The following is a 72,089-nucleotide window of genomic DNA, read 5'->3' on the forward strand; positions in this document are numbered from 1 at the left end:
CGGTGTGGATATCAAAATGTATAAATCCTTTAATTATTATTATTAGTATTGGTCATTTGAGTTATTATTAATAGATAAAAAGTTATACCATATACCTATAAATTATACTTTATTATTAATATTATAATTATTTATTACAGCTTTAATCTAAATTACGTAATTATTTAATAGTCAATAGGTTAAGGTATAGCCGTATAGGGTATATAAGGTACACTTATTTTAGATTCTGAGCGGTGCGATAAATATGTATTGATTTTACAATGATGTGTTTTTTTTTATTTATTTATTTTTGTTTTGTTGTCGTCATTTTTAAAGAAAGTAAAAATGGTTTGATTTTCAAAAATAGGAATAGTGTCTGGTAGAAAATTGGAACTAGTTATTGGCATTTTAAAGTGGTAAAACTTATACATTTTCACTTTTTCAATTGTTATTTTTATAATCAAGAAAAATGAAACGGGAAAATCGATTTTGTTTATATTTTCAGTTTTTATTCAAGATAAAAATTTTATTTTGACTATTTTGAGCTATTTATGGGCTCGAGAAATTTTCAATTTTTTTTTTGGTTTTTTATCTAAAAATGTCGATTAAAAATTATTCACTATGGGTAGAAAATAGAAATTCTTGAAAATGTTGTACAAAGTTCCTCATAATTAGTTAATTTTTCAATTAAATAAGTATATATTATTAAAAATTTACAGTCGCAATATTATTTTATAAGTGGTTAATAGAATTTTACAAAATTAATCGAAATTTCAAAAATGTACAATTTGTTTTGTATAGTTAGATATTCAATTAATTTTTTTTTATACTTAAGATTTGAAAATTTAATACAAGGTTCTTTATAAGTATTTCAACATACATATTAAAAAATTGTACCGGAAAACCATATTATTTTTATGAACATTTCAAGTTCAAATTTTTACGACATTAGATATTCATCAGTAAAATTATTATTTATCCTAACCATTTTTGATATTTTATTGTAATTCCAAAATTTATAAGCTATTTTAACTCTATTTGAATTTTTATAGGCATGACAAATTTTTGAATAGCTATATTTATTTAAAAAAATGTTGATTGTAATTTTTAGGTATATATAAGATATATACCTATAGTATTTTTTTTAATCGATCTTCTTAATACTTCTTTCCCTATCGATACAAATGTTCTCAACACAAACAAACTGAAATAGTATGCAATATACCATCATATACGATATACTTATAATACTTATTACTTACTCTATTCTCCATATCTTCTGAATTTAAAAGCAGTTTTATAAGTATTATAATAGCTTATTATACATAACACAGAATTTATAATAAATAAATATTATTATATAGCGTACAAGTATATAGTGCTAAGTATATATTATGTAAAATACCAACGCCACGTACTTTACGTGTTACGTCAAATTTGATTAATGGATAAAAAAAGTTTAATTAAGCTTATTTAAGCTCACTCAAGTGAAATATTCGTAAACTATACAGTAGATATACATAATACGTAAAATGTATAGTTTTTATGATAAATCTATATATGTATATCATAATATATACATATACTGCAGTATATGTGAATTTAACCTATAATGATCATTGATTTTGATCTATTATCTATACATGTATATTGTACCTATATGTAGAATAATAATATTGCTTCTAAACTATGAAGTTATACCTTATACATTATAAATTATAATAATATGATCATAGATCATCCACACATTATATGTGACCAACAATCTACATGTGGTAACTGGTAGGAAGCTATCTATCTATATATAAAAATAAATAATGTGAAACTAAAAATAGAAACATATACAAATTTATTTGTTTAATGTTTATACAATAACAATTATATACATTATAGTTATGTATAGTATATAGTATTAGTAAATAGAGAATATTTCATTGAAACAACATATTATTAGGTAAGTCGTCGATGTGTATAAAGTCAATCAGTGACGTAAATCGGAATTAATGTCAGGGGGGTTTATTATATTATTAATATTATTATGTTAATTTTCGAGCCAGGTTCGCAAAGTGTACAACCTCTGCCGTACCAACAATACATTTCGGGTAATTACTTATTAGTTATTACTTATTAAAAATAGTATAACAAACCAAATATAATATATCAATATGCAATTATTAATAAAATAATAATAACAATATTTTAATAACATTTTATTTCTTTAATTGGAATTGTGTTCATTTACATGAATCATTATGTCGATCATATATGAACGGTGATAACTTGTTCAGAGTCTATTAATAATTATATAATAGGTATCACTCTATAACTACAATATTCAAATATTGTTTAGTGCATAAAAAACGTTCTATATAGACATACATATACTCAGGACTGGAGTTTGGAGTACGAAGATAAGACACTTAGACACTGGTGGAGTGTATAATTATTTAATTATTCAATATTAATATAAGTTATACAATAATAATAACTAATAAGCAAGAAATCGATGATAATAATAATAATAATACTATTATATGTACCACATTTTTTTAAAAGTGTTCATATACCTACGTGGCTACGTCCAAAAAACATAGATTTTAATATAACATTTTTAAGTTTAGTTTTAATGGTGAAGAATTATACTTTTAGGCAGACAGTAGAATATCTGTAAGAAAGGAATAAATTGGTTCTTCAATTTATATATTTAAATTTTAGTTAGGTACCTATAACTACCTAAGTCTCAATGGACACTAGACGATTTATAGTATAATATACATACTGATGTCTGATACCACTGGTCTATGTTTTATGTATAATATTGTACACTTATGCTTTATGCGTTATTTCAAGTTTCAAACAATATGACGTATATTTACATCTTATATGAATGTTTATCTTTAATGTTTATTGTTTATTGTTCATGACAGATATTTTATAAGATCCGGTATATCACAATTATTAATTTGCGTCCACAAACGTGAGTCAACATGCAATTATGTTTGAAAAATCTTATATATACCTTTAACTTTGTTTTACATTTAAGAATTAAGATGCATAAATATTGCATTTAAGTTTATATATATATTTTAGTTATTTTAGTTATATATATATTATCATTTATCAATATACATATCTATATATTTTCTGAAGGGCTTGGTACAGAGGCGTAGCCAGGTTTTTTTTATGGGGGGAAGGGGGCTATACACTTTTAACTTGAGTTATTGAAAATCCAAAACAACAACAAAACAAAAATAACGTATTTAATATTTTAAATAATTAAAATTTGTAAAAAAATTTTCATATTTAAATTTAAATATTTCAAAACAATATAAAAAAAGGTGGGCAAGTGATGGGTATTGCTCTGCTGTATAGTAGAGATGGGGAGTAATAGGTCACTATAATGGATGCGTTAAATTTGAATGCTGCAATGACAGGTATAATTGTATACAAAAAACGATTCTGAACGAAGATGATTTGTCAGTCTAGGATAATTAGTATTTAGTAGGATATATTATATTATTATACCTATAAACCTATATTTAAATAAATTGTTATAAAACGTTATTTTACTCGATTTTGTAAAAAATTAAATTTCATACGCTCATAAAATGTTTTCTATATTGACACTGGAGTTTTTTTTTTATAGTTATTTGAAGAAAAAGTTATGGAGAACCATTTGTTGGGTTTTTTAAGCTAAGGTATAAATGACAAAAATGTTATAAATTTTCAATTTCAAAATTCCTTGTAAATGTTCGTGATTTTAACATATTTTGTAAACATTTGAACTTTAAATGCTTATCAACAAAAATTGTGATTAATGATTTTTGATTTTTTATACTATGATAAGTATAACTTATAATAAACCTTGCATTAAATTTTAAAGATTTCTTGGTGTGTCAATTTTTTTTTATAGGCATTTCAAAAAAAAATTTCAATTGTCTATAAATAGCTTAAAAAGTCAAAATATTTTGAAAATTTTATCGCTTATAGATAACGTTTATTTAAACATTTGGTAAAAATTTCAAGTATTTAAAATAAATCGTTTTCGAGTTACAGCAAAATAAAAAAATCGATTTTGTCGAAAACTGATTATAATATAATTATAATCAAAAAGTAAATAAATAATAAATAATTTTAATGCGAAAAAATTCCCGTTTTTCCGTCACTTTTTTTAGGGTTTTTCCTGACGCTTTTGAAAACTACTGCTAATGTATACTTGTGCTTTGTCAAATAAATCCATAAGAATATTTATTTTGTTCATGCGTAACCATATTATTTCTAAACTTATTTGTTTTTCAAGCCACCAGCAATAAGATAAGTGTGTACTATACTTCTAAGTAAAATATTAAAACATCATTATCTCAACACAAAATGCATTATCATTATGATATAGTATTGTTTTATATGATATTTGAATGTTTTTTTCTTTTACATACGTATTATACTTGATACTTTATACGTATTAAAAATGTAAATTTCTTTCAGTACATTTGTAATATATAAATTTTAAATTTTAATATCAATATCAATGCAATGTTACGTACAATGTTCATAGCCGTGAGTACCTATATTTTTAGTAAAAAAATTAAAATGAAATAAAACATCATTGATCATTTTAATAGATTTTAAAATATTGAATAAAGATTACAAATATCTGTGTCTCTGTGATGAAGTATATATTATACCTATTGATAAACGATCATAAAAAAAATTGTACCATTTTTATATTGATTGGATGAATGGTGTATAAAAAATGGAAAATACTTTATTACACACATTAAAATTTCGTATAGTATCTATAGTATCTACACACCAGCTAGGTCTGGCCTTAAGTTTTTTGCTGTACTAGGAAATTCTAATTTCCAGCATTTGTTGAACAATATGAACATACATTTTTGTATATATATACTAGATATAATAATATAATAATTAAATCAATATTAGGTAATTGATAATAATATTATAGGTGAACAATTCAATTCTCAATAGTCATTCAATTTTTAAATTATAACAAAATCAAAAACTTTTCGATATTGTTGAAATCTGGTATTGCATAAAATTCCAGCTTTTGAAAAGCCTAGTTTATTTTATTTTTGACCTTTTTGAAGACTTTCGAAATACTAATAGGCAATAATAATATCCCATTTTCTATACTACATGATATCAGATATACCATATATAGTTTATTATATTGAATCATTTTTCATTTTTACCAATGACCTATCACTTATAAAGGAATAGATTGATATCAGAGAATAAGATTGCTATAAAAATTAACGTACACTTTAAGTTAACAGTTTCACAATCACACATTTATTGTTTATCTCGTTCTAAAAATATTGGCCCTAGGCAACTAATAGTGGAGCATAACGAACGTGCATACAAAAAAAATTGTAGGCCTGTAAATAATTCGAAAATAATCAAAATAAAATTTTTATCGTACATAGATAATTGTAATATAAAAATGTGGTATATACAGTACTTTGATTTTGAGTTACACCAAAAAAAAAACAAATTCAATTTTATAAAAAAATGGATTTACATAAAAATTCCCCCGTTTTTCTTGATTTTTTCTGCAGATTGTAAAAAAAGTATATTATACATACTTAAATTCTTTTACTTTTGACCCTCTGAAAGTACCAACTAGATTCATTTTGTTACCAAAACCAACCCCATTTTGAAAATCTAATCATTTTTACAGTCCCAAATGTGATGATGGGCTCGAATTTGAAGATAATACTACATAATAAAAAAATTTTAAATGTGAAAAAAGGTAAAAAAAATATTTAATTTATTTAAAAAGTTAAAGACGAAAGTGTTTTAATAAAAAAATCTGACTTAATGGTATTTCTAAGAATGAAAAGCTGTACTTTATTATTATTTTCAATTTTTTAATAACGCATTTTTATTTTTTTTCACTTGATACATTGCAATTACGTTACAAATTTTACAGTATAAAATTAATCTATTGGTTGAAAATAATATATTTTCGCCAAATTCTGTAATGTAGTTTTTAATTTGAAACTGTAATTTTGTTTAATTTTCGACATATTGAAAAAACTGTATAAAATAAATGTAAAAAAAGAATTAATTGACAATCGACGAATGCACGAATGCCAACTGACGAACAATCTTAAATCTACGCATAATTAAGAACATATTTTAATTTTTGATCTATTGATAGGTAGTATGAGTACTTCATAAATGTTAAATTAACTTTCAGTTGTCATACTAAATACTCGATAAATATTGACCATAAAAACCCATTAAAGATAACATAACATCGACAGTGCGTTGTCTTCAGAAGTTCTTATCAATGTGTTAAAACGTACTTAAAACTATCAGATCAATTGATAATTAAACACATTTAAATTAAAAAAGAGAAAAAGGCAAATAAAAGCAAAAAAAAACATTCATTAATTATATTATAAACTAGCTGTTCCGTCACGGCGTTGCCCGTACATTAGATGCGTTAATAATGTGTGAAGCTCACGTCGATCAAACGGTTTTCTAAGTGTATTCGAATAAATACGTGTTTAACAGTCGCAAGAATCGCAAGATGTAATGGAAGTGAATACGTCAGACGACAACGGCGTTATTATTTAGAATGTACTATTATATATTTATTAATTTAATAAAAAATTCCAGTCGACCTTATCCAATAGTTGCATGTATTTTTATGACTCCACAAAGAAAAAAAATATTCTCATTTCTCAGTATTACTTTATCAAAAAGTTTGGCCACCCCTAGACTCTAAAGTCTAAAGTAATCTATTGACTTTCTTTTTTCACTCATCAACGCCCAGACCGAACCGCTGGGTCTAGAGATTTGTACAGAGGTTCCAATGTAGAGGCGCACTAAGAAAGGATTTTTCAAAATTCGACCTCTAAGGGGTAAATGGTTTTTTTTCTATATAGCTATATAGATATATGTATTTTTAATTGTTTAATATAATTGTTTGTTATTTCTTCTAAGCGGTTGCTAGAAAAAAATACTAAAAATATGTCTAATTACTTTAAATATGTTTTTTTTTAATTTAATTTTTTTAAATTAATTCTGTAATTAATAATTAACTTTATCGGACTAAATGTATGCCTCTGACGCTTACAAAGAATGTGGCTTTCTATTGGTAAAAAACTTTTCATAATCAGTTCAGTAGACCCAGAGATTACCCCTAACAACGTCAAAAAACGACTTTTCTTTATATAATAAAAAGTATAGAAGTATAGATTAAACGAAATACATTTTTGTATAAAAATTATTTTTCTATTATTATTAAAAAAAAGGCACTTGCCTTCAAATCCGAGCCTTAATAGTGATGACAAACAGAAAAACATACATTCATCGATTCGTTCAGGATTTAAAACTAGTTAATGTTATGCATAATTAAAAGAAATAAATTAGCTTTAACAAAACACGTTAATTTAAAGAAAATTATTGAATCAAGCCATTTAGTTCAATGTCATACTTATGAGTTTATGAAATATGAACTAGTTCATATTTGAAATCAACTTTCCGAGTTTTACGTACATTTAAAGCTTAAAGGATACTTAGCCGATCAATACTTTATAGTACTGTATGTCTAATGTCTATTATATTGACTATAGGTATTTAAAATAAATCAATTTATTCTGTTATTTTATACTACTTATTATAGAGCAGTAGCCTTCTCTGTAATCAAACCTATGAACGGCATGAACATTTTATACTAAAAAGTCGAAACCTTTTAAGTACCTAGTTGAAACAGAAAAGGGTTTCGGAAATGCGCTTACGACATTTATAGACTACAGTGTTGCCGCCAGAACGGTGTTTTAATCAAAAATGAAAAAAAAAACATTGTGAGTTATCAAATTGTTGTCAAGTTACTTATCTGTTATCAATTGATGTTCATTAAATAACTAATAACAATAATATAGTTTTAAATAATAAACGAAACAACATTATATTACGCTACCTATGAATGAGTGATGATTATTGATTACAATAAACAGTTTAAATTATTTTTTACATCAATAAATATTCTAGATATCTGACCTTGGTAAGTTTATTCTATAAAATGCATTTTTGCTAACTAAAGATGTCAATGTTGGTGACAACGTCGTACTAATATATAATAATATGTATCATTCGTTTTATAGCTTATTGTACAGCTTCATTTCGGAGCTACCTATCAATAATTATCAATGGAATTTGCGTCAGCGTTTCTATTGCCAAATTCAATCATATGTCGATCTTGTTATTCTTGTCTGGTTTTAATGATATTTATTTGTTACCAAATCCGTGATTTTATTTATTGATTATAATATTCATACTATCTGCAGCCTGCAGGTTTCCTATTTGCTCATTCGGTTTGATTACGCATATTATTTTTTATTAAAATAGTTAGTAATGACCAGTGACAATCATTGAACAATACTAAAATCATAGTGACAAGCTTTTATTCATTATTTGTACTTAGTGAAAGCATAACAGAAAAATAGTAAAAATTGAAACATAAAAACAAATATAAACGAAGTGCGCCCAATGCTCATGATATTTTAGATAATCTGAATGTAATATTTTGTTTTTATATAGTAATTTAAAATTAATATTTAATCAAATAGGTATATATAACTTGTTATGTGAATATTGTGTATCGTCATAATATGTTACATTATTGTTGATATTACGTTATTACTGTATACATATATATTTAATATTATTAAATATTTAATACTATTGTTCTGTGATACTATCAACGAGTAGGTATTGAATTTGACAAAGTGCGTAAACAAATCATACTAATACCTTATGATTAATTAATTATCATTTATCACTATTTAGCCGATTTTTCAACACCATATTGTTTATGGTCACTATCGGGATTATACTCGTAAATTATATTTTATATATTATATAGTGTTTAATATTATATATATCTATTGTTTATAGTAATTAATATTTTTAACTGTTAGCATTATGCCTTCGCCAATTATCATTATAATTGTTATAATTATTATTACCATTATTTTTATTTGCTGTAAGTAATATTTATATTGTTACATTAAATGATACTTGATAGGTTACCGTAACCTAACGTCTTCCATACCAACCCTATTAATCTATTATAGTCAATACCTTATAAGATGTTAGGTTTTTTTTAAATTTTTCCCATGAATACAGAACATATAATTTTTGGACGAAAATGTTTTACTGTTTTTAGCATTAGTTTAATTATAGAGAAATGAAAGGAAAAAAAATAATGCATGTTCAACAACGACCTCCAAAAAAGAAGAAAAGACTTGATTATTTTTTTATGTAGATCGTGTCCTATGTAAAAATCCCATAACAGAATATCATAACATAAACATATAATTTAAAAACCTTTTTTTTTAATGAAAATGTTTACAATTTTTGTAAGATTAGCATAATAAGCAAATATAATAACTAATAAACCATTGCAACTATGAATAATAAGAGGAGGTAGGCTTCCAGTGATAGAACTCGACGTGTTATATTATTTGAACTTAATTAAGTCTCTATAATATTTTCTTTTGAGTAAGTAGGTGCTAGGTGGGATTTAATTTAAGACTTAATTGTTTAATTTTAATACACAGAAAATATTTTACCCTTATAGCAATATAGCATATTTATGAAAAACCTGCATATATTATATATTTATAATTGATACATTTTATGAAAAATTGAAAAACATTTTAATAAAAAAATGAAACAAATAATAGCATTTTAACTTATCTAAGACTAAACAGTCACTATATATACTATATTTAGCATTATAGTATCTTCATAAATTATAAATGTATAGGTAATAGTTTATATTATTTTTTGCTGGGAATTTTTTTTTCTATAAGAGAAACGCTTATATAGTTTAATATACAATTAAATTGGCAAACCAAAAAATAGAATGCCTGCCGATGAACTGCGTATAAAATACAAAATACAACTATGTACAATAAATACAATTTTAAATGATATTTTTAATATTGCAACTATGTAAGACTAATGCTATACATATAAGTATATTGTTGTAGTAGATACTAGTTAAATTATAGAAAATTCAAAAGTTTGTAAAGTAAAATATGCAAGGGGTGGCATTGATTAGTTGTCTCCAGTATAATGTAAATGAGGCAAATGCTCACCTTTGCCACCTCACAATTACGCCATTATAGTATAAAATATTTTAATATAATATTTTATGTAAACTAATATGTATGTTATTAATAAATCGCAACAACTGCGTTGTTATAAAGTTTTTATTTGTTTTATTTTGGTAGATTTGTCTTATATTTTTTTTCATTTAAAAATGAAAATTGGAACATACTAAGCATAGTCTTATATATAAATTACCTATACGTCGTGAGAAAGCAGAAAAATTATCCATTAATATATATTTGTTGACCATCAATTGGAAATATTAGATTGGAATATTAGATACATTGAATATAATAGACCTGTATCTACTTAAATAAGGTATTAAGGTCATTTAAAATTTTAAAATTTCTCAATAAAACACATTAAAAATCTACAAAAGTGGTGAAATGTAAAAATTAAAATAATTTAATACGTTTGTCCTGAGTCTAAAATCCATGAATCCAAAGAAGAATCCACCGGCCGTTCAGTATTTTTTTTAATATGTCTTGTTGATCTGTGCTTAGCAAATATTAAGTATTATGTATTTTTATAACATAATTTCAATAATTTTTTTATTGAAGCTAGATATGAATATATTAATGAGCCGTTTTAAAATACTAAGCATAATGATTATTATGTTATATGTGAACTGTAAAGTACATGGATACTCACGTAAATAATGTCTTTTATGAATTATGATAATTGATATGTTTATTTGAAAAAGAACCAATTTATTGACAAACAAATAAATTAAATTAATATAAATTGAGTATATCCGTTCAACAGTTAGATAAAATATTTATTGTTGAATATGAACACTATATACAGTCTACTTCTCCACTACAATCATTTTAATGTTTTGTATAAACTATGCTATATAATATATTAGATCATGTCCTATTTATATAACTTATTACTATATATTTTACATGTTACCTATGTATTATATAAATATACACAGAGAAATATTTAGTGTTTTGAATGTGTCACCGAAAATTATTTGAATACAATGAAGTTTTCGAGAAGTAAAAACACACAAACAATCAACATTTGATAATTAAGCCATGAAAAATCTTCAGGTTTCTTTGTCATACAATAATTATTGTATAATTTAGGAACTTTATAAATAAAAAGTGTACTAAAAAAAAAAATAGGTGGGTAAGTGAGTACTGCTTTGCTGTACATTAGACATGGACTGGGACATTATTTTAGATGTGTTAAATTTGAATTTAATGATAATATATCATTGTACCTATACGAAAAACGATTCTGAGTGGAAACTGTATCAGCATGTGTCACTAAGTGATATATTTATTTGATATAGGCGATATAGCTATTATAAACTATAGTCATTTATTTTACTTTTAGTATTACAGAAAAATCACTAGAATTACGTTATAGATTAAATCTAATCTATGGTAGAATGATATAATTTTTTCCGAAAATATTGCGTATTGTTAGTACTTAATTATTATTATAAAATATATTTATACTATATTATATCAACTGATATAATACAAAATTTAATTACATCTTTCTGTAAATACCATTAAAAAGTAAAAATAGATTCATAGTGCCTATAAATAGATAAAGAATTAAATTTTAAAATAAATCAAAAATATCATTGCGTTAGTAAAATTCATAATAATATAAAATAGTAAATATATAAAACTATAAAAGTTTAAGTTCCATCGAATAATATATATATAATGGTTCAATACATGAAAATACTTAAGAATCCTGTTTTCAGAACTTAAATACAAAAAAAAAAATTTTTTATGAATTTTTAACTACAAAATAGTTTGCAATTTAAAATTTGATGATTTTATTATTGGTCAAATTTTTAACTTTAAATACATATAAACAAATTTTACTTATGTATTTTTAATATTTGTATACAGATAGGTTAAGAATAACGTTTGTAGGATCTTGAATTACGTTTTTAAGACTTCTCACCTGAGAATATTTTTTATCGACATATTTTTTATTTATTGAAGTAATCTACAATCTATACATTTTTTTTGTACATTAAGTAGATTTGATAATTGACAAATAATAAACGATAACGCATGCAATCATAAGATTAGGGAGGATACCCAGCATGGTAACACCCTAATACCCTATAAAGTGACAGTAATGATAATGACAATTTAAAAAAAAAAAAAAAAAAAATTTGAAAGGTGTTATCGGGTAGCAACACCCAGCACTTATTTTGCTCGCCTACTAAAGAAGCAGATCTCTACACCATTGTCTTTTGAGTTTGCGGCGTGGGTTATCGGGGAGTGTATTCGTTGATAATTAAGAGATTAGTGGATTTGTGCGTTGTAGTTTATTGTGAAATCTGATGTAGTATAATTTGGAGATTTGGTTGAGATTTTGGACTTAAAGATCTTTGTGACGGTTGTTAATGGTTAAGTACCAAGGTGCAGATGAAACTAGGCGAAGGCAGATTGACTGAAAAGCTTGGATTGTATACGGGTTAGAAGGTTTAACGGCACCCCATAATTGAATCGACATCTAAAGAAAAAAAAAATACTAAAAAAATTGAAAATTTGTCATGCCTATAAATACTTCAAAAAATGTTAAAATATTTTGTAAATTTTAGCATATAATGAAAATAATAATATAAATACTTATAGTGAAGGCATCCATGTTATTATTCTTTTTTTTTTTTTGAAATACATTAAAATATCAACAATTGTTTAAACAGAAATATTTATTTTACAGATAAAATATTCAATTTAAACTTAAAATTATTATAAAAAATTTAAATGAATTTCCGGTAGAATTTTTTTTTTATATAGGTATAGGTTAAAATAATTATAAAAAACCTTGTATTAAATTTTTAAATCATAAGTATTTTTATGAATTTATAACTACAAAATAATTTACTAATTTTCGCAGTTTTTATGAATTTTTTCAAAATTCTAACTTTAAACACTTATAAAAAAATACTGTGATTATAGATTTTAGATACTTTTTAAGTGAGAAATTAACAATTGATGAGGAGTTTTTTATTAAATTTTCAAACATTAATTAAAAAAAAAATAATAACAACAAATCTAAAAATGTATTATGTATGAAAAAAGTCAAAAAAATTTTTTTATCGTTAATAGAAAATGGAAATATAAAAATTGGGTGAGAATTTCAAGTATTAAATAGTTATTTATTTTGAGTTACATAAAAAAATCGATTTTGTATTATTTTCGAAAATTGGATTTGCATCAAAATTCTCGTTTTTTGTTGGTTTTTTCCCGATTATAAAAATAAGTATTAGTAAGTTTTAAGTTATACTTCTCTAATATACATGCTAGATCCAATTTGATATCCAAAACCACCCCCATTTTTGACAACCAGTATTTTAATGACAACTTATTGCATATACTTAAAAAAAAAAAATATATAAAAAACACATCATTCTAAAATTAATACCATTCATCACTTCGGTAAGAATCTAAAAAATCAACATCATTAAAATCTAGTAAACTGCAACTATCACTGCTATATACATTATACACTGTTGTAATGTTGTACATATGAATGATTAAAAAACGAAATATTATTTTATATGGAGCGGGGATCAATACAAATGCCAAGTCAATAAAAATGTAATAATGAAATTGGCGACGGCAACGATAAGAACGGGCGGTCCTAGTGTGTTGCGACTAACAACTGATGGTTATTCTAATATCTATTATTCATTATTGTTTATTTTATGTTGTTATATATTTTATTTGTTTTAATTAATAACTATTTGTGTTTCTTTCATATCGAGGTACGCACTAAAACGTTTGTGGCGAGAAAACATTAAAGTAAAAATAGCAAGACACTATAATACTTAATTTCTCTTCTATAGTAATCGTTATCGTGGTCAGGTACCACACGATTGCGTACGATGCACCTTTTTGGGAACACGGTTGCGTATGTTAACACGATTGCGTACGTTAAACAATTACCTTTAATATTTACCCCAAAAATCAAACAATTGCGTATGATTTGCTGTGCAACGTTACCACATTCAAATTTTTATTTGTGATTACTGATTAGTAAAAATTAATTTTGAAAAAAATAAGTCAAAATATTTCAAAAATAATAAAAGGTTAAAATAATGAATTGTAAAAGTGTATTTAATTTAAAATTTTATACCTTGGAGCTTGGACTTAAATAACTAATTTTTGACAAATGTTATAATATTTTATGAATTTTGTACTTATTATATTCTTTTTCATGGTTTCTTTTAAACAAATTAAATCAGCATTTTCCATTTTTTTTAATCAGACCTTTAAATACTGATTGCATTTTCGTACATGTTTTCAGAAAGATGGGAGCTATGAAATTGAGCGTTATAAGTTCGATGAAAACTTTCAGATTTATTTTAAATTGTACGTTCTATTAATTCAAATCAAATGGCAACAGTGCTTCAAAGTTGCAGATAAAAATCGTACGCAATCGTGAACATCAAATATTCACGATTGCGTATGTCGATAAAGACCGACGCGATCATGTTTCACCGATTTGAGAGTACCTAAAGCAACCTTGGAGTTATTAAGTATAAACCCGGCGGAATCTTATTAAATTATTCTTTGTGCAGTACTCATTATCGTGGTCACCCAAAGATATTGAATAAGTGCTTACCGCAGGTATCGATATCTACTTATTTGACGGTTTGGGAATTGGAAACCGCGAGATATCTATTATATACGTCAAGCCTTTGCATGACGTATACACTATACAACACCAAACATAATATTGACGGTGGATATACATTTTTGCTCATCACCAAAAATGAGTCCAACATGCCACTATTTCAAATTAGTTGTTCATTTTTTTTTTATAGTGATAATGCGAGCGGTTTTGATGTGTAGGGATATTTAATAAAATGAGTGGGTGGGTAGTAAATAAGAATCTTTGCTCCTTAAGTAAAAGTAGTTCAACACGCCACTGATATTGCAACATTTGTCATTAAAATATAAATGATTATCATCGTGCTATTTATTTTCTGTCTCGAAACCACGCACAATATTTAGTAAATTACTAAACCAATTAAATTTGATAATAGATTGATATTGGAGCTTTAATATAAATGGTGTATAATAACACGAGCTTACTTCAAATAAACACAAATTTGTTATATTACGCACCGAAGAAATAAAACAAGTTTGAAAATATATAGGTGTAGTTCGCTGTAAATTTGTCGTCCCTTCCCATGATGGTAAATTATCCAATAACAAACAGAAAATTATATAAAGTATCTTAGATTACATTTTCAAATTTTATGAATTTTTAACTACAAAATAATTTGAAAATATTCGAAATTTTTAATTTTAGCGCTTATAAAAAAATACTGTGATAATTATAAATTAACGATATTTTTTGACATAATGAATTATGAGCTAGGAACTTAGTATCAAATTTTCAAGCACTTATACTAAACAAATAATTTATTTTTTATTGATATTAAAAAATATATATATACAATTTCTAGTCAATAAATTGCTTAAAAAGATTCAAAATATTTTGAAAATTATACAATGTATAGAAAATAATTAGGTATATAAACGTAAAAAATCAAGTATCTGTATTTTTTTTCGAGTTATCTACACCAGCGTTTCTCAACCTTTTTAGTCTCGCGACCCGGCCCACTCCCTATCTATACTAAGTATAAATTTGTATCATATCGTAGGGAAAGCCAAATTTTGAATGGAAAGGTTCATTTTGTAAATCAGGGTTTTATTATTTTTGACCTACGCGACCCCTAGTCAAGGCAATCGCAACTCCCCTGGGGGTCGTGAGTTGTAACCCCCCGGTTGAGAAACGCTGAACTACACCAATAAAATGAATTTTTGAAAACTGTAGATATTGCAGCTGTTTGAATTTCTGTTTTTCCTTAATTTTTGTTTATTTTACTTATTATTTTGAAAAATATTTGGAATTTTCTATCAAAAACTATCCTCAAAGTTTAAAATCGAAGTGTTTTTACAACTAATTATCGTGTAACGTGTATAATGTATACACAAAAATAAACATTTGTAAAATCAATACAATTCATCAGCTTTTCACTCCATTCAGGATCTAAAATTGTATTTATGGGTTTTTATTACAATTATCGTTTATGAAGTCAACTGCTTATTTATTCATAATACTAAATTAATATACTACTATTCATACTAAATACTTTTATTAGGTATACATTTTAACATCATTAATCATCATGTAATAATATACTAATGATTTTTTAAGTTTATGCACTACGATTAAAATGTAAGAAAATAACAATTATAATAATAGGTAGTAAGAATAATATTTTAGTTTTATGGTTTTAATTCATAATTGAAACGCTTAAAACAAACTTGGCATTTCTTCAATAAATGTATTGCCAATATAAATTTAAAAAAAACTATAATATAATATATGCAAAGAAATAAAAATAGGGTATTGTAAATGGCAAAATGCCATAGTTCACAAAATTACTGAGATTGGCATTTAAAGAAAAAAATAATGTATTAAAGTAAAGAGTAAAGACAAAAATAAAACTACATATTTAATATAATATTAGATTAGTATTATTACAATATTAATTAGTCAATTGTGATGAGAGCCTGCAAGGCAAGCGCTGCAGTTCAATGCCCATTTTTGTTTTGCTTTTGCCTTTTGGAGTAACAAGTAATAACCGTACAACAGTTTATTAGATGTTTGGACTGTTATGTACTACTGTACTAGGGAACGTTTTTACTGTGCAGTGGTTTCCCAATGCCTTCTACACAGGGGGATGAGTGGATGACAAATTGACAATTGACAGTGCTTCTACTCTGGAGTCATTCGCGAGTTAGTTGCCTGCCAAGGAAGGTTCAAACTGGAAAAAGTTAACTTCGGCAATTTTTCCGCTCGTTCAATGTCCATAATAGATAATAAGTAATAATTATTTACAAATCAGCGGGAGATATGGTTTAAATTTAAATCGATATTACCAAGAAAAAAATTTAGATAATTATGGGCCGTAGTTATCAGTTTATCTATCGATTAGACATTAAGACATTAATAGAAATTTCTGACATTGGACAAATCTAATATGGGTTTTAAAATGTATACTTCCAATTTAAGCTATAGATAGTACATAAGGATGAAACACTTCAGTGCCCTGTTTTTTTATTAAATTACAGACGTATCATTAGGCGCAACAAAATATTTGTAATAACTAATAATTAACTAGTATCTATATTAAAGTAATTATTGTACCGCTTTAGTTGCAACTTGCAAATGTATTAATCATATCCTCATTTTATAATTGATTTGTAAAAATTGTTTTCATTGTCCCATATTTATGGCTAGATTTATGCATAAGCTACATATTAAGCCGCACCTAGGGTTCTCACCATTATGTCACACATGACACACCTAAAAATAAAAAAAATACGAACTTGTAATAATTGTTCATGAATTCTCATTATTTTCACCCATATCGTAAGATGAGCTTAGAGGCATACAAATTCTAAATTTGGCATTGTATTTAATAATGATACCACTGATACCTAATAAGTTTGAAATCGTTTTTGTATCATACTATATTATGGTCCGTACCAATTTTTTTATTCCTCGCATTATACAAAGGTAAACTATAGTACAAGTTCATAATTAATCAAGATATTAGAGATTGCTAAGCACTAATATAATAGCCTTATAATCATTAAACATTTCATTAAAATGTCAATACTGTTTTTGTTTAATGCGTAGAAATGTCTGCATTGTTTCATTTTGAGTAAACTATTTTAGTTAGGTATTACTTTACACAATTGTTGAATTGTAACACTAAATCAATAAAGCAAATACGAATTAATAATGTAAATTTTGTGTTACTCGTATTTACAGTACTTATATGTTATATAGTCATATAGATATATTATGTTTATTTGTTTGCAATTTTTATGACTCATAATATTCATAATAGGTAAGGTACGGTCATGCAAATTGATTTCTTACATAATTATACATATAATACTAATTACTAATAATATTAGTTTAATATATATTATTGACTATTGAGTTAGTCACTATTAGGTATATATTTATAATTATAATATATTGCAATATTGGTACCCTTTTAGAGTCATTCAACAAATATTACCATTCCCGTTTTATTCTTTAATTTTAAATTTATCCAAACTTTGATTTTTAAAATATGTTTTATTTTAAGTTTTTATAGGTACATACTTATCATATACATGATTAAATTTAAATAGATATCTAGGTTAGATTACATTTATTACCTAGGTATATTTAATGTTATTTTTCTTTTGATTGTTATTAATTTTATTTATTAACCAAATTACTCTTGTTTTCTAAATATACCTGGTATTCTTACTTCCTTAATAATGTCTTAGAAGATATACACAAGTATATATGATGTTTAACTACTCAGAAACTATGTACTTCAGAATCTATACTTAGAATTTAGATATAGGTAGGTAAGTTACATTAATTAATTAACATTAGGTAACATTCATAAAATATATGAAATATAAAATGTCTTTAAACGAAATATAACATTAAACAAAGTATTAGAAGTTTAATATCAGAATAAATTGAACCTAATATTTAAAGAAAAAAAAACATTTAACTAATAGTTTTGACATTTTAAAAGATACTTTTATATAGACACTATGACTTGAGTTTGACACTTTGTACATTGTATACGTACAAAATGTCTAACAATTTGTACATTTTTAAATGCATAATTATTTATCGTCTTATATTATAAACAAATAAATTATATTCATTTTCAATAGATATGTATAAGATTATTAATATTATATGAAATATTACCATGGAAATATGAAATTTTGAAATAAAATACAAAAATATAAGCATGGTGGCGCAATCTAGTTACCACAAATAGCAGTAGTCGCGTTCATGGTTCATTTTTCACCTATTAAAGATAATATTATAAAATACAAAGACAATACCTATTATGATGTAAGTTCTTCACGTATAGTAGAAAATTTGAAAATCACCAATTGAATTCGTTTACAGTTATTATAAAGTAAAAAAGTCGTACGGGTCTTAATCATTTTTTGTTATGTATATTTAGGTATATAATATATACCATAATGCACGATATTCGTATAGGTATTACTGTACCTGTCCTATACTTCTATCAGGTATCTACATTTATAGAGATTTTCACGAATCTCGTTAAACACTATTATAATCATATTGTGACTAAACAATAAAATAAACATTCTGTATGTATTTTTAATATTTTTCAATGGCTGCAAAAAAAACTTGTGAATTCACTTGTATTAATTTATTGAGCTTTTTACTCACAGATAAAAATTGTATCATACGTAAGTCGATTACAAATTTAAAAATGTTGTGAATGTCAAATTGCTATGAGTAGCTCAAAAAGAGCAAAAAAATATTTTTAACATTTTATCATATCTTTAAAATGCTAATATAAGTAGGTATATGTATAATTCTCTACGGTTACTTTTTCATGAATAGGTATAAAAGCAAAAAACAAAACAAAATTGATTTGTTCAAAAACAATAAATATTTCGTTTTTGTTTTTGAAATTTTATTTTTGGAATTTGACCGATTTTGCTATGGTAGTATAACCTAAATTCCAGGGCAGTTGAGGATTTTTTTCAGGTAGGGGGGGGGGGGTCAAAATACTTATATTGTAATTTTACTGAATTTAGATTTTGATTTTGTTTAATCAAATATAATATAAAAAAAAGGGTTTGTCACAGTCTGGCTGACAACGGTATGTCGGTATATTATAACAATAATATTTTTAATTTACACAAATTTAATATTGTTGTTACGGTTGCGGGTCGTTGTCCATTGTCCATTTATCCAACTGTCCATCTATAACAATCTATAATTAGACGTTATAATATTTTCATATGATATTATGATACAAAATAGTCAATAGTTAATCTTAATTTTAATTTGAGTTTAAGCCATGGCGACCTAACCACGGTAATAGGTACTTAAAATAAATAGTCATTTTAAACATTTGTAAAATATTGAAGAAATATCGGGGGAGGGAGACTTCTTAGATCACCCCAACTAGGTTTATTAGGTATAATATATTTTAATTTTTAACATATCATTGACTCTATGAATATATTGGTGTTCAGTTATTTTAAAATTTCCCTCTGTTTATTTGATAAATAATAATTAATGATTCATGATTAAATTTTTCGTAATGGTGAGTTTAGTAATTGATAATAATACATTATTTTAACAAAAAATGTGTGATATAGTTTCGACCAATTTTAAAATAAATAAATTATTGTTGTCATAATTATTATGGGGCGAAAAAACGAATAAACAAAATATTTTTAAATCTCTGATGTAGATGTCTCTCTTGTTGAGAAATCTAAGTCGTAATATTTACGATTCATTTTGTACTGATATTATATTATTATTGATAGTGGCCGTGTTATCGAAATGTCGGATGATAATATTCTTGACCCATCAGTGATTTTTAAAATAAATGAACATTAATTTCGTCTTTATCCGTCGACGATCACATGATTAAATTGCTCATTTAGGTAATGGAGTGTTAATGGACAATGTCGTCGAAAGTACCGGCGGGCCCCCGTGAAGTCACGATAACAAAGAGCGTCACCGGTTTTGGATTTAACGTTCGTGGCCAGGTTAGCGAGGGTGGTCAACTTAAGAGTATAAATGGTCAACTCTACGCTCCTCTACAGCATGTCAGTGCTGTACTCGAAGGAGGAGCAGCGTATGATGCAGGAATCCGAAAAGGAGACAGGATCCTCGAAGTGTAAGGCTTAAGCTTTTTTGTGTGTATCATTTTGTCTTTTTTTAAGTCATCAAATCACTTATGGGATATGGATTCCTATTAATATTAATTTGAGTCATAAAAAACATTAAAACTTTTTAATATTGTGTATGGTATTTAGGAATAATGTGAATGTCGAAGGATCAACACACAAACAAGTTGTAGACCTGATCAAATCGGGCGGTGATGTGTTGACATTGACTGTAATTTCTGTTACACCTCAAGTACGTAAATATTTTTTTTATTTTATGTTCTTAGGTAGATTATTATAGTTAATCAGAAATAGGTGTAATATACTAAGCAGTTTTTTTAAAATTATTGATACAATTTAAAGGTCAATACTCAATAATAAATAGTAATTTTGACAACAAGTTTTTCTTAAATTCAATATGAGTCATCTACATTAAATTATTGAAGAATTGTAGAAATACAATATTTCTAACTTATAATTTAAAAAGAAATTAATGTAAGATTAGCTTTCTATACTTGATAAAGAGTAATAGTTAAATGTTTACTGATTTTTTTTTCTCGAACATAATCAGTTATGACCTGATTACAATATTATATTAAGAGGACATTTTTTTGTCTCTAACCAATGTATAACATACCAAATTTTATGTTAAGCATTATAAATTTTACTTTTATTTTTAACATTATAGTGATTTGACCTATTATCAAATTTAAAGGTAAGTATATTATCTAGGTCCCCACTTAAACATTTTATAATATTATAGTTTTGAAACAATTTATGAACATTTTAATTTTACAAAAATTTACAAATTTTAAAATGCTCTTATATTTAAAATATAAAATAAAAGCTTTTGTGACCTAGACAATAGTTTTACTTTTAAAGTTGATAATAGATTAATTTAATTTAATATTAAAATTATAGAATTATCCTGAATGTGTATTTTGATATTATGTTGTGCATTTTAAGATGGAGAAAATATATGTTGGTATAATATCTTCCTAAAGATACATCAACATTAATTTTATTTTTTAAATATTGGTGTTAAAGTTTGTGTTTTATAATCCAGGTATAAGATTTATCAGAATTAAACATTGTTTATAGATAAGTAAATGTTAAAAAAAAAATATGGATATATTGGATATGACACGGGTCTCTAATAAATGTACAAAACTTAATCTAAAATGTTGTAGCATTTATAACTTTTTAATAAGAAAAATAAAAGATTTTATAATATATCAATTTATTTTTAATATTATTTTTATAAAATGTTGATAGTCATAAATCATAATTATAACTAGGCTTATGATGGCTCAAAACTAAGGTGCTTATTTTTCTTAGAAACTAAATTTGGAACTATATAGAACAATTTTCAAGGGTAGAAATATAACTTAAAAAAATAAAACATTTTTGTCTAATTTTATACTATTCTTATACGTATAATATAGTAAATGTTTAATATATGTTATTATATTTTAGGAAGCCGAAAGACTTGAACCAAGCGAAGATCAGTCTACTTATAATTATATTGATTACAGTGATAAAAGATCATTACCAATTTCTGTACCAGATTATCACACAGTTGATAAAGATGGAGACAAATATGTGGTAAGATATTAATATATTTTTAAGATTTATAATGATATCATATGTATCTTATCAATGACTAATGAGTATTGACTAATAGTTATGTAATTAATTATTACACCTACATATTTAAAACGTAAAAATAATTTAAAAAAATAGTATATTGTATAAGAATTAAAAAATATTTGATACTCAAAAATAACATATTAAGATATAACATCACATATTTTTTAATACCATTGAGTTATTTTTATAAAGTAAATAATTATAATTTTAAAAATAATATTTTTTATTCACCTAAATACTCAAAATGTATCTATAAAATATAATTTATTAGCGTTTTAAGTTTTGTAAAAATATGAGAAATAGTTATGAATTTGAAATATAATTAGTTTTTTTTATATATGGGTAGGTATATCATTTGATATTGTAATATTTTACTTACATTTTTATATATTTTTCTTCCTTTAAAATAAACCATATTTAATACTTATTTTTATCCATTTCAACCATAGTAGTTTGGAAATGAGTAAGGTTTTTTTTTACAAACATAACTACTATTTAGGTGTTTAATATATATATGGCTGGTCGTCACTTATGCTCGAAACGATATAGTGAATTTTCCAATCTACATGCTAACCTCAAAAGAGAGTTTATTGGATATAGTTTTCCTAAACTCCCGGGAAAGTGGCCATTTACGTAAGTTCCAAATAAAATAATTATATACAATAAATAATGCTCTTTTTTAAATAGGTTAAGTGAACAACAACTTGATTCGAGAAGAAGAGGTTTGGAGTTATATTTGGAAAAGGTATGTGCTGTTCGTGTGATAGCTGAATGTGAAATCATGCAAGATTTTCTAGCTGATTCTGGCAACATACAGGTAATTCTATTAATCTGTTAGACTTTAATATACTTGATATTTTCATTTCATTTTTGTATACAGAATATTGACTCCATAGTGGATTTAAAAATAATATTACCTGACCGAGAAATAGTAGTTATTAGAACTAAAAAAAATGCAACAGCTGATAGTGTTTACAACAGTGTTATTGATAAAATACAAATGGCTGAAAATATAGCAGATTATTTTTACCTATTTGAAATTGTTGAGTATAACTTTGGTAAGTATCAATATTTATTAATACAATGACATAATATATTTTTGTCATTACTTCAAAATGTTTAAAATTTGTGTTTTATATATAATTTACTTGTTAGACTAATTTATTATATTTTATTAGAAAGGAAAATTCAACCGAATGAAGTTGCCCATCAACTTTATGTTCAAAACTATCGAACAGCTAGTGCTAGTTGTTTATGTATAAAACGATGGCTATTTAACCCTGCCATTGAAATCCGACTTATAGAATCAGATAATTTAGCTGCTACATTTATTTTCTGGAGTACTATAGACGAAGTTGATCGTAATCATATCATTGTAGGAGACCGTTTATATGAACTAAAAGCTTTGCAAGATTCTTCCAAAAAATTAGATGTAATTATTCTTCTTATTTTCTATTTTATTTTATCAATTAATGTTAGATGACATTTTTAGAGACAATTTATAAATTTTTAATGTATTAAAGTGAATGATTAAGTAAAAAAAGGAATGTATTTTTATAGTATTTAAAAATGGCTAAAGAATTACCTGGTTACGGTGAAGTAATATTTCCACATTGTCCATGCGACTCTCGAAAGACTGGTCATGTGATGGCAGCTGTTGGTTATTTAGGTCTTAGACTTATAGCGTGTACTGAAGATGGTACTCTTGAGGTAATATTCATTTTTTTATGACTGCTATGGACTAGATATTTATGAAAAAAAATGTATAAAAATATGCTTATATATTTTATTAATGAGAAATAGTGTTTGATTAAATAAATATAGCTTAATAAAAGAAAATAGAGTTAAATTACTGAAATATATTAAATTGGAATAATATTATTTAACCTGAAAATATACATTTGCTTTTTGTAAAAACTTTTGAATTGAATAAATTTATCAAAGAATGAAAACGATGACAAATCGTTGTAATTATGCAGATTAATTTCAGTAACAATATACCGATTTATAAAAATCTGGTCTTTAGTAAACTAGGAAATATAATTTATACATTCTCTATTAGTAAAATATTTAAATTTAAATTCTGGGTATTTATTTGTTATAATTAAAATAATAATTTAATTGATGTTTTCTATAATTATACTAAAATTCAAGTTTAAATAGTTGCACTGTTAACTGCCAATCCAATTATTTTAATACGTTGACTGCCATGCAACCGCTGGTATTTACTTAGCATTAGGATACAACATTATTTTTACAGAAGCCGATGGTTGCACCATGTTATTATTTTATGACAGCCGGCAACCATGAATGAATACAGTTTTAAATTATTAACTTTTCTATGGTGTTATAATAATAAAAAACACAGTGGCGTAGCGGGAATAATTACAATCTTTTTTAATTTAATAAATATATTTATTTTTTTTTATAAATATTTTAAAAATTTTTTCAAATAACATAGTATATACAAATTAGAAATGAAATAGAAAAATATGTTTGGCATGTTGGTAAAAACATGTGATTTGCGGTGATCATATGGCAGTCAATGTGTTAATAAATTAGTAAGTGTCATTTAATAATTTAGTTTTTGACATATTTTGGTATTGATTGAATTTTTTTTTGATTTTGATAATTTGTTATATATTTAAAAAAAAATGTAACTATATAGTATTAAGAATATCTTGAATATAAATTACTAATAGGAGAAATTAAAATGGTTGTATACAGCTACAAAAATCAGTATATTTTTGAGCATTTAAAATAATTTATACTTTAAATATTAATCTTGATAATAATTTTTATTAATTTTTTAATTAAATAATACCTATTTAGAGAACTTATTGACAAAGTAATAAAACTGATAAATTATTGGCTTCAAAAAGGGATCTGACACAGCTGAATGACACGGCAAAGAAGATTAAATAATTAAAATAAATATTAAATAGAGCAATAATAAAAATAATAATTGCTAATACTTCTGTTATTATTTATTACAGAATCAAATTGTTGAATTCACATGGAAAACTATCAAATGCTGGGAGATTGATGAGACTAATGGATTATTTAGTTTTCAGTTTCAACGTGAAGAAAAAAGTCCTAAAAGTGTTAAATTACATACTCCTTATGTAAGTATTTTATTTCATGAAATTAATAACAAATTGATAATTTTTAAATTTTATTATACTAAAGTGATAAATTTATATCTGATTTTACATGCACTGTTTATATATACAGTTTACATTCCTAGCAGACTGCTTTAATCGAATACAAGAGGAATCGTGGAAAATTAAATCACTATAAAACAATAAATGCATAGTAGTATACATCTTGTACGTGTATGAAATATTTAATAATATTTTATGAGTATAAAATAAAATACCTAAATAGTATTATTGCAATATACATATATTTTTTTTGGTATAAGCTTTGATTGATAATGTTCTATTATCCATAAAAGGTGTGATCCTCAATTAATTAAAATTAAACTTTAAACAAAAAATAAAGAAAATGTGATAGTAACAACTGGCGCCATTTGTTTATTATTTTAAATCTTATTAAAGTCTATTGCTTGAATTTCTATTTATTGATTCATTTCATTTTTTTTTTAAATAGCTATTGTCTATCAAAAAACAACCATAAATTTGTGTATATTTTTAAGATTAAAGTCCTGAATTATTCTTTTTAACTATATTCAATTTTGTTTATTTTAAATTTTGTTCTATATTTAGTATGATTTTATTTCATTATAATTTGGAAATTGGGAAAGTGGAAAAATGTTGAACTTATTTATTTTATTAAATAGAATATATAATCTAATTAAAAAAACTTTAAGTTCTAAAGCTTAAAATACATTTCCATTTGAAATTAGTTTTATATAATTATTTAATAAAAATAAATTATCATCATAAATTAGAGCGAAATTAAGAATTGTAAAATTATTTAAATTTACTATGATGTAACAAATTAAAAGATTTGTTTTTAACTAATTATTTATTAAATATTTGAAAAATCCAGTTCTTGTTAAACATTCCCCAGCATGATTAGAGTTTCAATATTCCATACATTCAATATATGGAATGATATTTTTGCCTCTATTTAAACGTATTCCTAACTAGTTTTCCTATAATTTTTCTTTCGATCTACTTTTATTTTTTAGTATTATATTGATATACATTATTTAATTAAATTCTAGTTTGTCATATGGACATATATTTTATTTACATAATACATATTAAATAGCCTATGTATATCATGAGTATAATCATATTATATTTTTTTCATCAAATAAAATTATAGTGCCAGCATTATTGTAATTTGGGCCATTTATAAAGCTTCGGTTTTACTTTCAATTGTTTATATTTTAAATCCTTTTAAACAATAAGACATTGTTTTAATAATTATTTATTGTATTATTTTATTATTGTATATTATTATTACAACATGTTATGTTATACTATGTAATGATCGAAAGACATTTTTTTTTTTTAATTTGATTATTTTATAACAAGCACATAATAGATTTTATTCCATCAATTGTATTATACTGAGTGTTTAACAAGTGATCACATGAATAGGTTTACATTATTTAATCATTGTATAAGCTCGTTTTAAAGTATATATATTTTTTGTTTTATATATCATGATGATGATAAAAGTGTACCTGCAATATTGTATATTCTGTTTAACACTCTGTATAATAATTTAATTTTATATCAAGATTTGTTATAAATTATGACACTTATCATTAATTATTTTTCAATTTTCTTTATTGTAACCATGAATTGTTTTATGTAAATTGAAGATCTAAGATAACAAGTGATCACTGAATATTGTGATCTACATTAAGCTGTACGGATATACCCTATTTTTTTAATAGTGAAGTGGAGTAGTAAGTTAAACATAATTATTGTTCCGTTAATGCCCTGTTGTAAGTAATAACTAATTACAAAGAAAAAGTTATTCATATATAACTATATGTAACTTTTAATAAAATATATTTTTTGAAAGTGATGTTCTTGAAAACTTAAACTCCATTTGACTTTTAATTATTATATTTATTATAACTGTCTGCCACTCAGTATTTTATATGTTCTAGAATTTTTTTTTACAATTATGGTTATTATTATTATTACTATTATTGAGTCTATCTATATAACCACGGAGGTTGTAATATTAAACAATATATATATTTTTTTAAATACATAATAAAATAAATATTCAATATTACCATTTATGATAGATTAATACTATTATGTGATTATACATATATGATTGTTGTGTGTGATAACTTGTTTTGATTATGTTTTGAAGGTCATCCACTCTGTTACCATTTCGTAAATCTATGAGTATGTAATTATAATTTACTAACATGCAGTATTAAAACGCTTGTGGACAGAGCTGTATGCTTTATTGGTTTTGATCAGTTTAACTAGGTAACTTCTTAATACTTAAGAATATTCAACTTAACAAAGTAACAATGGAAAATAAAAACCTCACATTTACTGAAACAATTGATCTACGTAATAAATATATTGGGTAAGTGCTATTTTTAAAATGTAGCTTACTATTTGTTTCTTTTTGACAATTGTCCAATATTTTTGTCTTATTTATTAATATCATATGACCGTCGCGCGCATACCGGGTATTTGTAATTATTTAAATTTCATAAATTGAAAAATATTAATACATTTAATTTGTGTACTTAAAAGTTAAATGCATTGGTAACAACTAGGTTCAGTTTTTTTTTGTAGTAACAACTTAAGCTAAAGTTCAAAAAATCGTGACTGTTTTGTAACTATACTTCCATAGATCAATTTTAAATTTTCGACTAATAAACAATAACATTTTGTTCGATTTGGTTATTTTTTTTTTATTCATTATTTCTCTTTTTAGACCTGTACGCTCACCAAATATATCATATACTAGACACATGTAACTATGTAAGGCATTAATAATAACCCGTTTAATGATTTTTTTAAAATTGTTTATTAACTAAATAATTAATTTTGTAACAAGTCGCATTATGGACAATTATCTACATACCGATAAAACCTAACAAGTTTTTCATCAAAATGAAATAATTTTAAATTTATAATATATTTCTTAGGTATAAATACTAAATAAGTTGAGATATATGTGATTTTTAATTACCTATTTTTTATACTTAATAAATAATAAGAAATCAAACAAATATTTTTAATGAACGTTATTTTCATTTAAAAATAATTAGAACCTTCATATTAATTAATAAAAACTAATTATTATATTTTCTGAAAAGTGAAAACATTTTAAAATACATTCTTTAACGTGTTTATTTTGGGAACTAATGTTAAAATGTTCACTTTATTTAATTTGACTTAATAAAATAAATTTTAAATATGAACACCAAAATTATATTAAGTTTATAAAGTCGTAAATACAGTTTTTTTTAAATTTATCTATATCTGATTAATTTTTGATTGACACAAAAATATTCATAGTTTCTTCTGTACAAATAGGTTTGTTTATACATATATTTTTTAGGAAATCTTGCGAATTGTTTTATAAGAAGAGCCCTTTGAAAATCGTTCGTGGCCAAGCACAGTATTTGTACGATCAAGACGGAAGAGAATACTTGGATTGCATCAATAACGTTGCCCACGGTATGGCTTAATAAACATTAGTAGGAATAGTAGGATGTAGGCCGCAGTCATATTAATGATAATTTAATGGGGTGGACACTAACAAAATATTTAACTAAAATAATAGAATAATTCGTAGATCATTATTGACTGTTTAATTAATCACGTATAGAATATAGTGATTGGGAAAGGGAATACAAGCTCATGTGTTACTCTTGGATAGGTGTACTTTTGCAGGTACTTAGGTACAGCGTCTTTATTAATTTTTTTGTGTGCAGATATTGATTGGTAAATTTAATCGCGGACATTATAGATTCCGGTTGAGGAATTATTGGTTTTATAATGTGATGGTTTTTTTTATCGTGAGGAAGAGTCGTATGCATATTTTACTATTCTCAAATTGTATATCTAATATATTTATTCCTCTATAAAATAATTTTCAAAACAATTGTAAGTACCTAATTCATCGGTATGTTTGGGTTTGCTTAGTTGTACTAAGCGTGTCCATACTCCTTTATACGTAATAAAATAATAACTTATAATAATTATAACAATTAATTGACGATTTTAAGAATGTATTATTTGGTTCTCTATATAACATTCATAAATAATCATCTTACTATAATCATAATAAACAAATTAATTAAATAATTCAAATAATAATAATTAATAAAGACTATTAGAACTTTTTTAATGAAATATTTAAACTGATAAATCACAACTGATAATATATGTGTACCTATTTATTATTTACGTTATTGCACAACTCGTTTTTACGTGTCTGAATAGTAATTGAATGTTGTTTTAATTTTTTCGTTTTGTAATGATTATAGTTTATAGGCCTTAAAAATGTAATGTAATACCTACATTACATAATTCCACAAACTATCATAATTTATACCTATGTATTTTGGTGAATATTTTTGTATATGTAAGTTTAAAATTGTTGAATATTCTTATTGTCTGTAATCGATACTTATACCAGTTAAACCTTATTCATAGTACCTAGTTACATATTATTATAGGTATATTATTATATTAATATACCTATATAATATATTTATTATAATTTATAGCATAGAACTTACTATACCCGCAACGTATTATTAATGTTTGTATTAAAATATTTACAATAGTTGTAAATTGCTATAAGGATATCGATTTTTTAGATTTATTACTTATAGACTATATGTTAAAATATGATAGGTATTTGACTAAAAACATGTTCATAAATTCAACTAAAATTAAATAAATTTAAATTATTTTATTTATATTCATAGTTTAATGTGAATTGGTATTTTGAACGTAAATATAAGATCTTCAATAACCGCCGTGGTGGCGCAAATACTGCAAATATGTAGACAGACTGTAAACTTTCAAAGGTCTAAAGCGGAAACTTAAATAGGTACTTAAATTATCACAAAAGCTATTATTTATTTATTATTATTATTAAACGGACGTTGTCCTTATACAATATGGCTAACTTTATAACAGTCGTTAGACATACAGATAATATAATATTATTATCAACTATATACTTACTCATATTTTAGATTTATAATATAGACGACAACTTTTTAGATTATTTCACCAGTGTTTTTGGTTTCATAATCTAAACATGTTTGCATGTACGAATCAAACAAAAGTTAACACGTTAATATTTAAAATATACGTATATATAGTCACGTAGACTGTAGGCACTTGGCACTTACAAGTTTCAATGATACAACCTTATAGGAAGTATTTTTTTGTTGATATTTATTGTTATCTTAACAACGACTATCGTTTGTACGAGTATATCTAAATTGTATAATATGCTCTTGTTACTCAATTCAAAGTTCAAATAAAACAATATTATTTATTGCTGTGTGATACTGATAACTTGTGAATTTGTAGTTAATATACAATATACATACATCTTAAACGAGTATCCATTATATTAAATAATAATATACGAAGACTTCCTTGTACAGCTAAATAGTATAGTTATTTCGTTTTCAGATTTTTGTATCTTGGTTTCTTGCAATTCTAACCTAGGTAATTTACTAATTTGTGTGTAAAATTATTGACTTTGTTTTAAATACGCTGGGTTTCCAATACATATTATTAATATTATAAATAGTGGTGTCTCGAATATTTTATCAGAGTAAATATTAATAATTAATTAGCTACCCTCGTCACATATTCAAAATTAAAATCTGTGTATGATATTTTTAATATAAATATTGATATTTATTTATTTATTTATTCCATACGGAGTAAACTCAGTTTACAAAAAAAAAAACAATTTACAGCAGCAAAACGTATGTTACACATCAATATACTAAATTAAAATTAAAAATTATAAACAGCGTTACAATTTTAATATATAAATAATAACAAGCAATTCATAATATATAAAAATAATTTGACATATTAGTGTAATAATCAATAAAATTTAACAGCCTATTCTTAAATAAATATTTAAAATTTACAACCATATCGATAGAAACAGATTATATAATTTAGAGACATTGACAAGTAATTTCAAGTCATCGATAATTCAAAATAATTCATCACTTAATATAAATATTAAATATAATAATTATAAGTTTAATGCCGAGCTTATATCGTTTATTGAACAATAAAATAAATCTAAATTAATACTATTTCCTGCTATCATTAAGGTAATAGCTGGAGAAGAGAATGAGTATTTGGCTTTAACATTATTAATAAAAAATGGGTCTTTATTTCTTGAGTTTTTATAATTTGTTTTTTCTAGTAATTCAGGGTATTTTTCTTTATTATGTATTAATTTATATAGGAATATTATATTAAAGTAATTTCTTCGAGATTTAAGAGTTGAAATATTGAAGAAACCTAATACACCGTCATAAGATGAATGAGAAGGTCTCTGGACATTACATTTATAAGAAATGAAACGAAGAAAAGTGTTTTGTATTGGGTTTCCCATAGTTACCCTATTAAATAATACATACAATAACATATCATGTGTTTTGTTACCTATGTGCTAACATTAAAAGTAAATAATTAAAATATACCTATTGTATAATGGTTATTTATCATATTGAATTGAGATCAAAATACTATTTATTAAATACCTAATCATAGTTAAATATAAAAATATTTTTACACACTAACAAAATTACCTATCTACTTAAAATTATAGTCAACCGCTTTATAAAAATATGTTTATAACGTCACTAATAAATTACTATAATTAATAAGCTTGCCATTTTAATTTTATAAAAATTGTTTTTTTTCTGTACCTATTATTTAAGGTTGAAGCGATTAATGTATTTGTTTTACAAATATGTGTTTTATTTAAATTTTTTTAGTTTTCTTGATATCTATATTATGTTGATGTGTACCTACTTATAAATGTAATACAAGGTTCTTTATAACTTTATAAGTTCTTCTTACACAATTAAATGTTTATAAAATCATAATTAGGTTATTTTTAGAAGAGTTTGATGTTTATATTTCGGCGAAATCCACTGAAATCGCAAAAATGTATAAAATTTAAATTTTATACTAAATAGTTATTAGGTTTAAAAATTTCAGTACCTATAATAGATTTCTGAAAATTTGATCTTAGTTAGATATTACTTATTTTGTTGTAGTTAAAAGAATATTAATCATAGGGACTTTTATATTGTTTGCCATAAATTAAATTATTATTTTTTTGTTATTGATATTAATTAGGTATGCATATTAGAGAAATTATATTTTGTGGTATTGACTTATATTATTACCTAGTTGATAACGATAATATATACCTTACTATATGTCTAATTGTAAAATAAATCAACTATAAAATACTCATAGAAATAAATAATAATTGCTTATAGTGTATGTTAGCTTGACAGTAGGTATATTCTGAGACGGTGTGTTTATGGTTCTGCTCAGAATTGTTTTTCGTATTCATTGATTTTTATTGAATTCAAATTTACACATCATTGATTATAGGGTCTTAATTAATACGAAGTAGGTACACTATAAATCTACTAGCAATAAAGTAACTTCTTTGCATTTTTTTGTTTTGAATAGAATTTACATTTTAAAATGTTTGATATACCTATTACAGATTACAACATCATATATATATTATAATAAATCCGAAAGTTTAGATACCGATGAGTGATAGGAGGAAAATCGATAAGTACCTATCATTAATTTTTAATTCTGTAAATTATTAATATCCATATCATACCGTTTTGTTTATTGTTTCCTTATCTGAATAAAAGTATAATTATTCATTATTATAATTTATTTGTAATATTATTGAGTTGCGATAATAAAAATTAAAAGATTATTAATTATACTTGTATCATACCTAGTTATACTTAAGTAGAATTAATTTATGTATAATAGATATTATTGGTACTTACGTTTAGAATGCTATTAGCTTTACCTAAGTACCTATGATAACTATTAACTATATACGGACTAAAGATCGCAGGAATAATATGTTATTAGAAAACACAATAGTCATGTTATATACGTAGGTAGGTATCTACTTTTGATTGGGTTTTTAATTTATTTGTAAACGTATTAATATAATTCTTAAATTAAACGACTTTTGAATATTTTGAACTTGCCAAATTTTACTTGTGAACGATCTTTAAATTATGCAGTAAAAAAAGCCAAATCATTATAATTTATAATATAAAGTATAAATTAAAATTAATAATTAATGTTTTGCTATAGCTATATTATATCATTATATGATTAATAGGTTTACATAATAGTATATATTTTATATAAGTGTTTTACTGGCATTGATATATGCCAGCCTGAATGTGCGAATCGTGTGACTTTTGTATAAATGTTTTTTGTAAATGACACTCTAATTCTTCAGAACTATAATTATTACAAATTTTAATTTACATCTATGTATAATATGTATATAGTTTATAAATAATGCAATAATAATAATATTATTATATTATCGTATATGATGATGTTTAAATTTTAAACTTAATTTTAGTATTGTTTTTTGGATGTTTTACTTCAAATAAACGAACTCAAACTCATATGTAGCTACAGGGGCATAGACATTTCCCCTATGATCCTAGATGTCGATGATACTGAAGGCTTAGGAATGCACTACGTCATTTTTTATGAATTTTATTTAAATAAAATAATAAGAATAGTCTATAAATATTCTAAAAATTGTTATTAAAATAAATAATTTTCTTCTAAGTCTTTAGTCTGGTAAAAATATGTAGGCACAAGAGAGTGAATTTTATGGTTCTTGAGTGAAATAAGCCGCCTTGTATGGTGTGACATCGTGTAATTTTCATGTGTGGCCTTTTAAACATAATTGTTCGTACAATATAAAAAGTCCATACTTGTATTTATTAGACTATGTCTAACGTCTATTATGTATTTATGTGTTGTTTACAGTTGGCCACTGTCATCCAGCCGTGGTGAAAGCTGGCGTGGAGCAAATGCAACAGTTGAACACCAACAGCAGGTTTCTGCATGATAATCTGGTGGTGTGCGCTGAGAAGATCGTGTCGAAAATGCCGGAACCGTTATCTGTCTGTTTCTTCGTCAATTCTGGTTCCGAAGCAAATGACTTGGCATTGCGGTTGGCTCGGCAACACACGGGCAACACCGACGTCATCACCCTGGATCAGTAAGTACCTAATGAGTAATGAGTAATGAGTATTTGCTGTAATATTTTATTATATAATATTGAATTAATAATTATAATAGCTTGCACGTACCTATCACTACCTCCGTTGCTCAGAGGTGGACATAATATTTATAGGTATTCGTGTAGTAGGTGATTTACTACAGGATTCAAATACATATCTATCAATTATTATTTACTATTAGGCACATTTTTTTTTATTAGTATAATTAAAGACTATGAAAACTATAATAAAAATAATGAAATCAAATTGTAAAATAAAAATTCATTGAAAAATACGAATTGACCGCGAAAACTATATTAAACTTTTATTTTATCACATGGATGACATTATTATTAAAATTGTATGTACTTACTTCATAATGAACTATAGAATTGTAGGTATTTGTATAGGAGTACATTTGGCTGGTTAGAAGGGGGGAGGGGCTAAAATTATAAACATAGAATAAGCCCGCGATGTACCCCTACATAAAAATTTTACAAATTTATTATAACATTTATTTTATTAGATGTTTATAAAAACTTCAAAATTATTTATTCAATGGCGTATACATAACCTGTTATTGTTGTCGTTATAAAATATTAACATATTATAGTCCAATCATTCTAATTTTATTACAAATTTACAATACAAAATTCATACATGAACCTTAAACATATTTACGTAACACACACCTATCGGATCGAACCTATTGGATCGGTTTAGGAATTACGCAGTAAATTTTATAAATTTCTTTAATAAATAAACTGAAATTTGTTGAAAAACTTAAAAATAAAATGTAGGCAAGGTCGTAACTGAAAAAAAATTTCGTGGGGTGTCCAACATTTTTTTAAAATATAAACGTTGAAAATGTATAGTCATTAAAATATATTCACTACTAAAATATTTCTACTTTTAAAAATGTAGGGGGGGGTCCGGACCCCTGAACCCTCCCCTCAGTTACGGCGTTGAATGTAGGGGGCTAAGCCCCCATAAGCCTCCCAATTTAAGCTTATGCGCCGTGTAAATTCCGTGTTTATACTGTAAATGTCGATTATAGAAGACTAATCGTAGGATAGCTGATGGGTAATAGAAGATTACACCTAATCAGGGTCGGCCCGAGATATTATGGCGCCTTTAATAAATATTTAAAGTGTCCTTAAAAATATTCTTTATATATTAAATATTTACTTTTATTTATACATTTTTTGTTTAAAATTACTTATGTATATGTATAAAGTGTAGTTTACAATAATTTATATACAAATATTAATAAATATATTATTATTCATTTAATATAATTATTATAATTTATAATATAGGTAATACATGTTTTTATAATATTTATCATGCTTATTAAGTTAGTTAATTATATGGCAGTTTAAACATTTTTATTGCTTAATACGATTGTCATTGAATGATTTAGCCAAATTCATTTTACATTTGATAAGCTTTTGTCCAATTCTGTGTAGTATTCCGATTGAGAATTTAACGATATAAATAAAGTAAAATAATATTTATCTGTAGAAACACTAAATCATTGCAAATACTAGGTAGGTACGTATATCGTATGTTAGGTATACTATTATTATAATAATTTAGTTTCTTACTAGTGTAGTTTTATTTGTATTATATTCATATCGTCAAATTGTTTATAGTAATAATTACCAAATACATTTATCTCTGATTTTAATTTTAATCTATTATGGCATTCAACAAATCAATAACAAATAAAAAAACATATTATATGAGAAATTGTATTAATTTTAATCAATATTTCGCTTGAAAATAGTATAATATGTTTTTTTTTTTAAATATTTCACAGTTCATCATATTTTGTTGTGTGATATTGATTTAGTCCGATGTGAATATTTAAATTATAATATTACTGTTAACTTTGTAATTACGTAGGCATATACATAGGTACATAGGTACTATCTTTGTATGCAAAAATATTGGAGTGATAGGACTATCTTTGTATATTACCTATTTTTCATGTTTAAGGTGTGAAAGGTTAAAATATAATACCTAGCTACTAATCTATTGACAAGATAAATTAAAATTATAATTAATTGTTAATTTTCGAAAAAATAATATTATAATGAGTTTAACGATTATTATTAAATGTATTTATTTAGTTATTAATTTAATATATTGTTGAGTCTTAATGTATATTGTGTGTTATGGGTTTCTTTGATTTAAGTTGTTACAATGTAATTAGGATTTTATATTATGATGGCTCACAGATAGTATAAAACAACAAAAGTCACACTCTTATAATATATGTTAGTATGTTACAAACTATGATTTATGATATGGTTCAGTTTCCAGTCACCATAATGGCGCTTACAGGCACATTATAGTAATCACTAATCACTTATACTAGTCAATCAAAATACAACTTCACATTACCTATTAATTATAATATTTTGGTTACTGGGTTATTCTTTTAATAGTAAATACTCATTATCTCAAAAGGTATTATAACGTTGTTTGGCATTTTTTTTTTAAATAATTCGAAGATATGACTAGATTGCATCGTTTCTGTATAGGTTCTTTATTGTTATCTTTGTAAGTATGATTGGAAGTTTGATGAAATGTTTTATTTCTGGTTTTTTAAAAGTTGTTAGCTATGTAAGTAATTTATTTGTTTTAGGTGATGCTGATTTCAGAAAATTTTTTTGGGGAATTTTACGAGGTTTAACAAAAAAAAAAAAAAAAATGTAGAACGTTTATACAATTTAGGTTTGAAAGAAACGTAAATTGTAGTAAAATATTTCCATTTTTGTTATATCTACAAATAGATAATTAAAGAGGCCATAACAATATTCTATTTTAGTATTTTAAAACTTAATACGTTTTCTGAAAAAAATGTACAGTTGTAGGTATAATAAGTTCCTATTAAATAGATTTTTAAATTATAAGAATACAATTTTTAACTTATTATATTTATAGCGCATATTTCAATAATTTTAATGCAGTTTTTATTTTTTTTTGCGATTTTTAAGGTATTAAAATCCCATCAGCCTTGGTTATAATTTTTAAGTTTTTACTTTTTTAATTATATCAAACATTTTTAATTTCATGTTTCAAAGCAGAATATTTTTTGAATAGGTACCTATTTAAATATATAAAATATTAATTTCAAACGAGTTGAAGTAATTAAAGTTTAGTAGTACAAGGTTCTGGAAATATGTTGGATTACTATTCTGTTTATCTGATTTTTAAGGACTAATTAACTATTCGTTTAAAGGTTAAAAGGTTAGGTTTTTGTTTTTACGTATATATTGATTGAAAAGGTATTCTTTTTTAGAATAATGAAAAAATGAATGTTTTCTTTTTTTAAAAAAACGTTAATACTTTTTGAGATAATTTAGTGTTTACTATCAAATAAACCACTCTACATAATATATATTATATATATTTATATATAATTCATTACTTCAATTACTTCAATATAATTAAAAATCATTGTTCCAATAAAATCAATCATGTACCTAACTATATTGAATTTATTTTATTGGTTTATGTCAAAGTTTATAATGATCAATAACATAATAATATATGAGATATAATCTGTCCTTCATTTATATATAATTATAAATGCAAATGCATTATATATGTGTATTGTTAACTATACTGATTATAATATTTCGTTAGAAATTGGAAGTTTGATAGATAGAAATTTATTAATTTTACAAAATACATCGTTATAACTTAGATTTTAATGAAATATTTGTACATGTTTTAGTGCGTACCATGGCCACTTGACTTCACTAATTGATATTTCACCATATAAACTGAATTTGCCAAGAGCACCAAAAAAACCAGATCACGTGCACGTAGTATGTATTAAAAAACAATATTCCATAATATTATTTATAATAAATGATTTTGACTTCATTCTATAGTTTTTTCTGGATTTATTGCCTATCAAGAAAAGATATAACATATTCATGTATATTTAAAATAAATATTATTGAGTTTCGCCTTGCTATTATATAGTAAAATCTATTTATACAGTTTCTTAAGGTTTTTTTCCATTATAAAACTAGTTTTTATCTAAAAAAACCTTACATTTTGTATTCAAGGTTATTCTTGTGTAATCCAGATTATAATTTAAAAATGTTGTAACATTTTATTTTCTTAAGTTTTTCTCAAATTTTAATTGATTGAAAAATATTCAAAAATAACAAACCTATCATTATAAAATGTGGAATTTTAAGTCTGCAGAATACTTTAATTTTTATACCATTTATTCATATAATTTTAATCTTATCATTATAGCCACTATAATGGCTTATAAGTTTATATCGAATAGACAAAAGCTTACATATATGTAAATATATTTTTAATCAATATGTTTTTACTATTTTATAGGCTCCTGTTCCGGATGTATATAGAGGTAAAATTAGAGCTGACGATCATCCCGATGAGGATATGGGCAAGTTGTATGCACTTGAAGTTAAAAAGATTATTGATCAAAACGTGATCGAAGAACGTGGTCAACAAGTTTGCGCATTCATAGCAGAAAGCTTACAAAGCTGTGGTGGCCAAATTATATTACCACATAATTACTTACGAGATGTTTACAAGTAAGTGACTTTAATTTAAATAGGGTTTGAATGATAATATAAATACTAAAATACTAAATAGTTACAAGTTACGCGTTATTCGTTTAAATTATATCAATTTTTCCACTTGAAATATTAATTTGTTGTTAATATGATTACTGACAAAACATATAAATAACAATAATATTTTTATTTTTTGTTTGCATATAATAGAGACTAGCCTAATACACGTTTAAAATATACTGAATTAATTAAAACTTATAACCATAGGTTTAAATTGTTTTTATCATAATCCAAGGTTAAATTTAGTTATTTGTCAATAAATTGTCATCGTATGTTGCACTATTGAATAATTGTATAATATTTTGACTTTAATAGTGAACCATAAGTTGTATATACATTACTATGCTGATAGAATATCATTTAAAAATATTGAAATGTACTAAAAAAATGTAATATAATTACGATTATTCGGGATATCTGATATTAGATTAAAGATCTACGTATAGTTAGATAAAAAAATTTATTGTTTGGCGACGTCAGTTTTTTTTTAAATCGCGTTTTGATAAAATTTACATTTTAAATTAATACCGTATATGGGAATATAAATACTCTTATGTTAGCTAAGAGATCAATGGGTAGTGTAATTATAGAGTATCGCTTTTGATTTTAGATATGTGCGAGAAGCCGGTGGTGTGTGCATTGCTGACGAAGTTCAAGTAGGATTTGGCCGATCGGGTACGCACTATTGGGCATTCCAGCTTGATGGAGCGGATGTTGTACCCGACATCGTGACTATGGGCAAGCCCATGGGCAACGGGCATCCGGTTGCAGCCGTTATCACTACAGAAGCAGTGGCCCGCAGTTTTGAAGCTACTGGCATTCAATATTTCAATACAGTGAGTAAAAATGTATATTTTGTTGGGTATAAATTGTGATTTGAGTAACAATGCATTTTTATTTAATCCATGTTAAGTTTACACAAATTGTGTAATTTTAATGATTATTTATTGGACAACTTCATTCAGTAAAAAGCTTAATTTTGAAGATAATATAAAACCTAACTTATATTGGTATCTGCTAATGGAACGCTCACGTGGTACATGAATTTGCCAGCGGTCAATTGTAGAAAATCCGGTAATTCTATACATTGCCTGGACATTTTTGGGCATTATGAATAATTAATTAAAATTTTCTATATTTAAAGAAAATTTATAAAAGGATAACCGATTTTTCATGGGTAATGGAGTTTTTAAAAATATACTCATATAATATATTCTAAGTAGTTTTTGGAATTTGTACATTAATTATTTTGTGAGCTGTTTAACAATTAAAAAAAAACTATGGAAACTTAAATTTATTTATTTATTTATTATATTTTAGTCGATTATAGTTATAGCAAGATAATAATTCTCTCGTAGATATTTCTATCTTTATGATCTTGACATTTCTGAATTCCCAAAATATACATTTTTGATTTGTTACTTTTGTTTTAATTATCTACATATTGTATCCGATATTATTTGTATTACTTATATAATCGAAAAAAAACATTTCACTAAGACATTAGAAAACAACATACCTTGAGTAGTACCTTTTTTGGTTGTCCTTTATAATATGATCGAATTATAGTTATAATATTAATTATTATGTATTTATGTGTAAAATAAAGAATTATTTGGCATTATAAATGAAGCGTTAAGCTGCTGGACAACTTTTTATATTACAATATCATGAAAGTAATCCGTGTTTTAATAAATATTAATAAAATATGTCATTCTTTTAAAAAAAATATGTTTTTTTTTTGTTAATCACTAGAGTATTTAACGATCTATAAGTGCATATTTTTACAATAAGCAAACGTGATGTGAGAGTAGGTAGTTGTTTAGATTTAAAGTGAAGAATCCATCCATTGAAGGACTTCATGTTATGTGCGAAAAAATGTTAATTAAATATTATTATAATATTTTTATACATAATCATTATTTCTTTTGTCGTAGTTTTGTTTAAATAATATTTAAAATAAGAACTATTATTTCATATTCTATATTACCTGCTAGATAAAATTGTATAAAATTCCCGGCCCATAAATGATTATTTAAACATTGTCTACCTACAAGACATTATATATTGACCAATCTTTACTATATCTGTTCTAAAAGTATATAAAATATTACACATGGTATCACAAGTTATAACATAAATAGTATACAGCTCGTACTCATTTGACATTTTGGATTCGCGATAATCTATCAACACGTCCACGTACAATAATGTATTTCTTATTATTTACAAAAAAGGTTTATTGAATATACTTATTATTGTATAGTACCTATTATGTATTTTTTTGGTAAAATATTTATATGTATATATCAATAACAGATTATTATTGTATAGTGGTGTAACTCTCCTAATCCTACTTGGATTCATGTTATTCCAAGTTAACGCGAAAAACTCATGTGGTTTTTCAGTACGGTGGGAATCCTGTGTCGTGTGCCATAGCCATCGCTGTGATAAACGTCGTCGCCGATGAATTGATGATGGAAAATGCCAAAGATGTGGGCGGGTATCTATTATCCGAACTCGAAAATATGCAACGGAGGTTCCCGGACGTTATCGGTGATGTCCGCGGTGTCGGACTGTTCGTTGGTATCGAACTGATACAGGATGCGAAAACCAAGACTCCGGCTACGGCGGAAACCCGAGATATCGTCAACAGGTAATAAGAGCCGAATGTTGTTTGCATATATATATAATATATATAAGTGTGCTATTAGTCATTAGTGGGCCTCAAAGATTTTTTTACAAAATTGGTGGTCCGCACAACTAAAAAGGTTGGGAATCGCTATTCTAGTGAATCGTTTTTTGCTGCAAAAATAATGAGCTCATGTTGTCCTAAAGATCTTATATACGCGTCATATGATACAATATTACGGGAACATAATATTAATTAAAACCATAATGGTTTTGTCAAACGGTTTTTGAAATGTTTAGTAGAATATAATTTTTTAACGAACTAATCGTGTTTCAGAATGAAAGATGAAGAAAGAATACTGGTCAGCAGTGACGGACCAGACGTGAATGTCATCAAACTTAAGCCACCAATGGTATTTACCAGAGCCAACGCCGACCGATTTCTTAAGTCGTTTAAGACAATGATTTCAGATATCAGGACACAACGGTTTCAAATGCTGTGATTTATTTTATATTGTTACCTACTAAATGTTTATGTAATAGATAAAGTTAACATAATTGTATTCTTTAAATAGGTAGTCACTGACCTAATTTTTATAAAAAACAAATGACGTGATATGTTAATGTTTTTTATAATATTTAAATTAATATAAATGTATAACTGAAAATATTTTAATATAACGAGAATCTAAATACGGATTTTAATCATTATATTTGATATGTACAGAAGTACGTTTATCGATGCTTGTGTGATTTGTTTTACGTATAGAGATAAATGATATCAGTTACCAAGTCAAGGTTGGGGTAATTTAGTTTAATTTTAACAATAAAATGTATGATAATCGTTAATGAATGTTGACAGGCCCTGAACTTTGTGAATACGAAATAATTCAATTCTTATTGAATCGAGACGTACTATGATACACATTTCTTAAGAACGTTGTCTATGCATTTTCAAATAGATTTACACTCTCAATCAACCTGAAACCTCATTATTTATAAATCAGCTCAGCAATCATAATTTTTACATATTGTACTTGCCATTATATATATATATATATATATAAATTACAAATAATCGTTTGTATTTTAAAGGACTAACTGAATAATTCAACTTCGCTCAGAAGAAATTTAACAAACATAAAATACGATATGTTGTAGGTTCGTATCTCGGTTTTAATACATCTCTAGTGTTAACGGGAAAATAGACGACGGTCTACCTGTATCCTTAGTAGCTTAGTATAAAATATTATAATCTTGTTGATACTTAAGAAACTATTTATTCAATTTATGAATTAGGTACAAAAATATTTCTACTTAATAACTTCATATGATAAGGGGGGGGGTTAGAATTTGGAAAAAACTCTTAAAATATAATTAAAAATTCGAATCCAAAAACTGTTAATTATAGTGAAGATTGTGTTTAGATTTACAAATTTGTACCCTTATTAAACACATTGAATTTTTATGGTATATTAAAAATAGAAAAGTAGTATAATGTGGCTTTTATTTTGCATAAAAGGCAGTCGAAAGAAGAATGGCAGAGGTCTGTGTATCCATCAGATAACTTATAATTCTAAGACTTGTAAAGAAATAATAATGCTTGTTCTTATATTATGTGACAACATTTTTCAATCCTAAAACATTTTTTATTGTAAGTGTTTTCTTTTTATTTATTGAAACATTTTTAATGATGTTAATTTAATTGATATATTTTTATAAATTATTTAAACGCATTTTATTTTTGGTTTTTTGTAACCCTGTACAAAGGATTGTTAAAAAAATAGGTAGCGCGCTTAAGATACCGTTACTTATTAATTTATTATGTTTAAAACCTAATTCACAGTCTTTCCGAGGTGAGAGTATTATTCCGAAAAAAGTATAAAGTACAGTGTGTTATGTACTCATATTAATTGTATAATTACCAAGAGAACGAATATCACCACATATGTGAAAAATAAGAAGAAAATATGGTGAACCAAGCTCGGAAGTCTTGGAGGGTCCGGTAGTCGGAGTCTCTTATCAGTACTCTGAGCGACGAAAGAACGGAATCATACTTAGTCGAGAATCCTTTTCCCTGTTTTCTGGGCGACAGTATTTTAGATGAAAATGAAAAAAAATGACAGTGACAACGTATTAATAAATTATGTAAGAATATATTTATATTATGCGCATTTGTGAAGGTATAACATTTAACTTATGAGTTTGTAGACATCATTTGAATAGTGATGTTTTTCGTTTTTACGCATAAATTATCTCGAGGTTCGTTTTTAGAGAATGGTCATAAGGGATGTTACTACATAACCTAATTTAACCTACGATATTGGTAGGATTTCATATTTTATATTTTTCGGAGTATACTAGTTATAGTGCTCAGGAAAAAAAATTTTTTTTTTTCTTATTTAACAGGACTGTACGTTAAGGGGCCTCGCTACGGTTATTACTTATTATTTAAGGGACAACATTTAGGCAATTTATAATCTCGACTTAGCTGCCCGAGATCGACGTGTTAGTTGTAAATGATTATGAGTGTAAGTGAAATTCAATGCGGGTACCGGCTGGAGTCATCGATGGTTGCCACTCTCGTACGCGCATATATGTCAATAACTCGATAACAATAAAAATTCACTAAACGAATTTTACGACAACTTACATATTGATTTGACAAAATTAAAGTTAGTTAACGTTGTCTGATCCTAATTCTGAAAAAAATATTTAAATTCAGCAGGAAAATGTCTGTAGATCGTACGAAACTTTCCGGTTTTAGTTTTAATTTTAAATTTAATATTATGATTTGAAAAAATTCATATTTTCAAGTTTTTATTACCACTTCATTAGAATATAAGATTTAATTTTTACAAAGTATTCCGTACAATCTATAGACAATTTTCTGTCGAGTTCAGAATTTTTTTCAGATACAAAATTGGACATTTTAAACTAACTTTAATTTTGTCAAAACTTATCGTCTTTTGAGCTCAAATTGACGGCAGTAGCGAGGCCCCTTAAATTGAAGTTTACAAAAGCATTTGTTGTTCTAATTGCTAAAGATTTAAATTTAGTTCATAATTTATTATATAGGTAACTTTGCTTCGGGATGAATATCATTGTTTAATAAATATTTTATATGTTCGTCATATGGTTGAATATTTTCAAAATCGTCTGTAAAATAATTTTCAATGTCTTTTGTGTCAAGAATTGAAGAATGGTTGTTTAAAAAAATATTTTAGGTAAGTAACTACTTAACTGATTTTTTTTTTATAACTACCGCTTAATCCTAATACTTATATATTATATTTACACTGCAAAGTATTAATTAAAATCAATGCAATCAAAATAGAATGTAACAAATTAATATTTTTTTAAAACGTTTAAATATTGTGAATACAAACAAATAATTATATACCTACTTCTTGTGGACAATAGGTAATACATACAATTTACGAATAAATAAATAAATTACGTGTGTAAAATGAACATCACCAAATTTCAAATAGAAATAAAAGAAAAAATGGAAACGTCATACTGTTTGGTCGTTCTAGTGGGACGCAGCCATTCGAATGGGTTTTCAAGCTTGGGGGCCACAACACTGAGATTACTGCAGTGTGGTGAGAGGCGAGACCCTTAGTCTGAAAGTCGTTTACCTTTTCTTCGATGAATGCAATTTTTTTGAATGTACCTTTTTTGGTTGGCTGTACGGCTGTTGGGATTCCTATTTTAGATGTATTAATTTAAGTGATGGCCATTCATAATTATATTTTCGTTTTCTTTTTACCGAATTACTGTATTTAAAATTTGATATGTTTTCATGTACGATTTACAACTTTGTTTTGTACAAATTCATCGTTTTATATCATGTTTTAATATATTATGGAATCTTAATCCGTCAATAATAATTATTTGCTTATCGTGTTGGCTTAACAGTTATCTTGCAGTGACATTTTTTGAAAATTAAAATTACTGATCGTCTTTTACGGAATAACTACTTTTCGTGTCAGTTCACTAGATTAGGTCGCTCATACTCATAAATGAGTTGCAGTCTGTGCTTATAGTTTTGATCAAAGTTGAAATAAAATGTGGTTTCTTCACCTTGCCACAGTTCTTATAAAAATTACGTAGAATATTTTATAGTTGTAAATTTGAACTATCATATGGTCAATCGCTAGTTCTGTTTCGATATACTTAGCATCATTTTATTCTTTAAATAGGTCTAGTCTATCTACCTATCTACTTTATTTATACAACGTAGCAGTGCATGCTATGATTGAAATATTAATGTTTGATCTAATATGTAAAATATAATAGTTAGTTATTATATTATGTATATTTAATATTTATGTATAACTACAAATGCCAAATATCATAATATTACGAGAACCTATAAATACCGATTTTAATCATTATTGTTCATTTGTATAGAAGTACGTTTATTGATGTTTCTTTTCTTTGTGTGATTTGTTTTACATGTAAAATAATTGATCTATCAGTTGCCAAGTCAAATCGGGACAATTCTGTGTAATTTTGAAATAAAAATGAACGATCTGTTAATAATTGACGCTGAACTGCGCGAATACATATTATTAATTGATTTATTTATTAACGTTTTTTTGGACTTTTTATTGTTACAATTTAGTAGGCATATCAAAAAACAGTATGCTGAAAATTGTTGTAAAGAAAAAATTCCTATAATAATTACTAATTTAAGAAGGGTTATCTTTTAGATTTTTTTCTGCATAATTGGATGGTAATTGAACTCGTATTGCATCGAGACGTGCTATGACAATATCGCATTTCTTATGAACGTCATCTAATACATTTTCAAGTAAATCTACTCTCTTTATCAACCTGAAATCATATATTATATATAAATCAGCTTGGCTACAATAATTTTGACAGTGTACTTGCCATTCGATATCTGATTCATTAACATTGTCTTTGTCATCTTTATTACCTATAAAATAAAACGTATTTTATTTTGAAGTAAATAATTTATGAAAACACTGTTTGTAATTTATTATTTTATTAAGTACTAGTTGGATAACCCAACCATTGAACAAACAAAATATGGCACCATATCTGTATATCTCGGTTTTAGTACACCTCTGCTATTAACTGAAAAATCGGCATTAGTGTACGTATCGTGTACCCATAATATTATCCTTGGTATAAAATACTATAAACATTTTGATAACTGAAAAACTGTTCATTTGAATTTTGAAGTTGGTGAAAAATAATTTCCTGTTAATAATTTATAGTAAAAAAGGGAGTTCTAGTTTAGAAAATAGAAATTGATATCACCACAGGAGCTTAGGACAGTTATGCGTGAGCCATACTATATCCACATTTAGGGGTTGAAAAACGAAGCAAAATTGTCCACCAGTTTTAAGTGATAGGTATACGAAATTTGTTGCTAATTGGTTCAGTAGTTTCCAAGTTTATAAGCCACATATATAAACGTTCATTCATTTCAATATTATATATTTATATACATGTGCTGTATAAGTAATAAGAAATTTTTCAATTTTCGATTTATATTATCATCAAAATAAATACCGTAGTGGATATAATATGCAGATTAATGTAATACCTATATCGTTTGTTTAATAATAATAATAAATAAATATCTACCATTTATACAAAACAACAACGTTATTAAGACAGATAATTAGTCAAACGCCGTTAATATGAAACGTGGTCTATCGGTAATAGCTAGTAATAATAGTTATTTACTACGAAAATGGTGATAGACTCTTATGGTTGAAAATACGGTTTAAAAAATAAAATAATAATCATATGTGTACTTGATTTCGGTTCGTTTTTCAGTACGTCCCGGAACATCTGTCTTGCTTCGTCTTCGTGAACTGTCTTTTGTGGTTCGATACCGTATTTATTGAGAATATTTTCCACTTCAGAGTCTGTAAAACCACAGCTGCGAAACAAGAATGAAATGTTATGTACCTATGCAGTCGATCTTTGAAATCTACTCGTCATTATTCATAAATGATATTATGTATATGTTATTATATTATGGTATAGCTGGTAGTCAAACATAGTTATACGTGGTAATCCATTTAACGCAAAACACTAATTATTTTAGAATAAACTAATGTTTTTGAAAATATTACTATTACGTTATTGTAAGTGGTAAAAAACAAAAATTGTCTAAAAAAATGTCTAAAAAAATGTCACTGTTTTTTATCGTTATTATTTTTAATGTTTTTTATTCTTTTGAATGACATCATACATTGATTTAATTTCATATTCTGAAGCAGAATATTGTTTGAAGTATCTCGATTCATCAATATCAAATTTCGTACAAATATAGTATATTGGTTATAATAGTATTTAAAGTTCATATAAGTAGAATAGTAGACCAACATTTGAGGGGTACCCCACGACTAATCCACTTCTTTCGTCAAAATGTCTTATACTAATAAGTTATAAGTTATAATATATAAATTATATACTGGTCCAAATTCGATTTTCATATATCGAAATACTCTAAAAAAATATACTGCTTAGAAATGAGGAATTGAATATAAGTTTAAAAAATTTAAAAATTAATAACGATAAAAAAAATGTTAAAATTATGTATATATATTTTTAAAAATGTTGTTTTTTTTTTAACTAACGATTGTTTAAAAAATAATTTTTTGAAATAATTTTTAAATTAATAAGTAGACGGTCCTGTATAAATGCCAACTTTATCCACCCTTTTAAATCCATATATACACACATATTATTCCTATACATATTTCATTATATTTTATTCTACCGTTTCAGTGTCTTGTAAACGTTCTGATAGGTAATGCGACGATCCAGTTCGTTTTTCAGTCGGTCGGAGCGACGTCGCGCTGCCCATTTCTTGAAACCTATCTTGGTGAGTACGCGGTCTACGAATGCCGATATCTTGTCACTCACGTACGGTTGTTGGCCTTCCAATGACTGTTCGACGTCCACGTCGAAATATGCGTGAAACACGATCGCCACAAGCATCGTCTGAAAAACAGTGCGAGTTAAATAATATCACTGCGTTTATATACACACACGCGCATGGATATTTGTATAGACATATGTCCAAAAGTGATATATTGTAAGTTTTAAATTATACGTAACTTTGAATTAACTATTGGATTCGAAAAAAAGTATAAGCTACATTGTGCATATGTATTCATATTAATCGTATAATTACCAATAGAACGAATATCACTACACATGTGAAAAATACGAAGAAAAATGTGGTGAACCAAGCGTCCACGTCTTGGAGGGTCCGGTAGTCGAAGTCTCTCATCAGTATTCTGAGCGACGAAAGAACGGAATCATACATGGTCGAGAATCCTTTTACCTGTTTTGTGGGTGAGAGTGTTTTAAACTTTTTACGGGAAAACGAAAAAAATTAATGACAGTGACAATGTATACACTTATGTATACATAATATATTATGTGCATTTGTGAAGGTATACATCTATGAGTTTGCTGACATCATTTGAATATGGTAATATCCTTAGATATTAGTACAAAATAATATTTTAGGTAATTACGACTTGACCGATTTTCTTTTTATAAACGTCACTCAACCCTAAATTCAGGACAATAAGTAACCCATATACTCGTCCATCATAATACGAAAAGATGAGTTTAATTAAGATATAAATAACTTTTAGTAAAAAATAATATATCGATAAATGTATTGTATGTCATCGTAATTACCTGTGATCCGAATGCGAAATAACCGAGAGTCGCGAACGCGCTCACGACAAAAACCATTATCACCAGGTATCCCGCGACAATTTTGAAGCACTGAAGTAAACGGAACAATTTATTGTATTGTCGTAACCGTAAGTGTAAAATATATTATTAATATTATATTCTCTTCATTAGCGTTCAAATCATTTCTAATAGATCTGTATTTTAGATAATTTATAATCAGTGGTGGTGTTTTGCTAATCGAGTATTGAGTTAGGCAAGCATAAAAATGTTCGAGATTAAGATTGTCTGCATGTTGTGAAATGGTTCAAAATAAAAATTACCACTCGAAAAACATTCATATTGACCTCTTTTTTAATTATTTATAAGCAAGGCTGTAATTGAAAAAAATGTCGGTGGGGGGTGGGTGGGGGTCCAACATTTTTTTTTTGTTTAAATACTGAAAATTTATAGTCAATAAACTATATTCACCACTAAAATGTTTCTACTTTAAAGTTTTTTTTTTAATTGGTGGGGGGAGGGTCCGGATCCCTGGACCCTCCCTACAGTTACGTCCTTGTTTATAAGTATAGTGTATATAAAGTATATAATGTATATTACATATGTGAATTATTATACTACTATAGCAGATTAAAATAAAATTGACCTCTCCCAGCCGTACTAAAGTGATATTCCACTTTCCACTGAATATAATATATCGATCGCTGATAATTTAAATAATATGTAATAATACGATAATTTAAAATGTAATATTATTTACCCTGCCCACACTTAAGTACACAATGGTCATCGATCTGTTCAGGTCGGTGTATTTGATGACTTTGACACATACTAGGAAGAACAAGTAAGCCGTCAGTTGTACGAGGGTTTCGTGTCTTGCTACCAAGCACTCCACGGACATGCGATCCGCCACGGTTTTCGCGATCGCATTCTCCGGGCTAATACTCGCTGACGACCTCTCCTTGGATACGATCATCGACGCCACACCTATGGCCCACCATCCTAACTGGGTCAGCGTTTTATAAAGAGTATGTTTTAATTATTATTATATGTATATTAAATGTAATATAATTATAATATAATCTGTTTATTGAAAAATATAAAAACTTACGGCTACGATACTAAAATCGACGTAATTCCAGAACACATAGATGTAATGCTTTCTAAAATACATGATTTCGAATACTTCTTCCACCGTGAAATAAACGATAAATCCGACGACGGCGAGCATGCCGATCAACGTCGAAATCGAGTCGGCCACAGCGTACCTGTACAATTTGACAGTCCGAAACGAAGACGACGAGACTATACCGCCGGACGCCGGAAATTCGAACACTAGTCTGTAAGTAAAGTGGAACGTTTAAATTGAATTAATGACAACCGAATAACACATTAATTTTAACTGAACCCAACAGTTCATCGAATGAAATGATTTGGGCAATGGCGGATAGTGCAACGGGTCAATAGCGCAATGTTTATAGCTTTTTTTTATAATTGAGTCACATCATAATATACATATTTGTATTACGTTACGAGGATATCGACAAATGGTAATTAGTAATTAGGGTGTACAGTTTTGAAGGGGGTTCTGAAATGATAAAAATAAATACCTACATAATTGCGTAATATTTTATATTTTATTGTATTTATTATAATAATTGAATATAATTTTTAAATTAGCGTGGTTTTTATGTTGAGTCAATTATTACCATGTAAATGGGCTAACGGGCCATATAAAAATGCTCAGCGACCGCAAATTAAGTATAACTGAACGTATATACAGCAATAATAATAATAAATTATAGTACAGTGATGGCTGATACTCGTATGAACACGTTGTGTTCTGTTCTACGCGTATGGTGGACGGGAAAGAAATTAAAAATGGGTCCGTACTTGACAGCACAAACCACGTTTATGTTACAGTTGTAAATAGCGAAATCCACAAAAACGGCTCTGGTGGCGCGATTCAACCACGTGTCGTGTTCGAGGTCACTGATCGTCGTTTTTGCGTCAACTTTATTCTTTGGGAAATCGAAATAAAATCCGCCGTCTCCGTAGTACGCGATTTCACCTTGGTAGAATACGCCTTGTGTCTTCGAGCGATCGGAATACACCCATCTATACACGCGGAAACGGAATTCCGAACAAATATAACAATTAAATAATGTAGTCACTCAGTATGATTTGTTTAAGTAGGCATTAGGTATTCTAAATAATATTGAGATATGCTCGGAGAGTCGCGTTTGTTGTACGCATAAATAAACTTTCCATCGTATAATTTATAACTGAAAATACAGAGAGATTCTTCGATTTTTATTATCCATCATAACAGGTCAAGTAAATTATTTCAGTTTTTTTTACAAATCGGAAAGTTATTCAAAATGATTTTTCTTTTTTTTTTTCTAAAACTTTTCAGGCAGAAAAACTAAGAACTAAGAAATATTCGAAAAGTTCACCTAACATGCGATTTAAGCATAAAACTTTCCGAAATAATTCGCCACAATATATTATAATATCAATAAATCGACGGTTATATATAATAATATTATACTATAGTATATATTAGACGATACAACTTACGGTGTTCCTTTTTTTGGTCCAAAACTTGTTTTGTCTTCATATTCAATATCGTACGGGACATAGCAGTCATGGAACAATCCTTTGAATTGGTTTCTAATTGTACAGTGTCCTTCTTCGACTCTGACCTATAGTAATACAACAAATCTATGTATTGTGTTAATTTTCAGATACATTTCTGCGATATATTCGCGCACAGTATTCAATATCGTTTGGAATTATTTTTCAACAAGAAAACTATTTATTTTTTTTTTAAATATAAGTAACATCGACCGACCATCGCGTATACTATAAACTACCACAATTATGAGTATGGTTTTAGGTTCCTACGACGTTACTAGTATTGCGGAGAAACCACAAACAAAACAAACACTAAATGAGACGCCGCCGGCACGACCATATAATACGGGATGCGAGAAGTCGTATATTTGTACAATGGGAATCTCGCGTAGAGCCTACCGCGTACCTAATCCTTTATACGCACCGACGCGTGCGTCTATAAATCCCGACGGGCTTATGACATAGGTACTCCTTAAGACCACGCGTAATACCGCATTAGATAATAATTGATGTAGTTACTTTTTTTTGGAAATAGACAAAGGTACCTACCAACGCGTCTTGTCACTTAAAATATTATACAGAATGATTCAACAAACATTCTTGCTACGTTTATCATACGCAGCTATTCAAAATATGATTTTTGGAATTTTTAAATATACTTATAAACTAATTTTAAAATTCTTAAGATTATTTTACTCTACTTAGGGAGTATCTTGTGGAAATACAGACTTCTGTTAGTAAACTGACAACTTCAGTAGTTTTTGAGTTATTTAAGTTTGTGCATTAAGGATAATATATGATGATGTGGGGGCTATGGTTTGTTGAAAATTGTAATAATTTATATTAATCCATCATTCTATCAATATTTATTTTAAGGATTTTTATCTTTAATTTAAGTATTTTAATAAACGAACAATTATTCATTGAATTTTGAATTAGGTACATCAAAATTAAGAAAAACAATTATTCACTACATAATCTAAAGTAATAAAATTAGTTTGATATCACCACAAGGCACTGAAGTAGTGCAAAGAATTTCAAGAATTGGAAAATATAGTCTTTTAAGCATATTTAAACATTCCAAAAATTATAATTTGTATAAATACGTTATTGAACGAAAAAAAGAGGTGAGTATGCTTGATGAATCACTCTGTATATATTATGCAGCAGGAGACTAGTCGTCGTTATATGACATAACGCGGTTAATACATGTATCATGTGTATATATTTATATGTGTATATGGTGAGGTACACGAGCGTGTAATAATAAATGATAATTGTTAACCGTGCGTGTTTATTGTGTAAACGTTGTAGAAGAAAAACAGGTAGGTAGTTATGGTAAAGGTACCTTACTTATAGGTTTACTCATGACGAACGTCGCGGCAGTTGTACATGCGCCAGTGCCATATTATGTTATGATGTGTTGGGGAAGTAATCTTTTTTTTTTGGAAATTAAATTACATTACGAATTGACTTTAAAAATCGTAATTAAATTTCCAAATTATTAAATTACTTTTTTTTTTTTGGCCAAGTTACATTACTTTATATTTTTATTTTCAAAAATTTCGCTAGAGCCTAAACATTATTGTTGTCAATACAATGATTATTTAATGATGACAATCAACAACATAATATTATTACCAATCACTAATTTTGCAATAATAAAATATTTTATTGGGATTTCATTCCAAAAGTAACATTTTTTTGTCAAGTAACTATCAAAAATATATATATTATACTGCCATAAAATTGTACTTATATGATATGTTGACATATAATATTATCAATTAATTCATAAAACATATTAGGAAAAATAATAAGTAATTAAGTAATTTTACTAAAAAAATTAACTTAAATCACTTTTAAAATGTAATTGAATTACCATAAAATTACTTAAAAAGTTATTTGTTTACATTAACTTATTATAACTTCCCAACGCTGCACACTATTCATTACGATAAATTAGGTATATTAAATAACATAATACCTGTCTCACTCTGGGCCTGAACAGAAATTTGTTTTCATATAGTAATTTGGTACCGTTTTCCTTTTCGACGCCTGTGGGAATTTCGTACAATTTGTCGCACAACACGCTGTGAAAGTACTATACAAAAATGAAACGGCGTATTATAGGTATGTATACGCCGGTACATACCGCACGAGTATAATATAATATGATATTGGGCATAACACTGCAGTTAGGCAGTTTGGGTTTTCACCGATGAATAGAATACGTGTTATACCTGCCAAAAGTGTGACATGGTGATGATGTCGTCAAATTTCAGGGACAAGTCGAAATCGTCGTCCGAGTACGTCGAGAAAGTAGGTTCCACGAATAACGAGGATATTTCTCTGTTGATCACGAACGTCTCGTATGAGTACAAACTAGAGCATGCTGTATGATGCGGTTTAATCGTTAATAATAATTCACAGTTATTATTATTATTATTGGCTTAACAAACAGAGTGGCGTATTTGAAGCTCGATCATAATATCGTGTGTGTATGACGCGGGAGGGAGGATAATAATTAATTTCTTGAAATGTATGTTTTTTAAACAGTTATATTAATTTTTAATTTAATTCAATAATAATTCAAATTTTTTTTTTATTATTATAGATACAAAATTACCTAAAAAAACAACCCAAAGGATCAAATCACCTGCAGATCCACTAAATGCCCTCTCAAATACGACACTGTCTTTTAATAAGCAGGTTAGTTTTTATATAGTGTTATTTTTACACGGCTCTCAATATGTGCTTACAGGTGAAGAAAATTACAAAAAACACGGCGTAAGTTACTAGTTCTATGATTGTTAGCTTGACGTACAGTTCACGATCGTTTTTATCCAGAGCAATTTGGCGGGTCTTCCATACGACTGCAAATCGAAATATGCGTTAGAATCGATATATCATAATTCCAGGATTTCTAAAAGGGGGGGGGGCAACAAAAAAATATTATATAAAATTCACTGCTGATCGCCTAGACAAAACAATTGGTAACGTTTGTAATCGAACTAGGTACCACAGATATAGATAATAAATAACATTTATACTTTTTTTATACTCTATGGCCGTACAGATATGAAAACAATAATAAAAACACAGCCGTTGGGGGGGAGGGCATGGCCCTTCTGCCCCCTGCCCCCCTGGCTACGCTACTGTTTTCGCCCTAAATAATTCGCTAATATTGAAATGCGTGTACTATTGTATATCTATAATCGTGAGTAGCTGCAATACTTTATAGTATAGTTATATTTTGCATAATATATTTTATTATAATATGATGGTTGGTACCTACATTAATAAGCATCTGGATGGGAGACACTCATCTGACTGTATTATATGATATATTTTTGTTATAACATTTAACAATAATACAGTAAGCAGGTCGCATTCCACGGATAACTCTCCATTCACTGTTTAATTAAATTATGTTATATGTTTGTACGACTCGCGCCTGTATTCAAATCAGACTCGCCTTAAAAGTGAAGCGAGCTGGAAAGTGTACTTCTAGATCTAGATAATAGAGAGCCGTGTTGGATTACCGCTGTAAGTCATAACTATATACTTCTAATTATTTTGATATTTTATGTTATATAGTGTATACTGTGTTCAAGGATAAAGGTAGCATGATAAATATTTTGAACGCTTGACTAAATTTAGTTTGTATTTTTTCACTGCGTGTAAAGGAATTATTAATTATTATTACACTGCTGTTTAATCTTTTATTTCGGTGTATGTGAAATTATGAATGCGCAGCAAAACAAAATTTAAATTTCTCACTTACCTTTGAGTTTGAATTTAAGTGAAATTTAAAAAAACAAAATTATTTATCTTAAATAATATATAGACAAATTATAAGGGATAAAATTTAAATAGTTTCAATTTATAAATTTGTATTTCATGAATTTCCAACAGTCATGGAAATACCTATGTCTACACCTATGATTTTACAAATTTGACATCATGTGATTCCATTGATTTTTCAAAACTAAGCTCTACACAATTGGTAAATTTTTGAAGGTAAACAAATCTGTTTTCATAATTTTTAAGAAGTGACAAAATAACATTTTTGAAAATAAATTATATACACATTTTACAATTTTTATTGTTAAATTTTTTAAGTTTTTTTTTTTTTTTTTGATTGAAAACATATATTTTTAATTTCATATTTTAAAATTGAATATTTGTGGAGTATTTGATATAAACATAAATCAAAATATATTGATCTAGAATGTACTATGTAAAAGAAAATTTGAAAAAAAGTTATAGGTATCTAATTATAATAGTTTTTGAAATAATGAATATATATATATATATATATATATGTATGTATTTCTAGTTTAGTTACTGTAGATACCTATTACAATAGTGATGTCTGGTTTATGGACATTTCTCAATAGTGGATACCAATTTTATTCTTTTTAGGTACATATTATAGTCACTAACCAATATATATTCAGAATTTCGTAAAGAGTAAAATGATAAACACGATAAATGAATATTGTCTGGATCAATATTTTTTAACTGAAACAATTTTATGTCTGCTGTTTATATAATATATATAATATTTACTCTAATAAAGAGTTTACAACATGTAGATTTGGTGGTACTAAACAAAATAATGTGCAAACAGACAAAGTAACTTCTGTATATTGTATACTTGTATTATTTAAATAAGTTTATACTTATCAGTGGATAATATATTAGAAGAGCTAGTGCAGATAAACATTTGAACGTCGTAAAATTAAAAAGCCAAGTTTTTTTTCCATTAAACGTGTAATCTTCAACACCAAAAGTAAATTAAAGATAAATCGAAGTCCTTCATAGGTCATAAATCAAAAATGACATTAATATGCGGGACGTAGATGAGTGCTATATAATACTCTGTTTGCTACCTCTTTGAAAGCATTTAGCGTTTTTACTGTTATGTATACTACCTATTGTATTATTGTATTACAGGTGTAGCATGTATTATTGTCGAACAAGCAGAGAAATAATAATCTAGAATACATAAAATAAATAAACAATACAAATATTTAATTCAAATAAAGAATGACAAATGGTTTCAAATAAATATCATTTGATTTTGATATAGTTTAAATGTATAATTCATAATTATATTTTTATACTTTTTATTTTTTATTTAAATTTAATTGGAGTAAAAGTTAGGCACTCACTCTGAAATATAGGTTCAATTAAAATTTTGATTAAAGTAATTACAGTTAAGTAAAAATATAGTAATTTATACAATGTTGGATTCACTTAAAATGTCGGTAAAATATTTATTAGTCGTTGAGACTTGAGAAAAAAAGTTACTCTCTCAGAAAAAAAAAATCTTTCAATATATTTTTTTTTTAAATTCAGTTTTAAGAACAACTTTTTGGTTATTTTTAAATTTAATTTAAATAATTATAGGTAGCATTTTATTTATTATTTAATGAAATGTATACAAATGATTAAAATGGTTAGCTAATATATTTTATAAATTAATAATAAAAAAGGTAACTTATGAAAGTGACAGAGTTATTAATTTTCATAACTTTGTACTTATAATGAAATACGAATAGCCGCGTAGGTAGCTATTTAAAAAAAACGAATACAACAGTAATAATACATTGTGCTTATTAAATTAGAGCCGTAAACTAGAATGAGTTGTATCATCACGAAGTCGTAAATATAATTTAATATACACAAGTTCTTGTTTAGAAATTTATTATCATTAAATTAGTATAGTATATTGTAATATTTACTTCAAAAATTATATACGTGCCTAATGAAATCGGTTAAATATTGCATATTTTTGCCAACTTTTTGCTTGACGTATAAATAAAATACAGTTTCAATGTGAATGTGAAATGTGCATTAATATAGGTATAAAAATAATATAATATACATTAACTTTTATTAATGGCGTGATGATAAAATTGTTTACTCAGCATTAAAGTTTCGTTTCTTATGTGTTAAACTCTGATTATAGTGCCTACGAACTGTGATAGTATATTTTTATAACTTTGATATTAATGTACAATAAAATTAATATAAAAAAATTGTGAGGATAAAGCGTGTAATTGAACATATTTTATTACTAGCAAATAAATAAAATATTTAACGTACTCAAATGTACAATTAGTCAAGGTAAAGATTATATGTATAAAATAAATACTTATATTCAAATTTCACACATATTTAACATAGCAAAGATTTTGTACACTTGAATAAAAACTATCATTTTTAGTATACAATTATTGTATAAAAATGTATTTATTGTGAATATTTTTAATTTTACCCTGGGCGCCAAATCTTAACGGCACTGCTCTGCACTAGGGTAGATTTTGTAAATATGTATTAATTAAACTAGCGTATTCTTTAGTATTGAAATGTTTAATATAAGAAATAAAATTGCAAAAAAAAAAAAATGTAACATGTGCCTTGTGCAAAGTCCATCATAATGGTTAAACCAAAAACCTGTGTTATTGATGCTATTTAGAAGGATTTTAAGTGGTTCTTCTTCGTGTCAGTCAACTGTTTCAAATCCCTTTTTTGAGCCAATATTGGATCAGTTTTATTACTTCGTCAGTTGGATTTTAAGTGGTAGTACGTTATATAATATAGAATTTAAGTCATTTTCTGTTATAACACTTATAACTGTATGTCTGTATCTATGACTGTATAGTTACTTGTTATTCAAATCGTAACATTCAACAGTAGAATTTATACCTACCGAGCCCGACCGGGGTACTGGTAACACAATATTATATACCACCTACCTTTGGGTCGTACGATCGGATCCGGCGGTTGCCCCGGGTCGATTGCTGCGATCGGACTACTGGCCGACATGATATGATACTATTGCGGGGTATCGTTACGAAAAAAATCGGAATAATATAATAACGATGATATGCGTATACACATAATATCGCTGAATAATCACCGTCGAAAATATAATAATAACAATATTATAACGTACAGTTTATCCGGTTCCCGTGCATTGTTGTCACGCTGCCGTCGCTCGCGACGTATCGTATAATCAGATGTTTAATGTTTACATTATACCAGTATTTTTTTTTTCACATTTTCCCCGGGACCTACATAATATAAGCTATTTGTTTGTTTAACCACAACATACGCCATCGGGCTCGTCTCTCGGACACTAGTGAAACGGTGGCGGGGAAAAAGGTCGTTACCGATTTAATAAGATCTATAATTCATATATTCCGGTCCCCTCGGTGCGCGCACACATCCGACTATCCGAGTCCTAATAGACTTTTCGGGACGGGATCGCTGCGGGTGGAGCGTGGCGGGGTGGAGGAGTTCTAGCCATTATTTATGCCTTTTGGACCCTTGGTGACAATAGAGAAACACCCCATATACCCGCGTTATAATAATAATAATAATAACAATAATAATATATATACATTGTCATTTCTCGCGCGGTTTTACGACCGCCAGGCCGCCGCATTAACATACATATTATTATTATGAGCAATAATTACGAGCGTTTATATAAGACCCCGTCGACGGCCAGTTTTGCATTTCGCTCTCGCGGGTTTCTTTCACGAGACGTGCAAGTATAATAACATTAAGCGCTAGTTATTATATACTGTATACATCGTAATGCATGTTTCATAGTGACGTATAAAACCTCGTCCGGATCGCCGGGTAAAAGGAATTCGGTTGCGGAAAACGCCTACCCATATATGGTAATGTATATCGTTTAAAATGGTCCACCCTGTATACATATAATAATATATATATGTAGTTGCGTATGCACTGCAGTATATAATCGCGTCTGTATATTATACGACCCTCTTCCACGATTTATAAGCCCCGATTTCTCGTTAAAAGTCAATTGCCCGTTATCGATGCCGATGAGACGACCTTTTCGAAATTTATCGTTGCGGCTACGAGCACAGCGCGTATGTAACAATATATGTGTACTGTATGATAATATTATCATGTAGGTGGATTCCCTCATGTATCAGAAATATGAATTTTTATCTTATAAATATATATTTTTTTCTTTTTTTTTTTACAGCAAAAAAAACAACAATTTTCCACTTATAATTTGCTTAAAAATCTAAATATCGTAAAAAACCTACATATTATGAATACAGATAATGTTTTTAATTTTAAATTTTATGATAGATTAATCCACTTTTATATTTGAGTTAACGACACAAAAAATGTATTCTGCTGAACGTAAATTGTACATATACTATATGCACTTGTAAGACGGAAACAACACGGGTGATGGGTGTGACCGCGTTATAATAAGTATAACACAATATATAAAATTATTATTAGGTATTTATACCTACTCGATTACTTACGTATCTATCTTGTCCTTCGTATTTCAAAATATAGGGCATTGATGTTGATGTAATCATCGATGTAGCTGGCTAGCAGCTAATAGGTGACACGTTATAAATTCGTGTTTGTGCTCGATTATAAAATGTTATATTGGGAAAAAGTTTCACAACATTTTTGAAAATCCACTACAATATTGCGATCAACTAATTCAAACCTAAGAATAGGTTAGTCACTATTAGTTTTTTTAACCAATAAACAAAAAAATATGAACATGAATGTCACCATCAATTTAATAGAATAAAGTAAACTCATAATATAATATCAGGTTGATTGAAGAAACGTTATTTCTTGTACGTTTTTCGAATCATATGATTGATGATTCAATGAAATCCAATTGAAAGCAATAATGGAAGAATTTAATATCATATAAAGGATGTTTTACCTAATCTAACCAAACTTACCAAATCTAACCTTTGAAGTCTTTTTTAATTTTAAAAACTATATTATACCTTGATATTGACAAGTTGTCAATACATTCCATAAGTTGAACTGTAGGATTACTTTTAGGTATTGTACTATTGTGTATATAGTATATGGTATATGTATATATTTGAACCAGACGGCCGTTTTTGGCTTTCAGACATAACTTTACTTTTTAGTTAAGGGTCTCATGGCGTACAAAATGTACAACTATCAAGTATTTTATTTATTTTTATTTATGTATAGAAGCCCTATGGCCTATACAATAATTTAAAACAAAGATATCATATATAAGTTTAAACATGATAATAATTCAATGATAATATGTTATAGTATTGACTATTTGAATCTGTTAAAAAATGTTAAAACATTTGACAAATTAAATAATATAATAATATTATATAGTATATATTTAAATACATTTATATATAGGTTTTATTGATTTTAACACATCTAACAAAAAATGGTTTAGAGAAAGTTTATGTACAAAAATGGATTGAGTTGTCGAAATGTCATTGGGTTTTCAGTAAAGACATTTCTGTTATAATATAGTTATGAATTAAGTATATCAGTGTATTATGTAATATTTTACACATATTCGTAACAGATAAGAAATGTAAAACTAGGGCTAAGATGTGTATAACCTAACAACTCTAAAAGTGCATGAAAATACACCCAAAAATATCTAAGTATATTATCTGCAGCCTTCTCAGCTCTAAAGAATAACATTATTATTAAAAAAAGATACCTATGTTTTTTACATTAAAAAATATTAATTTTGTTGGCTGTTTAGTATTTATTATATAATTGTATTGTATTTAATAAGAATTATATTATATATAATATATTACTTAATAAAAACAGAGTTTTAGTATTGATATTATATAGTTATATAAAAAAAATAATGAAATAAACTTCGAACATTTGACTACCTTTTTATTTTGTATGGTTAAAATTATGTAAATTTATATTTAAGTTTTCATCATAATTAATAACATCCAATTTAAAAAAAAAAAAATCAATTTTCAATTTTTAAGTTGGTGTATCTTTTTTTTGTTTAGTGTAAACTGCCATTTGGTCGCTATATACACTAAGCCATTATAATGTAAACGAGCTTTACTAATAACGACCGTTTGATTATGACAAAGTCGAATTTAATCGATTCAGTCACTGACGATCTACAAAATAGTTGTTACTAGAAATAATATAATAATAATAATAATAATAGTACAAAACAAATGGGTTATACCGGGAGCTTAATGGATTTTCATCCCTTTTGTGATGACGTTTTCACAATATAATTGATTTGGTCCTATAATGGTTTCGGATAATATTTAGACTGTGTAAAAAATTAATCGATAAATTATCATATGAAACATATAGCCTTAAATCATTGGATTTTAAAACAAAGTTTTGATTTAAAATGTATTGATGAAATTCAAAATAATATCAGTTATGGATTTTCAATTTTAAGTAACAGCATTGAGATAAATTAAAACGTAATAAATATTATATTATACAAAAAGTTGCTAATTTATTTATATTTATGTATTAGAATAGTTTCGAGTGTTTCTAAAGTATTTCAAGGGTTTTTAGAAAGTAAGTATTAAATTAATTTAAAAATACAAATTATTAGATTAAATGTAATAATTTAACATATATAATCTCTACTTACTTACTAATTATTTTTAGATAATATTAGCAGAACTTAACCAAATTTATGCATATTTATGATGATTACTATATTATACGTGATCAAAATTCAATACGTTTATTAATGGTTTATTTGTGGGTTGTATACAATAAATGCATACGTAATGAGTTTACTGAAGGTACATATTGACGATTAATAGTTAGAAAAAAAAAATATGAACTCGATGTTAATTTTATACATGAATATAGTAATGGTGGATTATTTTGTAAAAATGTCTGTCTAATCGAACATTTTAGGCACTTATCTCTAATTTTCAGTTACCTTCATAATATACTTAAATAAAACCAAAATTGTTCCCATACTATATGTTATTGTGATATTTTCGTAACATTTCGAGGAAGTTTTTCTTTTTCGGGGCGTTACTTCAAGATTTTTGGCGTTGATAGACGCGTCAAATTTTTATACTAATCGCCATTAAGATGAATTCAAGCAATAATAACAATAATAATACGTAGGCACCTATATACCTATATAATACAAAATATGATGTACAAAAAAATATTTCAAACAAACGCGCATCAGTGTTGTTTATAGTACAAGTTACCATACGTTGTTTATTATGTGCGTGACCGCGGTATATCGAGTGGGCGTGATTGTAATAATGTAATATATATAAGTTTACACAATATCATGTATAGTATACTACACATTATATACGCGTATACAGCGCAGCCTGCTGCCGCATTATAAAACGGCGTATACCATATACCTATATATACGTATATATATATATATAACTATAATGTACACACACACACACACAGAGCATAATACAACATATTATATAAGTGTACGCGGGGGGGGAGGATTTTGCTATGTATTACCATATCAATAGAGAGACGAGGGACCTTTGGCGGTGGTCCGGCGTGTATATATATACATAGAACAACGGACCGCTCGTATAATGACGATCGCGCATAAGCCCGCCCCGGCGAAATACGACGACGACGCGATGACTATTATAATAATAATAATAATAATAATAATAGTATACGTAACATCATTTTATACCTATATATATATATATATACGAATATATAGTAGAGACCTGCGTCGGTCGCAGGGAGAAGGATAGCGAAGGATGTGCCACCGTCGGTGTTTTGTTTGTTTATTCTGACACAGTGTTCGCGGGAGCAGCAGCAGCTCATGAATTATTGCCTTTGAGCGACCTGTCTGCCTTTTAAAAATATATATATATAGTTTTTTACCGCTTTTTTTTTGCGCACGGCCAAAAAACGGACATTTGATGAATAATGCAATTCGGTCACAATGCGAAACTATAGTGTCATCGTCGTTGTGCGCGCGCGACTCTGCGGAAGAGGGTGCAGCGGTAGATGAATAACGAGTTTAGGTACCTATATATATATATCATGTATAATAATATACTATAGTAAATAACGCGGTTTTTTTCCCGTCAAAGTTATTATAAGATGAAAACTTTTGACAAGCCCTTCGCGAAATTAGACGCACTGGAGAAAATGTATTCATAAAACAAACCTCTCGTTAGACTTAATTGCTAGAAAGTGATGTCAAATATACCTATAGATTTTTTTCACAAAACGGAACGTGGCATTTTTATCTGCAACTACAAGCGGTCGTATAAATCCGATTAATTTTAATCAATGTAATATTGTCGACAACACGAATTTCGATCTACGTATATATAATATATAAGAAACGTATTACTCACGAATTTAACCAAACTTATTACTAGAAACTTAAATAAATTTGTTTCGCCAATACAGTGAGAACGACACAAAGGATATTCCCCGATAAGATGTTTACACATGTTGTTGTACGATCTTAAGATAAACGGTTAACGGTTGACTGAAGAATCGGGGGCCGAATAGTAGTAGGTATATATATTCACATTAGTATTTCCGTTTTAGAAATCCACAATTCGCACATTCGCCTACAAAAACAACAGCAAAGATATTGGCTATATTTTAGGACCTCTAGTGTAGAAAAACAGTAACGGAAACACCATTTATGAGGCAACTCGGAGTTCAACATTTTCAGATGGTATATATATACACGTTATAACCGCTGAATCTCAACGCTTTCACACGATGACTTTTATGTTATACTATTACATTTTAACAATTGTTTTCATTCAAGTGATGGAAATTTAGCCTTAAATTTACTAAATCATTCTGTCATACCGCACTATGATAGTGTCTGTACACTATACTGGCAGAGTATAGTAGCATACAACAATATATTATATGTACCGCAGATGGCAGACGAGTTTCAACATTATTTCGAACGCGGTAAACTTTAATATACTTTTTCGTATTATGGAACGTGGAAAAACGTGTCCACCAATCACCACGACAGAATACATTTTGGAATTTATTTTATAAAAAATATTTTCGAAGAAGCAAACACTATATATACACACACAGATAATATCCGATTTCTTCACACAAGTGTATATAATGCGTATATACAACGTATATATTATATTAGCTATATATATGTGTGTGTCTATATAGATCAGCTCTACACGTGCGCCCTTAATAACGGAGTCGCGGTGCGCGTCGACGCGGAAAAACGACGCGTAAACATCGTCGTTGTCTCTTTCTCTCTCTGGTTTATTTTATTTTTTTTTTCCGGACACGCGACCGGCCAATGTCGTGCATAGTAATGACATAATACGATACGCATCGCACGATTCGTACACACATAGACACACACACATGCACGTACTAGCTGCACACGTGACCTAACCGGATACCACCGGCGGATGATGCCACCGCTACCGCCACGGATGAAAAGAATAAAAAAAAAATAAAACGACGGACGGCGAACGAACGCGTGCGAGGGCGATGGGTGCCGTACGCTGTATAATAATTTATACTCGTCATATTATGTTGTACAGGATGTATCACCATGTTCGCAGTAGTCCTCTCGTATAATCAAGTCCGTTTTCCAAACGTGCGCGGGCGGCACGATCACTATATATTTATGTTACAGCTGTAGAATTTAAATAGTTCAAATCTTCGTTGAAGAGTTTGCTAGAATTCCCGTACGAAATTCATGCAAAAAAAAAAATGTTCTCTCGCTAGTGCCAATTTCGCGTTGGCTCCGCCACTTTGTGCTGTATAGACTACAAACTCAAACAATATCTTGCGCTGAATACTGATGGTTATATATACGTACTTTTTATATCTGTGTTGCGTATACAATATAATATATGTGTGACATTCGCTGTACCGTCAGCGCAAAGATTCGCGAGTATAAATTGATTCCACAAACCACTAAAGTTTAGTATCGAAAAAATATATAAAGTTTTTAATATTGGATGTTGTATGACTCTTCTGCCATCATTTTATTGACCTCATTATATTTTTCGTTACAGACATTTTTGCTTACATTAGAAACGTTAATATGTGAAGTGTGAAACTCTGCTTACCCACACCCTTGATTTGGGATTAGAACCGAATTGTACGTATACGAACACGATAGCGAATATTTGACGAAAAAATTACGAGTATGTATTATATATTTTAATTATTGAAGTTTGATCATATTTTTAATCGTATTGTCATTTGATCTCCTTGAATTAGACTTGCAAGTTGGTCGCAGAGAAACTTTAGACTTTAAATCTCCGTATCGGTATGTGGTAAAACTGGTACTTGCTTACCTTTTATCATTAATAAACTTTAAACAAAACTACAACCCATCCCCCATAACTCACTATATTCTTTATTCAAGTTTCGATCACCGAATATCTATCAAATAGACCAATGAGGAGTCTTAACTTTTTTAACGCCAATACGAACCACCATTTTGTATTTACGTAAAGAATTGTAGTATTTCATTTTCTGTATTATTATTTTATGTTGATCAAAATTAATCTGTAGACATATATTTTAGTAACAAAAATGTAAAAAGGGCGTAATTCCCGTTTATATAAGAAGACAAGTATGCATTTGGGTGTCCCGGGTGAATGAGCACTATATGCAATTGACTGATGTACATTATACATGTTATAGGATTCTGGACCGTTTGCTGTTTTATAGATTTATTTTATAATAAGTTGACATAAAATTGTAAAATTCGGCAACATCGCACGAAAATAAAATTAATTTAACGTACAGAAATCGCGTTATGAAAAAATAAGCACCGTCGAAAAGCATCGTTGCAGGTACACACAATCGTGTGTTCTACATAAATCCGGCCGCTTCTATGTACGCGTGTACATTGGTATCTACATACAATTTGTAAACTTTTGACAGAAAACTAATTGACGATATACTATCGCGGACGTATAGAAATGTATGATTTCGGTTTTCAAAAAAAAAACTGCAGATATTTTGAAAAAAGTTTTTGCGTGCATACACCCTGTACACACCACGTCACATATGTTGTGTGATCACGTTGCCATGTACTTTGCACACACACACACACACACTGGCGCATAACATCGTTATAATGTTTATGTATATACGCCGACTACCCTATCGCGAGTTTTCCACGCGAAACGAGTGTTTACCAATAGAATTACAATTAGCCACCGCCTCGTTGTATGTATAAAGAGCGGTGCGCGTGTATTTGCGCGCTTGGACACGTCGCCGGCGAGGGATTAACGCGAATACGCGGAAAATCACGTTCCCGATTCGGGTTAATATATTGGGGATGGTCGATGGCGCGGACGACAGGATAAAGACGTTCGAGCACACGCGCGTACTTCAGAAAAAAAAATGTAAAAACATAGATCGCGTCGATTGAAACCCAAATCCTTCGCACCGTTCGGGTCTTATGGGCAGGAGCGCGGTGTTGCAAATTGCAATACATACCTATCTATATGGACAAATGTATTATAACTTGTATACAGGAAAACCAGGACATTTATAATCCAAGTTGCTTATGCAGTTCTATAAACGGTACTCTTGTGTATTTTTAAATTTTTAAATCTTCCTCGATATCGGTCGCACGTTTTTAGCTATGTTACAATAAATTGCAGTATACTTGTCGACGATGATTGCACAATGATGCAGAGATGGTTATACTAAATTAAAAGTATTGGTTTCGATAGAAGGAAATAAGAATGTATTTTTAACGTTAGGCTATTTATTGGCAGTTTATACAGTTAAAGAAATAACCAAGGAACATATAATAATGTTATTACTAATTATTTTATGTATTATTATATTCAATGTGATTCATTATAATAAGCATGCTCATCTCCTCCATTTTGTAGTAATTAAAATACTGATTTTTGGAATTTTTAAATATACACTAAGACCATATTTTTAGCTTCTTAAGTTTTTTTTGTACTACTTGTCTACTTATATTATAAATAGTGTTCTGTAGCGATACAAACTTCTGTTTTTTAAACAAAAGTTCTCTTTTTTTACTGTAAAATTTTTAGTTAGTTATGGATGAGTATGCTTGATGCACCATCCTGTATATATATATATTATACATTAATCATAATATCGTCGTTTAATAGCAGTACTTCGTTGCCAACTAATTCATCATTTGTTAGCCGCTTCGTCAATTTAAGCACGCACATCAGTTTCGTGACGTATAATAATATTATGTACACAGTATATCTACACATCTTGTACAGTGTTCTGTGATGTTATTGCACTTCAACGGTCTAGTTGAAGTAAAGTATACCATTACCATACTTGTAGTTCTGTTTGTTTTTTTTTTTGATTTATTAGTTAAAACGTAAACATATATCATAATATTTAGTGAGCCGAAGAAAAGTAGTGTGAAAATTAAAAATATTACATTTAGGAGTAAGGTACATTACACAAATAAATTTAAAAAAAAAGATTTCTTTGAAAGTTTAAACATAATATATTGATGTTGGTTTTCTTATATTATTTTTATGACGCGTAACAATTGTATTTTGTAAGGTTTAATTTTTAATATTTAATCCTATTTTGTAATGCAATTATTTATAAATTACCAAAAAATAAATTTTTGTTTTTTACAAGTCAACAAATTAAAATATAAATATAAATTACCCTACACATACATAACTGTATTACTTTTAGTTTTAACATTGTTATTATTTGAGATGGGATTATATAGGAATGTAATGACTTTTGTATAGTTTTGCATATTTGTATATCTTATTTTAATGTCCAAAATTATTCAACCAAAATATCTAAAACACAATACCCGACATCAGATTCGATTAAAATGCAAAACATTGAGTAAGTTCCACATAATGTATTTGACAATAATGACGAATAGCACTTAACTAAAACTATGTTTAACGTATACGGACCGAATAAAACAAATTGTACTAGCTTATTTAACATTAGGACATTTTTGTAGATATAGGTATACTTATACCTACTATAATTTTATAGTGTACCTAACATTTTAATGATATAAATTGCTCATTTAACATTGGGTATTTACAATTTACATGTAGGTATACGTTAATATAATAGGTGTTATAATGTAAAATCTTTATTATTTTTTTGGGAACTTGATAGTTTATACCTTTATTATTTCTACCGATATTATTAAAGTAACCAATAATACGCGATTAATGACACAAAAATGAATAACTAAAACGGAATAGGTACCTATCTAATATAGCAAGTGAGGGTATTTAAATGTCCTTATAATATTATCTGTAGGTACTATGTATTTTAGTTAAGGAAAAAAATTTTAATCTTTTTATCAGCGGCCCGGACGAATTGGAATTTCCTTGTTTATTTGAGACAGAGGCCATATAAAGATCTTTGAATCTGTTTTTATTTATAAAAAACTATATATAGTTGATTTTAATGTTATACACGTTCATATAATAATTTTGATATAGTTGTAATTTTTATAATTTGTATAGATGTCAATTATCACGCGTTCATGCAATCATCGTGTTTATGTTGGTAACATTATGTATGTACGTTTTACACATTTTAAATATTGATTTAGGTTTATAGTTTAAACTCTAAAATTTACTATATAGACTTTACACTGTAGAGGCTCTCATACTAAAATCTGTGTCAATAATATATATGTATATTGCTTTAGCTGCGCTTTTATACAGTTGCTAGTTTTGTTTATACTATATGATAAATTATAGAAACGATAAGAAATTCTAGGCACGAGAAAAATTCTACGAGTTATCTTTTATACAAAATATAGACTTTCGATTAAAAGAGATATTTTAGATTCAATTTCATAGTATCTACCGCGTTAAAGTAAAAATTAAATTAGATACCTACCGCCTTATGATGTACATATTATAATTTAACTATACGCGCACACACATACACATTATCTTCTAATAAAATTGTGTATTATATGCGATATCCTCATTAGTCATTATAGACATAAAGTAAATCATTAGTGAATAATGAATATATATAATATATATTACGTACATATAGTATATACTATCGCTTTTCGCGTGTATATAGTACCTATATATTCTCCAAATCCATTATACTGTACATCGGGGTGTCGTTGTGCATTATGTAAAACCGATGAGCCATTAAGTGTTGTACAAATTATTTTTTAGGTCTGCCCCCGCCCAAACTTCGTGACAGGTCTCCGGGAATAGGGAACATATGACATTTTCTTTTGTCCCTACGTACACGTACACCGCGGCGCGAGGGAGCTAACCCCTATACTGTTTGGCAATGATTTTTTTAATTTTTTTTTTTACTTTACGACTATGAATAAATTACTGCAGCCGCACAGCGTGTATACAATGAAGTTATATGACTAATTACTTTAAAATGATTTTTCTCTTTGGCGATAAAAAATATAATCGATATTGACGTATTATACTGCTGCAGGAGTGCATTGCACAAAAGAGCACAAAAATACAAGTGTACAGAAAGTAAGGGAAAAGTCGAATCAATAAAAATACGATTAGGTGATGAGCTTTAATATTTTACAGCCAACAAACAATATAGGTTTTATACGGTTTAATAATTATTTACAAAGGTACTTATTTAATTGTTCAAATCCTATATACAATTTGGATCAAATTGTTCAAGATGATGAAGTTTAATGTATAATTTAAAGATGAATAATACGAGTATATTTACTAAAGGTATCCACTAGTACTATAAAATTATACGATAATTTGTATATTTAAGTGTACCTATCTATTATACCGTTCAAATACTAAATATTACGTTATTTCTTATATGACTAATATACTACATGTATAAAGGAAATGTATTTACTTAAAAATAACATTAAAATATAAACATAATTTTCAATATTATAAAGTATACTATATTATAGATAATATATTTATATACATAATTGTAAAGTATTATATATACCTAATAGTGTTTACTTGTATATATTAATAGCACTAAAAAAATCATGACCACTTAGCTATATTATATATAAGATATTAAATATTTTAAGACTGAAAAATGTTTAGTTTAAGCTACAGTGATACAGCTATCGGCTTTTATATCTGTATTTATTATTATATTATTAATTACTTGTGCTTGTACTATAAATTGTCGAAATATAACTTTTTATTATTTTCATTTTTATGTGCAAAAAATCTATATACGTAGGTATACGAAACGGTCAATACTCAATTTAGCTCATAACGATAAGATAATTAAAATACCTAAATATATAAACAAAAAGCCAACGAATCCGTAGTAAATATTGTCAGTAGTATCTTTTATTGTTATTATAGTCTTATGTAGGTAAGTACATAAAACTCATATGCATAATTAATATATTTTATATTTGTGTTGGACAATAAGTAATTTTCAATATTTTAAATACGTACAATATATTATAATTGTTTATGATCCATATACTATGTATCTTAATTTTAAAATTCCAATGTTTACTAGAGAATAATTACAGGTAATTTTAATGGAATCATTAACTTAATTTAATGTGTAGTTCCTTATATTATAAATTCTTAAGAAATTATAATTTTAAATTTTAAAGCTATAACATATTTATTTATTTAATGTGATTCACCTAAAGTATTAAAATATTAAGTTGGTAGTTAAACGGCGCAACAATAAAGTATTAATAATCAATATAATATGAACACATCAATCAATAATTAATATTCGGTTTAAAATATAATTTTTTCAAAATAGGGTAAGACGTTTGAAATTTGAAACACTATTTTGTCTCGTATATATTATTTAATTATATACTGCATGTAGTTCATAAATAGAGTTAAATGAGTCAGTTAT

General features: G+C 26.9%; 3 protein-coding genes and 1 long non-coding RNA gene across 7 annotated transcripts; 3 read left to right on the forward strand and 1 right to left on the reverse strand.

The window, feature by feature from the left end:
* Positions 1–7,882: 7,882 nt before the first annotated feature.
* LOC132918139 (uncharacterized) lies at positions 7,883–10,231 on the forward strand. Its single transcript, XR_009660384.1, has 2 exons — positions 7,883–8,017; positions 8,118–10,231. It is a non-coding gene; the product is annotated as an uncharacterized LOC132918139 (long non-coding RNA).
* A 10,318-nt stretch (positions 10,232–20,549) lies between these two features.
* Positions 20,550–27,569, forward strand: LOC132928765 (sorting nexin-27). Its single transcript, XM_060993633.1, has 10 exons — positions 20,550–20,902; positions 21,042–21,144; positions 22,368–22,496; positions 23,041–23,174; positions 23,229–23,358; positions 23,422–23,599; positions 23,720–23,973; positions 24,102–24,251; positions 25,538–25,666; positions 25,776–27,569. The coding sequence occupies exons 1-10, from the start codon at positions 20,688–20,690 to the stop codon at positions 25,839–25,841; spliced, it is 1,488 nt and encodes a 495-aa protein (XP_060849616.1). The 5' UTR covers positions 20,550–20,687; the 3' UTR covers positions 25,842–27,569.
* Positions 27,570–27,896: 327 nt separating this feature from the next.
* LOC132928776 (alanine--glyoxylate aminotransferase 2-like) lies at positions 27,897–42,770 on the forward strand. Of its 2 annotated transcripts, XM_060993644.1 has the most exons (8): positions 27,897–28,076; positions 29,064–29,182; positions 34,571–34,805; positions 38,555–38,648; positions 39,184–39,398; positions 40,051–40,276; positions 41,849–42,096; positions 42,409–42,770. In XM_060993644.1, the coding sequence occupies exons 1-8, from the start codon at positions 28,018–28,020 to the stop codon at positions 42,572–42,574; spliced, it is 1,362 nt and encodes a 453-aa protein (XP_060849627.1). In that variant the 5' UTR covers positions 27,897–28,017; the 3' UTR covers positions 42,575–42,770. The 2 variants fall into 2 exon arrangements, with proteins under 2 accessions (XP_060849627.1, XP_060849635.1); XM_060993652.1 differs by lacking the exon at positions 29,064–29,182 and having other exon boundaries at positions 27,918–28,076.
* Positions 42,771–46,351: 3,581 nt separating this feature from the next.
* Positions 46,352–52,728, reverse strand: LOC132932082 (polycystin-2). 3 transcript variants are annotated; one of them, XM_060998286.1, is made up of 9 exons: positions 52,356–52,728; positions 51,669–51,893; positions 50,887–51,115; positions 50,536–50,781; positions 49,779–49,868; positions 49,261–49,413; positions 48,844–49,067; positions 47,870–47,997; positions 46,352–47,019 (listed from the first exon to the last, which is right to left on the reverse strand). In XM_060998286.1, the coding sequence occupies exons 3-9, from the start codon at positions 51,004–51,006 to the stop codon at positions 46,769–46,771; spliced, it is 1,212 nt and encodes a 403-aa protein (XP_060854269.1). In that variant the 5' UTR covers positions 51,007–51,115; positions 51,669–51,893; positions 52,356–52,728; the 3' UTR covers positions 46,352–46,768. The 3 variants fall into 3 exon arrangements, with proteins under 3 accessions (XP_060854269.1, XP_060854268.1, XP_060854271.1); XM_060998285.1 differs by lacking the exon at positions 51,669–51,893; XM_060998288.1 differs by lacking the exons at positions 49,779–49,868; positions 51,669–51,893.
* Positions 52,729–72,089: the final 19,361 nt, after the last annotated feature.

This window comes from Rhopalosiphum padi, chromosome 1, assembly GCF_020882245.1.
Source record: "Rhopalosiphum padi isolate XX-2018 chromosome 1, ASM2088224v1, whole genome shotgun sequence".
In the NCBI taxonomy this organism is placed as follows: Eukaryota; Metazoa; Arthropoda; class Insecta; order Hemiptera; family Aphididae; genus Rhopalosiphum; species Rhopalosiphum padi.

Coding starts and splice junctions, on each gene's coding strand:
- LOC132928765 (XM_060993633.1), top strand. CDS start 20,688: ATGTCGTCGAAAGTACCGGCGGGCCCCCGTGAAGTCACGATAACAAAG. Junction 23,359..23,421: donor CTGATTCTGGCAACATACAG/GTAATTCTATTA, acceptor TTTTGTATACAG/AATATTGACTCCATAGTGGA. Junction 23,974..24,101: donor ATTCTTCCAAAAAATTAGAT/GTAATTATTCTT, acceptor GTATTTTTATAG/TATTTAAAAATGGCTAAAGA.
- LOC132928776 (XM_060993644.1), top strand. CDS start 28,018: ATGGAAAATAAAAACCTCACATTTACTGAAACAATTGATCTACGTAAT. Junction 39,399..40,050: donor TACTTACGAGATGTTTACAA/GTAAGTGACTTT, acceptor TTTTGATTTTAG/ATATGTGCGAGAAGCCGGTG. Junction 42,097..42,408: donor ACCCGAGATATCGTCAACAG/GTAATAAGAGCC, acceptor ATCGTGTTTCAG/AATGAAAGATGAAGAAAGAA.
- LOC132932082 (XM_060998285.1), bottom strand. CDS start 51,006: ATGCTCGCCGTCGTCGGATTTATCGTTTATTTCACGGTGGAAGAAGTA. Junction 49,414..49,778: donor ATTTCGCATTCGGATCACAG/GTAATTACGATG, acceptor CCCACAAAACAG/GTAAAAGGATTCTCGACCAT. Junction 47,998..48,843: donor GTTTACAAGACACTGAAACG/GTAGAATAAAAT, acceptor CTTGTTTCGCAG/CTGTGGTTTTACAGACTCTG.